Here is a 72,089-nt window from a genome sequence, read left to right on the forward strand (position 1 = left end):
TCTAGGCGAGAGGTGACCAGGGCATGTACTACCGATGGGAGCAGATGGTTGGGAAGGTAGGGGCGCAGCCTCCATATCAGATGGAGTTGATACAGCGCTGCCCGGCTCACAGCCGAGACTTGAGCCTCCATGGACAGCTGGGAGTCAAGAATGACCCCCAGGCTGCGAACCTGGTCTTTCAGGGGCAAACGTACCCCATTGAGCACCAGGTCCACATCCCCCAGCCTTCCCTTGTCTCCCACAAACAGTACCTCGGTTTTGTCAGGGTTCAACTTCAGCTTATTCCTTCCCATCCAGCCACTCACTGACTCCAGGCACTTGGACAGGGTTTCTACAGCCAACCTCAGTGAAGATTTAAATGAGAGATAGAGCTGCGTGTCACCCGCATACTGATGACATTGCAGTCCAAATCTCCTGATGATTGCCCCCAGCAGCTTTATATAGATGTTGAACAGCATCGGGGAGAGGATGGAACCCTGTGGCACCCCACAAGTGAGAGGCCAAGGATCCGAAACCTCATCCTCCAATGCCACTCTTTGGTACCTACCAGAGAGGAAGAAATGGAACCACTGCAATACAGTGCCCCCCATGCCTAACCTCTTCAGGCAGTCCAGGAGAATAACATGGTCAACGGTATCGAAAGCCGCTGAGAGATCAAGGAGGACAAGGAAGGTGCATTCGCCCCTATCCCACGTCCTCCTTATATCATCTACCAAGGCGACCAAGGCTGTTTCAGTCCCATGTCCAGTCCTGAAGCCCGATTGAAATGGATCCAGATAATCCGCTTCCTCCAAGTGCGCTTGCAACTGTTTTGCCACCACCCGCTCAATCACCTTGCCTAAGAATGGCAAATTTGAGACTGGGCGAAAGTTGTTCAGATCATGATGAACAGTTACAAATACATTACCAAAAAACAAAGGTCATGGTTTTTGCTAAAAGACTGAAGATGTATAGATGGTCAATAAATGGACATAGGATTGAACAGATAAAGATGTTTAAATACCTTGGTGCGGTCTTTCAGGCAAATGCCAGTCGGAAGGTGTAAGCAGAGTACACCACCCAGGCAGCCCAAAGGAATGCTTCTGCCATACTTAATTTTATCCTTACTAGCAGATTTTATGTACCAGCGGCAATAAAGTTATGTGAAACCAAATCACTGACCCAGCTCCTATGTGGTGCACAGATCATACCTTCAGGCAGGCTTTTGGGGCGGGTTAGGTTTTATTATTATTGTTGAGATTTTTAATGTTTTAATGTATTTGTATATTTTTATTTTGTACGTCATCCAGAGTGGCTGGACAGCCAGCCAGATGGGCGACTGATAAATGTAATAAATAAATAAATAAATATTCCAGTTTTAAACCACTGGAAGTAGTACAATCTAAATTTTTGAGGGCTGTCTTCCAAGACACTGTGTTCCAAATGTTGCTTTACGACTGAAGGCTGGCCTCCAGAAGGTCGAAACTAGGGCTTGGTTTGCCACCTTTAACTTCTGGCTGAAACTCATCCTTTTTGCAATTGGTTTAGCTGGGCTAACTTTACAGGATGAGTTTAATATGAAAGCAAACCTTGCATCAAAAATTTCAGTTATATGGACTCTCCTTGGGTTATCTCATTTCCCAAGGTATGGCTAGTATGATTCTCAGACAATGTATTGCTCATGTTGAACACCAATATGATCTGGGCTTAACCTCCAACTGCACCTCAAATGACAGCTCACTCCAGCCTAATAAACCTACAAACTAGCTCTTTGTACTCTCTGTTCAAAAACATTGCAAAACTTTCACAATGGCATGTTTTAATGTCCTCCCTTCAGCAATTATGGAGGGAAGATATAGAAAAATCCCTTATCATGACTGTAAGTGCCCTTGTGACTCTGGAGAAGTGGAAACAATGACCCATGTTCTCCTGTACTGTTCATTCTATTGTGATTTACATAGAACTTTTATTTGAAACTCTTCTACTGAAAACCACAGGACAATCAGAGGCATTCTATGTGTCTTTATCCCTTTCTGACCAAAATACATTTATTACTTCTAGTGTTGCCAAAATTTGCTCTGCAGCAAGCAAAATTCACCAGGAACTGTCCATAGCCATTTTGTAACCCCCCTCCCTCCCCTGGAATTTATAATCTTATGTTTTCATAATATTATATTATAATATCATGTTTTCACAAATTTATCTTGTATTTTCTTACTCCATTTTATTACATTTTATTCTTCTGTATATTAGGATAATGTCTTCTTATGAGAGTTTTATGTCTATATTTTATGCTAATCATTGACCGTAACAATAAAGATTTGCAACCCACAAACATGAATGTTTTTCATGCATGGAGAGGATGCATATTACATGCACTAACTATTTGTTTATGTTTGTTAGAAATGTAGAAGAAGTCACACAGAGCTCAGGAGATTTCCAGCTGCATTTTCTGATCAGGTGTTGGACTCTTGGGAGTAAGATCCCCAAAGCCCAAACAGATGTTAATAACTCCCCTTCCCATACATGCTCTCACTATTTGCTGATGCAACATTTGGCAACTATCATCTTTACATATGCAATTTTTAAAGGCAAAAACAACAGCTATGTGTACTGTGTTAAGTGCTAGAGGAAGCTAGAAAGTACTTGGTTGTGAGGATGTATGACCTTGCACATCATCGGTACATTGCACCCTAAAGCAGCTGGAGGAGAAACTGGATCTTACCATTAAAGGTATTCCAAAGGGGATTGGGTTTCTTCCTATTATTTTGGTGCAATCTAGAGGTGTTTGTCAACATTTGTTTCCCTGTTAACTATCCATTTTCAAATGGTCTCATACATTATCATGCACAAGGGTCACCTGATACAATAAAAGTGTTCAAAATAAATATATTAGGTATGAGCCAATGCAAGAATGATTGTATCCCAGTAATGCCCTGCAAATTACTGTTTATTCATTGATGCTGCATGTGTGTAATAATGGAAGAATGAACCCATCCCAAACAGCATCTCCTTTTGCATGTCTATTACATGCTGCATCTCTGGGAGACTCAGAGCTGAAAAACTGGGAGGACCCATTTTTGGGGGCAGATATATGCTTTCATTATTAATTACAATCCCTAGCATGTCGGCATCACATAAATAATTATGTAGCAGGTCAGTAATGTGCAAGATCTTTGCCTGAGATGGTGGGAATCTAATCACAGTCAGAGTAGACCAGCCTTCCCCAATTTGGTGCCCTCAAAAGTTTGAACTTCAGTTCCCATCAGCACCAGTTAGCATTGGCAATGGTCTCAAACATACGTTAAGTACCTGCTCAGGAAATGCTGGAGAAGAGAACACTAGGCAAGATAGACATTGGAAAGGGTTGTAGCTAGATGGTACATCCGAAGTTCAATCATTGGCATCTCCAGGAAGGGCTGGAAAAGAATCCTGCTTGAAATGACCAGCCAGTGTGGACAGTATCAAGCTAGTAGGATCAGTGGTCTGAATTGGTTTAAAGCACGTTCCTATGTTTCTTTGAACTGCCTTCACATAAACTAGTATTGCTTTTGAGGTGATATAGAAGCTATTGGGTGGTCAATGAATTCTGACATGCAAATGGTCACTTTATGTTGTAGTCATCAAGGGATAAACATGCAAATAACCTTGATTCAAATAGTTAATGTCCATCATACATCATCATTTTCTTGTCATCCAAATCACAAACTAGTAGCACCCCGCATGATGGAATCATCTTGCTCTCAGTTGGGGGGACATATACTTCAAATATTGTTTTAAGTAACACTTAGACCCACCTCCTGAATTTCTTTTGGGATCTATCAGGATGGGGATGGCTGTTCCCTGGGTCAGGACACAGAAGCTCAGCCCAGTCTGGGGCCCACAGATCAGGGCCACATGGCAGATGGGTGAGCTGTACATAGCCCTGGTAAAAAAAAGTCCCTAGATGTCCCCATTTTGGCTGGCACAAATAAATCAAAAACAAATTGCAGGTATTTTCCATAGCAAAAGCTAGGCCCCTTTGGCATAAGCTAGCCTAAAACATGAAAGGTAGTTTTGGGGAAGTCAGCCAAGATACATGTCAAATAAACATTTTTTTTTCCTCTGGGATTCTGTAGCATTGCTTCTCTGGGACCCATCCATGGGGGTAGTTCCCATCCTGAGAAGATATCTGTGACCTTGTAACATATTTACTCTGACATTCTTTGCTGTAACACACAATCCATTTAATAAAGTTCATTGATCATCATTACAACTGAGTAATTGAAGGCACCTCTACTCTGCATGAGATCTGGAATCTTAACCTGTCAGGAGTGGTATAGAATGATCCAATTGTGACATTAGTTTAATTAATATTTTGACCCAATCAGGTACTCTGTTAAGGAGTAGAGACACAAAATATCTTTCATTTGCTAAATTTGCCTGAAACTACAGCTATGCAGCTGCAGTTTCTATTTGAAATTTATTTCCAAGTGACATCAGTGGGAGCTTCCCTTCCAAATTAAAAAAAAAGTTAGACAATCAGTTGACCACCTCATATGTTTATTAGCATGTTTACTAAGAACCCCCCCTGCCAAAACCATGAAGACAAGGTGTAGTCTATGTCATGTTTTCCAGGTTTGCTAGGATAACAGTTCCCACCATCTCTGTTCATCCGGCTGCAGCTGATGGGAGTTGTAGTCCAACATCTGGAGTTGCTGTCCGTGAGGCAGATTATGCAGGAATAGAAAATATAAATTAACTCCTAATCAATCTTATTTTGTATTTCAAAAAGATTAATATTTGTTAGATTGATTTTAGCAGTCATGAGAAATTGATAATAAGGCACACACCACTGTCAACCTACAAACTGATTATTTCAGCCTCTTTGCTAATCATAATTGTTTGCCCTCCATTGGTTTATCAAAGGAATATCTGGTGGATTTTACTGTTATAATTGTTGAATTCTATATAAATATGAGGAGTTAACACTTCTCGGCTTCTTTCTTTTACAGACTGCATGCAAGTACTGAAGACAAAATGAGCAATTCTACTTCCATGTCTACATTTCTGCTGTGGGAATTTTCAGAAATACGAGAAGTACAGATCTTATACTTCTTTCTGTTTCTAGCATTGTACTTGACAACTGTCACTGGGAATCTTCTCATCGTTGCTGCCATAGCCCTTGACCATCACCTACATACACCAATGTACTTTTTCCTAACAAACCTGGCCCTGATGGACTTAGGCATTGTTTCTGTCATTGTACCCAAATCTATGGCCAATTCCATTATGAACAATTGGTCCATTCCGTATTCTGGGTGTGTAGCTCAAGTTTTCTTTTATTTCTTCTTTGTAGCATCAGACTTTTCGCTTCTAACTGTAATGGCACATGACCGGTATGTTGCCATCTGCAACCCATTACAATATGAGACAATTATGCATAAAGGAGCCTGCCTTCAGATGGCAGCCATTGTGTGGATTAGTAGTCTTCTTTATGCCATAGTACATACCTGTGGCACTTTTGCGAACACCTTCTGTTCTTATGCTGTCAATCAGTTCTTCTGTGAAATTCCAAAGTTATTGAAGCTCTCCTGCTCTGACTTTTACTTATTTGAAATTGGGCTTATTGTTCTATCATGTTTTATAGCACTAGGATGTTTCATTTTCATCATCGTAACATACATGCACATATTTTCTACAGTGCTCAGAATTCCTTCTGTTCATGGCAAGAAAAAAGCCCTCTCCACTTGCATTCCCCACCTCACTGTTGTCTCACTGCTTATGATCACTGGATTCTTTGCCTATGCAAGGCCTCCCACTGATGCTCCTTCTTATCTAGATATACCATTTTCCATGATATATACCATAATTCCTCCCATGCTGAATCCATATATCTACTGCATGAGAAACAAAGAGATCAAGACTGCTTTGTGCAAATTCTTAGATTTTGGAGATTCCTCTAAGACATTATTTAGAGTTATTTGAAAATATGCAATTTTTAACCTTGTACTATTACTATTTCATTATTTGTATTTGTATCATCCGGATTGCTCACTGTTGCCTCCACCTTGTTCTCTGTGTCATTTATCCTTATTTGTTAATCTTCACCCTCTTTTAAAAATTGTTTCTTTATTTTATGATAGATACAGATAATAGATATAATCACATATATGACTTCTTACAGCGGATTGATTGGATGGGTCTAGGGAGTGATTAATGCTTCACTGGAGGAGGGGGGAGGTATATCAGCCTTGAAGTATGTTGTGCGCCCACTCCTTAAGAGCACCTCCCTAGACCCAAAAGTGTTAAATAACTATCACCCAGTGGCAATATATCTCCTTTGGGGCAAGGTGCTTGAGAAGGAGGAAGTCCAGTATCCAACATTGTCACTTGTGACCTCAGTAGCTGGGAATGCCTTTGCCACCACACCAAAGAAGACTCGAGACAGAAGAGTGGAATAATGTTATATTTATTAAATATAACAGACTAAATCAAATTCAATTCAGCCAATTATTCAAATCTAAAATACTTCGGGCAGGTGAGGCTAAACCTAACTGAGAGGGAATACTCCCTCCCCTTCTAAAGGCAAATAATTCTCCTCAGACTGTAACTCCAGAGTCAAGGATGTGGGAGAAATCCTCCCTCCTTGCTATTGAAGTCAGGTGTGTGGTTCTAACCTCCGCACCATGGCCCCGCCGTACAGGCGTTCACCATGATGCTCAAGCTGGTCCCACGAGGACACTCCCCAGATCTGTTGGAAGCTGTGTGTGTGGTCGTACAAGAACACAGGGCAGTGGAAATAATAAACAGTAGTCTAGGTGCAATGAATACTTTACTGTGTGTTCAGCATACAGCACACATGGCATACACAGCAGCAATAGCCTCTGATAGATTCCGCTCACAAAATAACTCCTTGCCAATCCCCCACACTTCACATATTTCCCCCTGCTGGTTTCATGGACCTTGAGCTCGTTAGTGGCTGCAGCTGCTTGATTGCAGCAACCTGAGCCACCGTTATTTCCCTTACTCTGCCTAGGGTTTTCTTAACTCTTTCCTCCCACTTTGTGAGGCCAACTGCTGGCTCCATGAAAGCCAACAAGATCCCCACCAGACATTAAGCCCTGATGGTTCCCTAGGGAGTGCCCTTTACCAGAATGCCTTAACCACCTCAGTTTAACCCCAGTATACCTCACCTGCCCAAATTCCATGCCACAAGAGGGGATCAGCTGAAGCTTTGTCCCCTCAACCCAATGAAGAAAACAAACCCCCAAGGCCCCACCTAAGATCCTCCAAAAACAAATCACACCCATGCTCCGAAAGATGAACCCCATTATCTCAAAACAAGTGTGGAGAATGGAACTTAATCCTGTCATGAGGAATGAAAGCCCCACCAAGGGACAAAACCAAATCCCTGACTTACCTATTGACCTATTTCCGGGACCTGTCAATCCTATTGGGGTGAATCGCACCCCTCCATACCCGTCTCACAAGCATGTCAGACCACACTAGTATGAGATTAGGGTAAGAACGAATGAGTCATGTGAGATCACGAGTGACCTTGAGCAGCAAATCCATACCTGGCCGCTGCACCAAGTCATTCTCCCCCAAATGGATCAACAAGACATGAGGCCGACTAGCCAAAGACATGATTCGGCACACCAATGGCATCAACACATCACATAACATGCCCCTCCGAGCCTCCCAACTAACTGTAGCTCTGGCAGAAAGCTGCAGCTATGTCCTGGAAACAGTCAAAGAGGCCCTCCAGTGAGCCCAAAACAAGATTGAATGGCCACACAGGACAATCCTCGCACGGACTGGAAGGCTTAGCACACCTAAAGAAAACAAAAATTAAAATTACTTAGAATTAATACCTGAGATAAGACTTGAAAGCAGAAGAACGCCACCTGCCAATTGCCTGGATATCACTAACGCTCATGCCCATGAGGGCTGCGGTCGTGGCCGCTCCAATCCGAAAAGAATGCAGCCCATAGACTCCAGCATCGCAACCACTGGCCAACAAGGCCTGCCGAACAATGGCCCAAAATTGAAACTGAGTCAGGGCAGAGCCATCCACATGTATAAAGAGATAACGCTGGCCCAACGGCCTAATAGACAGGAATTGACACATTGCAGACACAGGGCATAATTCAGGGACCTGGCAACTGCGTAATGAGACAATGGTGCCACGGCCCTTCTGATCAGTCTTAGAGACTCTTAGGGAAAACCTCACCAAATCAGCACCTAACGTGCAATCGCCAAAGCATAAGGCCCGATAAGACACATCACGCTTAGAGGGAACTAATACTTCACTAGGGCGGAAAGCACCATAGAACATCGTCAGAGTTACTGCGGTGAAAAGGTGCAACACATACTGGGATGAGCATAAAGAGCAAAACAATGCCAGGATCTGGAGGAGGACATCGGGCGTGATTGGCCTCCTCCGGTCAGTGGGCCTGGGAGCGAAACGCGACCAACCTTCAAGGACCTTTCTGACCCTAATATCTACAGAATGATCCGGCAGTCCCCGTGCCTTGGAAATAAAGGCCAGCGTGGAGAGGTGTCCAGCGATAGTTGAAACAGAATTATTTTGCCCTTTTAAATACAACATAAACTGCAATAAATGAGATGTGGGAACGGGCCACACCATAGGCAGAGCAGTACTGATTCAGAAAGCCTGGAACTTTGCAAAAGAATGCTGATATGCTTTTTGAGTACTGGGAGCAAGGGCAGAAGCAATAGCAGCCCTGACTTCTAATTGCCAAGGCTTCACAGGAAAGGTGGGACTGGGACCGGGTCCAGAGCTGCTCCAGGTGCAAGCTCCCGAAAGCGCGCCATCTGTAAGCAGGAAAGTGCATCAGCAACACAGTTCTGTAAACCTGGAACATGCCGAGCAATGAATAGGATGTTAAAACGCAAGCATTGCAAGACGAAGGCATGCACCAGGCACATAACGCGAGGAGATTTAGAAGTCTGAGCACTGACAACGCACACTGTGGTCAAATTGTCACACCAAAAACGTACAGTGTGATTTTGAAATGCCAACGGCCAGATATGAACTGCTACCACAATTGGAAAAAAATCTAAAAATGTCATATCAGAAGTAATCCCAGAGGCCTGCCACTTGGAAGGCCACCTCTCAGCGCACCATTGGGATCTGAAAATTACACCGAAACCTAGGCCCCCAGCAGCATCAGAATGTACCTGTAATTGAGCTTCTAAAAGTAATTCTTCGCGCCAAAAGGAGAGACCATTAAAATCCTCCAAAAAAGCAAGCCACATGTGCAAATCTGCTCTCATCCCTGCCGTGACCCTAATCAAATGGAAACGAGAGCGAACTCCCTTCATGGCGTCACAGAGACGCCTGAGGAATGCGCGACCAGGGGAAATGACTTTAGAAGCAAAAACTAAATGGCCTACAAGTTCCTGCAACTGAGCCAATGTGATCTTCTTCAATGCAAGTGCTGAACGAAGTCTTTGCCGCAGGGCAAGCAACTTGTCCTGGGGCAAACTGGAAGACTGAGCCATAGTATCTAAATGAATCCCTAAAAAAGTAAGGGAAGTAGAAGGGCCCTCAGACTTTTCTGGAGCTAAAGGGACACCCAATTCAGTGGTTAAAGCTTCAAAGGATTGCATCAGATGGAGGCAATGTGAAGAACCCGCTGGCCCTACAAACAAAAAATCATCCAGATAGTGGGCTATGAAGGAGGAAGAGGCCCTCCTTCGCAATGCCCACTCGAGGAAAGTGCTAAATGCTTCGAAAGCAGCACAAGACACAGAACAGCCCATCGGCATGGCCCTATCAACATAAAACTGGCCTTGAAATTTGAAACCTAGCAAATCAACATCAGCAGGGTGTACTGGTAGGAGACGAAAAGCGGATTTTATATCACACTTCACCATTAAAGCACCCTTACCAGCCCTACGGACTACTCTCACAGCCTCATCAAAAGATGTATATCTGACCGAGGCATATATTGGAGAAATGCCATCATTAACAGAGGCACCTTTAGGGAATGACAAATTATGGATAAGGCGATATTCCCCTAGCTGCTTCTTAGGGACAATACCTAAAGGAGAAATTCTCAATTTTTTTAATGGAGGAAAGGGAAAGGGGCCTGAGATGCGGTCGGCAGTTATCTCTTTATTGAGTTTGGCCAACACAACCGGGGCCATAGTCCTAAGAGAGGTCTGATTGGCAGAGGAAGTAGCAACCCTGGGACCCTCAAAAGGGATGCAAAAACCTTCAGTAAAACCCTGCAGCAGGAAACTAGCGGCTCGCCTATTGGGGTAACCATCCAACAACCCTGCCAGAGGAATCAACTTAATAGGGCTACTGGCCTTGCGACGTACCGCCACTATTGCCAGACCCGCGTTTGGGATGTTGTTGTTCCCCTGTACCCTGGCAAGCCTGACGGGCACGCTGGCAGGTGGAACTGGAGTGGGTGCCACCACACAGTCTGCAGACGTGTTGGAACCTACACGGACGCCTGAGGCATCGGCCGGTGCTGTTAAATGTCCAGCAGACCTGTGAATGATTGGCTCTGCAATTTAGCTTGCACTATAACCATTTCAATATTTACTGGAAATTACTCTCTCATCTCCTTCCCCTTATTATCCATGTCATTTCTGCTTGTTTGTTCATCTTCACCCTTGTTTTTCCCTCACCGAGCTACAATCGCCAAAGTGGTTTAAAAGTAAATTTCTCTTCTCAGTGAACTCTCAGAATTGTAACTCTGTGAAAGGAATGAGGTTCTCCTAAAAACTCTCAGTGCCCTTCACAAACTACACTTTCCGGTTTCCTTTGACGAAAGCCATGACTGTTTAAAGTGGAACAATAGTGGAATAAATGTATGGCACAAACGTGTCCTTACTCTGTCACACACACACAAACCACACACATCTACACATATAGCACTCATACGCACACATGAAGACAGGGATGTATGCACATACCACAAACACACTCCCCCTCCCCCGACACACACATACACTGGAAGTCATATAACTCCATCCTTCTGCCCTGCTGTGCCAATCAGAGAAGCTGCATGTGTGGGATTTTCCCAATAGCACAGGTCTGAACTGGGAGAGGAGAAATCTCTCCTAGCTCAACACTACACACTGTTGGAAAGGAAACTTTCAAAGGGGTCCCTTTCTGACCTTGCAAAGGCACCTCCTCTTCTTCTCATGCACTACCATATCTAGCAGGTCAGATGTGCTAAGGAAATAGGAATGAGCGGTCCTTCCTGTTCCTGGAGTATTCTAACATGCTAGCCGTGGGAGTGTGAAACAGAAGGAGAGCCCTGCTTTGACTCAGGATGCCTCATGCAGACCACAATTCAACTCAGGAAAGGTTAGACACACACAACTCAAGGCACTCTGCTTCAGTTCAAGATTTGGAATTTGTCCAATTTGACTGGGCATCCCTAATATTCACTAACCCATGCAGAAATCTAATCTATTTTCTGGGATTAATCTAAAGGCAGTGGGGCTGCAGTTAAAGACTGTTTGCACAGAGTCTTATGTATTTATTTATATGAATATTTACATACTATCCTTAAACTTATGGTCACAGGCTAGCATACAGGAATAATGCATGTTCAAACTGAACAGAAAATATATCAAATTAAATTACAACATAAAACGACAACATCGTAAAACAGTGCAAGAGGGGGAAATACATCAAATTCATCTAAATCATCTTCTGATGGAATGAACTTGAAATGGCAAGATGTACCTCTGTGTGTGTGTGTGTCCGTGTTACTGGTGAGTTCCATATTTTTCAAAGAAAATTTGTAGATCAAAACCTCCACATGGTTTACGTAAAATTCATGGAGCCACCACTTCTTGTGTGATTGTTTTATTTATAACCTGGTTTGTGCCTGTCTGGTCACAGCTGTAAATAGAGGTATTTGTCCATTGTACTTGGATATCTGAGATAATGCTAGATATCGACTTCACATTTAATTGTGATTGTTCTTCATGCACTGAGACACACAGTACAAGTCTCAATTATTTCTTTATGCTTGCTAAAAAAAGGAATTGAAGAGACACAGTAGCATGAAGTTGAGTTCCAACAAAGTTTTCTGATTAGATGTGCTACACTCTTGGGACTAAGATCCCCAAAGTTAAAACAGCCATTAATAACTCTGCATATGCTGTCACTGTTTGCTGATGCAAGCTATGGCCACATATGCAGTTATTTAAAGATCAAAAGTCACCTGCACGTACTGTGGCAAGTGCCATAGGAAATTTGAAAGTGTTTGGTGGAGGAAATTCACACATCATTAACACATCCCACCCTAAAGCAGCCAAAAGGACAACAACATCTTATGCTTAATGGTATTGTTAGGTAAGTGTTTCTGAGATTCTATTACAATCTAGAAGTGTTTGTCAACTTTTTCTTTTCCTATCTATTTTCATGTAGTCTCATATACTTGAAACATCCAAACGGTGAAGCATTACACTGTTTGACTTAAAAATGATCAAGAACCGCCTGGTATGGTAAAAATATTCCAAATCAATATTTCACATAAATATTGTACTATGCACCAATGCATGTATTATTATTATATCCTACTGACGTCCTGCAAATTACTGTTCATTCAGTTGGACTATATGGGTATAATGATGGAAAAATGAACCTATTCCAGATCACATCTTCTCTTCCACTAATAGGAAAATGTGCAACATTTATTTTCCCCTCTAGGTCATGTCATTTGAACTCATGCTTCCAACATTTACTTATGTGATCTGTGATTGACAATGTTAGCTGGATGCCCAAGCTCTGTAGCTTTCCATGAGAACTTAAATCCACCGTGGATCAGGTTCACCCACTGAACTCCTAGAGACATGAACATAACCCTTCTGGCCTGTGAAATTCATCACATACTTTTGCATCATGAAAATGCATACGGTTAATTATTTCATTGTAGCTGACTCATTTCAAATTACTTTATATAGCCTTAGATTTTGACCTTATTCATAAATGCATACTGTAGATACTGTATGCTGCATTTCACAGTGATTCAGGGTTGAAAGACAAGGAGAAGGCATAGCTCATGGACAGAGCATATACTTAGCATGTCATAGATCTCAATATAAATCCCTGGTATATCCAGTGAAAAACAAATGATTTGGTAATGTGAAAGATCTGTACCAGAGATGGTGGAGACCTAATTTTAGTCAGAGTAGGCCACACTTCCCCAACCTTGTTCTCTCAAGATGTTTGGACTTCAACTCCCATCAGCCCCAATAGACACAGCCAATGGACAGCAATCAGAGTTTCAATCCCAAATATCTTGAGGGTGCAAGGTTGGGGAAGACTTGAGACGACAATAGTGGGCAAGATGGACATGAGGAACGATTGTAGCTCAGTAGTGCATACACAGTGACTTTACATGCAAAAGTAAACTTGTATTTAATAGATATTGTATCAGGATCATGATCTTCACAACAGAGCCAAGTATTTAATGTCTATCACACATAATCATTTTCTTGTCATCCAAATTATTTTAAATGTACATTGTGTACAACCTTGTTGGGGTGAAATGCAGTCTATGAAACTCATTCTAGTTTTTATCATTCCTTAAAGACCTGAAAGACATCATTACATTCTTTACCAAAGAAAATGGTCCCCATATTCTGTATTCATTCTTAACTTTCCTTTAAAGTTGAACAAGGAAATTTCTAATTTATGGCAGTTATAAAAAGAAAAAAATGTGTTTCTAGCTCCAAGTACAGCCCTCATAAAGTTATGTTGTTGTTATTGATAATGCATATTGAATTTATATCCCACCCTTCCTCACAAAGGAGAGCTCTTAAAATACATCCAAGATTTTACTAAAGCCTTAAGTCTAACACTTGTACTACATAGGTTTTTGTGGACGGTAGTATACTCCCTCAAATGCATGAAATAATTTACTACATTTATTTCCATATTCAAAGTACCTTTGTTATATAAGATGTATTGTTAGATCTTAGGTGTTTCCATAATATTTTTGTTCTTCTTTAAGTTGAATTATATCTCTCTACTGTTTTTTTCTTTTTTTAATTACCTCAATTTTTTATTTTGTCAATTATCTATTTTTATTTAGAGATATGTGCTGAAATACTTATAAATTAGCATCTAATGAAGGGTTTAGTAGCATTCCAGATTGTTGTACTGGACTTTCTATTAGTAACACTTTGTACAAAAATATACAGCCCTTGTTTAACTTTTTGCATTATTCTGTTAAACATGATTCCTTTTAATCTCCAATTATGTTGTTTTCTTCCTTATTTTAGTTCTAAGTAAATTCACTTATGCATATATTGATGTTCATATCTGAGTCTCTTTTTTATGTTAAAGGCCTTTGGATTCATTACATTCTCTAGCAAAAAAGGTACTCATGTAAGAAATATTTCATCTTTCCTCTCAGACTGAAAAACTTGCTTAATTAGTAATGGTAATAAAAGGAGATAGGTATGTATAGATCTGCTTACAATCTCCCCTTATGAAATTATGTTACTCTCAACAATACATCCCAGATTATATTCAAACCATTAAGTCTAACAAATTTATTGCATAAGCTTTTGTAGACTGAAGTGCACTTCATCAGACATGTGACTATCCAATTCTAGTCCTACTTAGAGCAGACCCACTGAAATTAGTGAGCCTAAATTAGTCGTATCTATGAACTTCCTGCATAGTACTTGTATTTAAATACAACCTTAAATCAACTTCAATAATTTCAATGTGCCTACTCTGAGTAGGACGTGATTAAATACAGGTCATTAAGTGTTATCCTAAATTGGCAATCTGTGTTTTTTGGTAGTGAGACAGGTGGCTAGAAAGGAATGAACATAGAAGGAACAGAAATGCAAAAAGTATAAGCAGTGCCAATCACAAAAGCAAAATAATTACAGATAAAAACTTGAAATTTATTTATTTTATTATTTATTTATTATTTGATTTATATCCCACCCTTCCTCCCAGCAGGAGCCCAGGGCGGTGAACAGAAGCACTAAAAACACTTTAAAACATAATAAAAACAGACCTTAAAATAAATTAAAACAAAGCAACATTAAAAACATTTTTTTTTAAAAAAAAGCTTTAAAACATCTTTAAAAAAGGGTTAAAAACATTATTAAAAAAATATTAAAAAACAATTCTAACACAGACACAGCCTGGGATAGGTCTCAAATTAAAAGGCTTGTTGAAAGAGGAAAGTCTTCAAAAGGTGCCGGAAAGATAGCAGAGATGGCTTAAGTGTGCATAAAATGAATATATTATGAAATATAACATATAAAAATGCTCGATAGTAGGAGAAATTGCTTGCATAACCATGCACATTAGTCAAAAGTGCATACAAAATGTGTTTATTGTAAGAAATTCACACTGAAACGCTGAAGAACTTTCATGAGGATTTTTTGCCACCACACCAAAGAAGACCCGTGACACAGTTATGGTATAATGTTATATTTACTAAAATATAACAAATATTAAGCCATAATCAAATTCAATCCAATTTTTAACTCCTTCGGGCAGGTGAGGTACAGACTAATTAGTAGGGAATTCTCCCTCAATCTTAAATCAGGTCAGTCACCTTGGACTATAACTCCCCACCAAGGATATGAGAAAAGCCATCCGTCCTTGCTATTGGAGTCAGGTATGTGGTTCCAACTTCCGCATCCTGGACATTCATACATTCATGGAATGCATACAGGCATTCACCATGATGTGCAAGCCGTTCCCACTAGGACATTCCTCAGATCCACACCAGACATTAAGCACTGATGGTTCCCTACCAAGTGCCCTTTACCAAAATGCCTCAGCCTCCTTCTTTTTCCCCCAAATACCTCACCTGCCCGAATTCCACGCCAGCCAAAGCATAACAACCTGAACCACTCCCAGAAAGCCAATCAAATTGACCTAAACAGTATGGAGTAGGCAAAACAAAAGGCATTCTGAAAGCAGGATCCCCCCCCCCAAATTTCCTACTTAGCCCCATTGGCGACTAGCAAAGCCCATACTGACAAGGGAGGTTGGGAGGGTGCCGCAAGGCAAAAAAGGCAGGTCTTCCAGGGAAGAGCGGTCTTATATACCCACTGATCCCTGTCTCCTAATTGGCCCTAACAACAATACCTGACCCCTTTGCTTTCTTCAAGAACCTTCCCAAGCCCTCTGCTCAATATGGGTGGTGGCAAACACACCCCCTCCAAGCGGGAACACCATTTTTTTAAAAAAATCACAAATTGTAGAAATGTGGAAAACTGAATTTAAGATTGAGAAAGAGAGAAACAGAGAGAACAAAAATTGTCATTTCCTTCCATCCCTAAGTAAGGATGCCTTCACTTAATCTTAAGGGTCCTTCAATCTAGGACAGATCCTGACAATGAGGTGATGGCATCAAATCTACATGGGAAGTTGGCCAACTGTTACTGAGGTGGGAGCTGGCTATTGGCCAAGAGAGGCTCTCCTTCATAGGGGCAGACCTTTTCTGTGATGGTACTCACCAGTATGGAGTACTGTCACTTCTTTTTTTTGCTGCCCTTGGCAACCATTTTGTGCTTCCATGCCACTTGTACCAAGACGTGAGGACTGGCATCTCATTTTTTTACCTAACATTTTTCTTTGATTTATGCTTAAATTCAAGCTACACATGATATTAACAATGTGGTTTAATTTTATACTTACCTTTTGAAAAAAATATATAAATAGCAGCTGCTGAGACCTCCAATTAGGATCAGGTGAACACGAGGGGAGAAGCAAGAAATCAAACTGTTTCTCTCTGTGTCCCAGCAATGCAACTGTGATTTGTGTTTGAAATGAATCTCCAAGGAGAATGAATGGCATCTTTCTTTCCAAGGAAGGGAAAGAAAGAAAATGGCTCAAAAGCCCTTAGACCACCTCATATTTCTATAGGTTTGCTAAGAATCCCTTCAATCATGAGGAATGTGAAGGGATAGAAAATGTAAGTTAACTCATAACAAATTGCATTTTGTGTTACATATATATTGTTTGCTGGACTGAAGTCGGTGCTCGTGATACAGCAGATTTCACTTACTGTTTCAGTGGTTTCATTAATCCCATTTTCTTACCCACTACTGGTTTAGCAAAGAAATATCCGGATTTTATTGCTCTATTTTATGAATCCAGTTTAAATTAACTAGTTAATCAATACTGGCAGACCAACAGTTCTTTCTTCTACAGGTAGCATGCAAGTACTGAAGATAAAATGAGCAATCATACTTCCATGTCCATGTTTCTCCTGCTGAAATTCTCTGAAGAACGAGAACTACAGATCTTATACTTCTTTCTGTTCTTAGCATTGTACTTAACAACCATCACTGGGAATCTTTTTATCATTGCTGCAGTAGCCCTCAACCGTCACCTTCATACACCAATGTACTTTTTCCTAACTAACTTGGCCATGATGGATGTTGGCTCTGTTTCAGTCATCATACCCAAATCCATGACAAATGCCATCATGAACAGTAGATCAATTTCTTATTCTGGATGTGTGGCTCAGGTTTTCTTCTTCTTCTTCTTTGTAGCATCAGATCTTTCCCTTCTAACAGTAATGGCACATGATCGCTATGTTGCCATCTGCAACCCATTGCAATATGAGACAATTATGAACAAAGGAGCCTGTATTCAGATGGCAGCCATTGGATGGATTAGTAGTATGCTTTATTCCATGTTACACACCTGTGGCACCTTTGCAAACACCTTCTGTTCTAATGCTGTCAATCAGTTCTTCTGTGAAATCCCATCGTTATTGAAGCTCTCCTGCTCTGACTTTTACTTTTTAGTTGAAGTTGGGTTTCTTGTGTTAAGCTGTATTCTAGGACTAGGATGCTTTGTTTTCATCATCATAACATACCTACAGATCTTTTCTACAGTGCTCAGAATTCCTTCAGTGCACGGCCAGAAAAAAGCCCTCTCCACTTGCCTGCCTCACCTCATTGTTGTCTCTGTGCTTATATTCAATTCAGTCTTTGCCTATGCAAAGCCTCCCACTAAATCTTCTTCTGAGCTGGATATAGCTTTTGCTGTGATGTATGCCATAATTCCTCCCATGTTGAACCCATTCATCTATAGTATAAGAAACAGAGAAATCAAGATTGCTTTGTGGAAACTCTTAGATTTTGGACATTCCTCTAAAACTATATTCAGATTGCTGTAAGAATGGGCTTGTATATTTCTTCTGCACTGACTGCCATGGTCGTCTTCATGTGTATGGTTACCCTGATTTTTTAAAATCTTGCACTAGGAACATTTCAATATTCATTTGACATTGCTCTCTGATCTCCCCACCTCATTCTTCATGTAATCCTTGTTTGTTTCTCTTCATCCACTTTTTTTTTTTTTTCAATAATTTTTATTCAGATTTTCATAAAACATACAAGACAAAATCATAAAACATTCAAAGACAAAAAACAAAATCAAAAATAGTTAAACAAAAAGAAAAAAAGAAAAGAAGAAAAAAAAAAAATAAAGAGTAAAATATTGACTTCCCATTTGTCAAAGATCAAATCAGTTATAAGTCTATAATATATAGCAATCCTGTCTCTTAAGTCATATTATAAAATCACTTTCCTCCAGTAGTTATCTTACTTAATCATCAAATCTCATAAACATTACTTTATTCTTTCCACAAAAAGTCAAAGAGAGGTTTCAATTCTTTAAGAAATATATCTATCAATTTTTTTTTCCAGATAAGCATATCGATTAATCCATCTCATTACTAATTATGATAATCTTATTGTCATAACCATAGTCAAAATAAACATTTCAATTAATCCATCACATCAGAATCTGTTAGGTTCAGTAATTTCAGTAGCCATTGTTCTATTATCTCTATTAGTTCCATTTTCCATCTTCCATCTTCAGTAGTCTTGTTAAGTCCAGTAATTTCAATATCCAATCTTCCATTATCAGTATTCCATAATAATCTTGCTGTCAAAGCCATAGTCATATAATAAGAGTCTGATGGGAATTACCTCTATCCCAAATATTTTCTTGCCATCCATTCTGAATAAGTTGCTGAAATACTGCTGTAAAATCATATCTCTGTTCTTTTTTTCAAAATACACTGGGTCATCTCTTAAAAGTTTTTCCATTGTCACATGGCTGCAGTTAATTCCATAGATTTTCTCTATATTGGGCTCCATCACATCATTCCAGTCCAGAAGATAATCCATGCCATTGATAACTTTATCTCTAGAATCTTCATTAATTTCTTCAGAGATAACATTGAGTTCCAAACAATAGATTTTATTTCTAAAGTCCATAGACTCCAAATCTTGTTCCTGTTCCACGTTTGTTCCAATCTCCGGGATCTCCTCTCTCACAGGGACCCCTATTCCAGTCTCCAGGGTCTCCTCTCTCACAGGGACCCCTATTCCAATCTCCGGGGTCTCCTCTCTCACAGGGACCCCTTCCAGGGTCACCTCTCTCACAGGGACCCTTATATCTTTAATCTCCTGCTTCATTTTACTCAATTCAATTTTCGTTATCTCAATCTCATTCATTATTCTCTGAAACATAGTTATTTCCAGATTCTCAGCCACTTTCTTAATTGCCATTTTAAAAGAAAAATATAGGAAAACCACTTCTTATTTCAGCAACAATTGGGTTAATACTCCAAACTTGGTGACATCACAGTATAAACAGAGCAGACAGCCTTATCTCTCCAATAGTTAAGTAAACAAAATGCAGTTCCCAGGATCGAAGCAATTAATGGCAATCGTCAAGAAACAGATTCGTCAAAATAAAATAGACCAAAAAGAGAGTAGTCTCAAAACAGTATAATATTTTTCAAAATAAAAATCTGGAATAGAAATCCCTCTTCTGTGTGTATCTTTAGAATGCAAATCCAGGACAGCTTTTTGCAACAAAAACAGAGATAAGCTATTAATTAGTGCGTAGCAGAGAGAAGTTACGGCTCCCCAGTGAGATGTCAAAAACCGATCAATCTGGCAAATCTCTTTTAAACAGCAACAATTTAAGTCAAGTAAAAGAAAAATATAGAAAGAAGGGTGCTTGCCTGTTAGTGCGTTCTCTCTTAGAAGATAAGATGAACGTTCGCTTTAACAGATAGAGCTCGCTGTTAAAAATCCGTCCCACCTTCGTCGGCTGGACCTCGTCCCATAAATTAATGAGATCTGGTCGTCCCAACAAAAATAGGCTTTGAGGTTAATCTCTTCGTTTCTCCCTACCCGGGAGAAGTTTAATCAGTCAAAAAAAAAGAAAAAACTGACTGATATATCTGAATAAGCTTCTTTTGAGGCAGGAGCCCGTCTCAAAAGCAGGCACAGGCTAAGTCACCCTTCCCGGAAGTCGCTCTTCATCCACTTTTTAAACTGCTCATTTCATTTACATATATAGTACAATCAGATGTAAGCATATGAACAAATATTCTTTGTCCCCACAGCCACTATGAAGAATTAAGAGCAAATGCATTGGTGAAGAGGCTATATTTATTAATATAACAAAATCAAAGATATGCACCCTAATTACCTAAATTCAGAAAGTATAGGTAGGGGAAAATCAGAGATGCAACCTTCCATTCCCCTGGACATGTTTACAGCTGTAGTCTGTGACTTCCCAGCCAAGAATTGGGAGCAAATTACTCCCTCCATACTAAATCAGTCTTGGGTATGTAAACTCAACATGCACACCCTGGCTGTGCTGTGCAGCTTTCACCAAAGTGTGCATGGCAGGCATAAAGGTCACACACACCCAGGACCCACCATGCCAAAGGTAATGAAGATAACTCAAGAGTGCCCTTAACACAATAATACCTCAATGTACCCAGAGCTTGGAAAAGTTATTTTTTAAACTGCAACTCCCATCAGCCGAATCCAGTGGCCATGTTGGCTGGGGCTGATGGGAGTTGTAGTTTAAAAAAGATTTTTTTCCAAGCTCTGAGTGTACCTATCGTTTATATTCTTAACCTCCTAACCTGCCCACTATAGACTCAAAGAAACACCAGTCCCAGGAAGCCAAATAGAATTCCTAGTAGTGTGGAGTAGGCAGAAAAGAGGGATCCAAAAGACCAATCAAGGATTCCCCTCAAAATTCCTACACAGACCCTCATAAAACTGACTAGCAAACCCATACTGTTTCATGGAGGGAGGGAAGGTACTGCAAGAGAATTGAAGGTTGCTTTTGAGGTTTTGTTGTAAACTGCCCAGAGAGCTTCGACTATGGGGGGGTATATAAATGCTATGATGATGATGGTGATGATGATGATGATGATTTGAGGTAGAATAAAAAAATTGGTTCCAATCCATTTTCCCATTGGGCATTACATCCTACATTGCTCCCCCCTCCAACCTCCTTCCTTTGGAATTGAATCTCCAGGGTGTCCATTGAAGGAAGGGGAGAGGGTTGTTGTGCCCCATCTGTCACAGGGGTTAGATCAGAGAAGGGAGTCAGAGAAAGACGAGGTTGGCCCACAGGCTCCATTGGTCAGCTCTCCTATTGAGGCAGTTCCCGGTCCACCTGTGAGCCTCCCACCTTGGCCGTTGGAAGGCAATCCCTTGGGCACGCCAACCCCACCTCTGCAGGAATCCCAGCCTGGCACTTTAAAAGACTGCCTGCCAAACAGCTTCTCGCTCCCTGAGCCAGCACCTATTGAACTGTCATTGCTAGATGAGATGTCAGAACCTCGCCCCCTTCACTCCGCGCGAGACAGCCTGAGAAGAGGGGCCTTGAGAGGGTGGAACTTCACAGGAGCCATTGACTATGGGCGAAGACCTTTCCTACTTAAGCAGGCTCCCGTCTGGGTTCCACTGCTGCTTCAACTCTCCCCAAATGCTGCAAAGACTACTTAGGTAGCTTAGCTAGAAAAGTAGTGAGCTAGCTTAGACAGGTTTATGAAGTGAACTGCTTTCCATGTATTCATTATGCTAATAAAATATGAATGATCTCAACCCTTGCCTCCATCTCCTGATTTGGGCTCTGGGCAGGACAGGGGTGGAGGTAAACATGCCTCCACCCTAAGATCAGGAATGGAATTGCCCTCATACCCACAATGAAGACTCAAGAGGCATTGGTAAAGAAGGTTATATTTAGTAATACAACAAAATTGAAGTTCTGCAACCTAATTAATGAAATTCTGAAAGTATGGGAAGGTGAGGTTGTATATAAATCAGATAGGGATGCATCCAGTCAGCCTCTTGGGTATGTGAACATCCACAGTCTGCGACTCCCTAGCCAGAGGCTGGGAGCAAATGACTTCCTCCTTGCTAAGTCAGTCTTGGGTGTGTGAACCCAACATGCACACCCTGTGCCTGCTTTCTAGTATTCACCAAACTCCACATGGCAGGCATAAAGTCCACCCTTCCCATGAACCCGGCAATAGCAATGTCCAATGCCTAAAGGGTACCCTTAACCCAGTAATGCCTCAGCATACCTATCCTTCATGTTCTTAACCTCCTCACATGTCTGCCCTAAATACCACAGGAGGTGATCATCTCCAGCCAATTCATCTCCTTCCATACACACAAGAGCTCAAAAAGAGCTCTGCAGATGTTCCAAAAATATATCAGAACCCTGGAGAGATGGGTGTACTCCATCATCCCACAATTATTACTCACCCAAGACTGAGTGCTGTCCCAGGAGATTGTTCCAAGTGGTCCGAAGCCTGGTCGGTCCAGTTGCTCAGGAACCCATGAAGCATTCCAAAACCTCCTGTGATATTTTAGCTAAACACTTTGCTGATAAAATCGAGCGTCTGAAGAGCATGATTCCATTCACCGTGGATACAGGAAGTGGTCCAGAGTCGGCCAGTTGCATTCCGGTCCGGTGGAATTGGCTTCAGCCTCTTCTCGCTGAGGAAGTGGACAAGGTGCTCGGTACTGTGAAGCCAACCACTTGTCTGCTTGATCCTTGCCCTTCATGGCTCATTATGAGTTGTAAAGAGAAACTGAGTGAAGGGATCAAGGCAGTGTTAAATGCTTCCTTGAAAGAGGGTGCAATGCCATCAGCCCTCAAGGAGGCGGTGATAAAGCCCATCTTAAAAAAACCCTCCTTGGATCCCCAAGAGCTAAATAACTTTCGCCCAGTCTCTAATTTACCATTCTTGGGCAAGGTGATTGAGCGAGTGGTGGCCAAACAGTTACAGATACACTTGGATGAAACGGATTATTTAGATCCATTCCAATCGGGCTTCAAGACTGGTCACGGAACTGAAACAGCCTTGGTCGCCCTGGTGGATGATATGAGGAGGGTGTTGGATAGGGGAGAATATACCTTCCTCGTCCTCCTGGATCTCTCAGCGGCTTTCAATACCGTCGACCACAGTATCCTTTTAAATCGCCTAGAGGGATTAGGAATGGGGGGCACTGTTTTACAGTGGTTCCGTTCCTATCTCTCGGGTGGCATTGGGGGATGAGATTTCAGACCCTTGGCCTCTCAATTGTGGAGTGCCACAGGGTTCTATCCTCTCCCCCATGCTATTCAACATCTATGTGAAACCGCTGGGGGCCATCATCAGGAGTTTTGGGCTGCAGTGTCACCAATATGTGGATGACACTCAGCTCTACCTCTCATTTAAGTCCTCACCAGAGTTGGCTGTGAATACCATGTCCAAATGCCTGGAGTCCATAAGTGTATGGATGGGTGAGAATAGGCTAAAACTAAACCCCGACAAGACCGAGGTATTGCTCGTGGGAGATAAAAGAATGTTGGAAATTACAGACCTGATGCTGAATGGGGTGAGATTACCCCTGAAAGACCAAGTTCACAGCCTCGGGGTCATTCTTGACTCCCAACTGTCCATGGAGGCTCAGATTTCGGCAGTGAGTCGGGCAGCTTGGTATCAATTACATCTGATACAGAGGCTGCGACCCTACCTTCCTGTTCATCTACTCCCACGAGTGATACATGCCCTGGTCTCCTCTCGCTTAGACTACTGTAATGCGCTCTACGTGGGGTTACCCTTGAAAACGGTCCGGAAGTTACACCTGGTACAGAATGTGGCGGCGCGCTTGATTAAGCACAGCCGTCGCCGTGATCATATCACTCCAGTGTTAATAGATCTTCACTGGCTACCAGTTGTCTACTGAGCCCAATTCAAGGTGTTGGTATTGACCTTTAAAACCCTATACGGTTTCGGCCCAGTTTATCTGAAGGAGCGCCTCCAGAATCACCAAGTATGCCACCTGACAAGACCTTCTCTCGGTCCCACCAGTTAAAACAGCTAGGCTGGTGCGGACCAGAGAGAGGGCATTTTTGATTGTGGCCCCCACCCTCTGGAATTCCCTTCCTTTTGACCTTCGGCATGTCCCTTCCCTGATGGGTTTTCGCCAAGCCTTAAAGACCTGGCTATTCAGGCAGGCCTATGGGATTGGGGTGGATTAGTTTTTTTTATGATGCTAATTGAAGGCTGGTTTTACTCTGTTTTTGATTGCTGTTTTGATATGTATATTGTGTTTTTATATTGTTGTACGTCGCCTAGAGTGTCCGTTAACCCGGACAGATAGGCGACACAGAAATAAAATTTATTATTATATTTTAGGGTGGGGGGAGAATGAAGGAGGCATATCTATTGCTGTCATGGAGGATATATGGCAGAATGAATTGCTTAAACATTTGGTTCACCCTATGCCTTACCCTGTTCATTTTATTGGGGTGAACTGCCCCCATGCATGTTCTAAGCTTGGACCAAACCACTAACAAATCAGGAGCCCAATGTTTTGTCCATCACAGATCCTTGATCTCTCTGAATGTGTTGAGACTTGTCCATTGGACAAAATTAGTTTCTCCCAAATGAATGACAAGAACAGGAGGTAGAGGGGCTATAGCACCCATATAACAAAAATGGTTATTTTGGTCATATACAACTGTGTTCCTACAATGGAAGAACGAGCTCTGCTATGGGTCAGAACAAGAATGAATGGAGCCAGTGTGGTGTACTGGTTAAGGTGTTGGAATTATGACCTGGGAGACCAGGGTTTGAATCCCCACATAGCCATGAAGCTCACTGGGTGACCTTGGGCCAGTCACTGCCTCTTAGCCTCAGAGGAAGGCAATGATGAACCACCTCCAAATACCACTTACCATGAAAACCCTATTCATAGGGTCACCCATAAGTCAGAATCAACTTGAAGGAAGTCCATTTCATTTTTTCAAGAATCACCATTGCAGGATGTCGTAACTGACACAGACCTGCCAAACATGAAAAGAGAGAAATAATATGAACAGAACCTTTAAATATGATAACCCAACACTGGCTTTAAAAGCTGCAGCTTGAGGTCTGACAATAGGCTGTATAACATCTTGGGGGAAAGCCCACCACGCCCGCAGCAGTGGTGACCCTGATCTGGAATAAATGCCAGCTGTCTCACCCACATATCAAAAGAAAATAAAGCTGACATTCAAATTCTCTTTTATCCAACTTCCATACTCCATCACATAAGGATAACCCCTTCACTGTATGGTAGTGATTAACCTGATGGCAGTCCTATGCCCATTTCCATTGGAGTAAGTTCCACTGGGTAGACATGCATGGAATTCTGCTACAAATTTTAAATTAAGATCTATCTATCTGTCTATCTATCTGTCTATCTATCTATCTGTCTATCGGTCTGTCTGTTGATACAGATAGAGATAGAGATGTCTCAATTAGAAGAGTCCTCACTTTCATACACACAGGGCTCATCCAGACGACTGCAAAATGTGTGACATGTCCGCTATGTGTGTTCATTATTTATCAGTCGTCCAAATGACGTCTCGCGCTGTTACGCATTTTCGCGGGTTAAATCCGCTCCTTGCAATACCGGCAAAAATGTGATTTGCTGTTTAAAATCGGGAATCATCCGCTGTGCCTTCAGGAGTTAGGATGCAATACTGCGGACTTTACAGCTGATGGGCGGTTCTTGGGCATTTCCCCTTGCCCCTTCTCCTCATTCCAGCCAATCACATAACTGCACTTTTGCGCATGTGCGAGAATAAGCCCGGGAAAAGTGAACCAATCATCGCAATGGTGGGGTGTTGGGGGGGGTCTGCAACTACTGCGCAGATGCATTTTATTTTTTGCCAGCCTGCAAACTGGGCAGCCGCTCTGGGTGAGATCTGCAATGCACAGCAAGCAAGAAAGGGGGAATGGTCAGTTTCAGCCTGCCTCCGAAAGCCTTGTCAATTTCATTGTACTTGCTGGGGTTTTTGCTTCAAATCAGAAAAGCATACATTGGTTTAAGTGTAATATGGCAAATGCAAACAAGAAAAAGGCTTCTGGTCGGTTTCAAGCCTGCTCCAGAAAGCTTTGCCAATTTCATTCTCTGTGGGACGGAAAGGGAGAAGGGGGGATGACACATTTCTTGCTTTTTTGGAGAAATAAGTGCATTGCCAGCATGTGTATCTCCTTAAATATCAATAAAGGCAGAAAAGCATACATTCGTTTAAGCGTAATATCGCAAATGCAAACGAAAAAAGTGCTTCTGGTGGGTTTCAAGCCTGATTGGGAAAGCTTTGTCAATTTCATTCTCCATGGGAAGGCAGGCGTGAAACCGACCAGCAGCCTTTCCTTCCGGGCGAGAACTCCTTTACAGCCATATTGTGCTTCGTTGCAAAGGGGGAGAGGAGCATACATAATTTTTTTGCTGACCAATTGGTTGATAGGGGGAGGTTTTAGAGGTGGAGCTTGGAAAAAGCAAAAAGAAAGTAGGGGTCTTACCGCTGCGTGTGCGGGTGCAAAAAAGCTTTTTTTTTATTGGGAAAGAGTGAACTAAAAGGCAAAGTGAGGACTATCAGATGACAAACCGAATATGGAAACCGTGGATTATCCTGCTCCGTTTGGATAAGCCCACAGACTGTAGCAAAGTTTTTCATGACAGGAGGCCAAGCTGCCAGCTGCCCAATCTACACTGCTGCAAAATGAAAACAAGTCATTGCCAGCCTGCATTTGCATTGAAACTATTTCTAGATAGTTTTAAGGTTATTTAATTGTTTTATTGTTTCTGTGCTTGCAATTCTTGGATCGTTTGGGAGGAAGGGAGGGATATATATTTAATACATGCATACATACATACATACAAGAAATGGCTCAATGGACCAAACTGGAGCAAGAGAACAAAATGGCCTACCACATTTTCAAGGAAACATTCATGCGGGGATTGGCCTAAAGTAACAATGAAATGAGTTGGAGCTGTTTCAAAAAGCCAGGTTGCAATCCTGAGTCTTTGCCAATGATAGGTGGAGCCAGAACCAATGTCAAGCAGAAGCAAATCATTCTAGTTCTGTCCTCGTCCTCCTCCCTGCTAAGTTCTACAAGGGGCAACACTAAGGATAAGTGGAGGAAACTGACAGATAGCCCCACCCCCTGTGCTGGTTGTAACTGAGATGGCATGACAGGAGGGACCTGGCTGAGGGCAGACTGAGAGTGGTGAGGAAGTCCCACTTGTCCTAATGGACCAGATGAGTGAACAGGTGGAATATCATCATTACATCAATGTGAAAATATCAAAATGGTCACAGACAGTAAGCCAAGTGCATTGATGTAAGCCCACAGCAGTGTAGATAATACCACTGGATGTTACCTTGACAGGAGCTGCTTCAAAGCTAGATTCAGTCTTCACAGCTCCTTATGTAGATTGAATTATCTCCTTCCTCACTCTCTTGATGTAGGGAGACTAATGGGACCAGGACAATATGTGTGTGAAGTAGTGATATATGGTGCAGGCCTCTCTGTGCTGGTGCCTTGCTGATACTACAATGAAGGATACTCTGCTGGCATTCAAAAATCAAGTCTAGCTTCCATGCATAATTTTAAATGGAGGGTGCTATTCCATCTATGTTCTTCCATCACCCTTTAGAAGCCTAGCATTTTCTTCAAATGCCATCAGGATAGTCAAAGAGCCCCTTTTGTTAGTGAACTATCCTTTCTGGGTTAAATTTCAGTTATAGTGCTCTGTCTCACTCTTGCAAATATGGGGTTCCTCCTCCCAGCCTATTCTGGCACCTCAACACCAAATCATTTGACAACTGTACTGGAATATCTGAGATAATTTTATACAAACATTTCACATACAAATATGACTGTTTTTCATTCATTGAAAATGTATATTGTATCCACTAATTATTTGTTTATATTTGTTAGAAACGTAGAAGCAAAACAGAGCTCAGGAGGTTTTCAACTGCATTTCTGATCTGGTGTGCTGGTCTCTTGGGAATAAGATCCTCAAAGCCCAAACAGACTTTAACAACTCCTCTTCCCATGGATTCTGTCACTATTTGCTGATGCAACATTTGGTGACATCTTTACATATGCAGTCTTTAAAAGGCAAAAACAACAGCTATATATACTGTGATAAGTGCCAGAGAAGCTAGAAAGTGCTTGGTTGTCCGGATGTATGACCTTGCACATCATCAATCCCTTGCATTCTAAAGTAGCTGGAGGAGAAATTGGATCTTACAATTAAAGGTATTCCAAAAATTTTAAGGGGTTGGGTTTCTTCCCATTGTTTTGGTGCAATCTAGTGGTGTTTGTCAACTTTTTTCCCCTGTCAACTATCAATTTTCAAATGGTTCTTATATATTAACATGAACAATACAGTAAAAATGTTCAAAATAAATATAATATTAAAGTATGAGCCAATGCAGGAATTATAGTATCTCACTAATATCCTGCAAATTACTGTTTATTCAACGGAGCTGCATGTGTGTGATGATGGAAGAAGGAACCCATGCCAGATAGCATCTCCTCTTCCTTGTCTATTCTATGCTGAATTTCTTGGTGACTCAGAGTTGAAAAATTGGGAAGACCCATCTTTTGTAGCCAGATATATTATTTCATTATCAGTTTCAATCCCTTGCATCTCCAGTTACAAAAATAATTATGTAGCAGGCCAGTAATGTGAAAGATCTTTGCCAGAGATGGTGGGATTCTAATGTGAATCAGGGTATACCAGCAGTCTCTAATCTGATACCCTCAAAAAGTGTTGGACTTCAGTTCCCATCAGCACCAGTTAGCATTGCCAATGATCACAAACATATGTTAAGTACCTGGTCAGGAAATACTGGAGAATGCAATAGACAAGACAGACATGGGGAAGGGTCATGGCTCTGTGGTACATCCGAGATTCAATCCTTGGTGTCTCCATGTAGGACTGGGCAAGACTCCTGTCTGAAACCCTGAAAAAAGTGGCCAGCCAGTGTAGACAGCATTAGGATAATTGTACCAATGGTCTGAATTGGAATGAGACATGTTCCTATGTTTCTTTGAACTGCCTTCACATAGACTACTATTCTGTTTGAGGTAATTTTGAAGCTATTGGGTGATGACTGAATTCTGACATGCAAACAGTCACTTTATGTGGTAGTTGTCAAGAGATGAAAATGCAAATAAATGAAGGGGAATTTTGTAGTTCGTTGGACTGGGGGTCATTGAGTAAAATCAAAGAACACAGGCTTGCAGGAAAAAGGTAGGCCTTTATTGGATGACAAGCATATGCCTGGTCAGTGTCCCTTTGAGTGAGTGGAGAACTGCCACATGGCACTGGTTGCCTGGGTTTTGATACATTTCAGGACAAAGACTTTAGCATCTACCAGTCAGGAGTTAACACATCAGCATGACTCAGTATGGCATAAGCATATCAGTATTGCACAGGTATTTTCATAGGCATTTGCATGGGTACTTGCATAGGCACTGTACTTTCTGAATCAAGTTCTAATGAATTTGGCAATGTTCAGTACTTCACATAAAAGTACATTTTCACAGTGAGCTAAGCACTCTAGGTAATGAGCAAAGCAATTTAGCTACACATTTTGGACTGCAATTCTTTCTACGTCTTAGAGATACCGAGATGTTCAACACAGTGTTATCAATTGTTTTGAGTACAAGTAGTTCCAAACAAACCAGCACAGAGAAAAAAAGACATCTCTAAAGAGAAAAAGATTCTGCCTGGCTACTAAACTTATTAAAAGTTAAATTAAACTATTAAAATGATATAAACCTTTATAGCTTTATGAAAGAATATATTTTGCTTATTGTTTGTATATAATAATTTCCCCATCAGTTCCCCACTCTGAAGCTAGCTAGAAAACTAGCTTCACACAATTTATTTTATTATTTAATTTCATTCATCCTTGCCCATTCAATCTGTAAAGTCTTCATCTTAAGCATATTCCTCTGTAAAAAAATAATAACTTGAGTGTGAGGTGATCCATGTTGTGTGTATGTATTTTGCTGACACTCAGAAAACTCAGGCTACATTATTTTCTAATGTTCTCTTTAAACAATGAGGTTATTCTGCTGCACATGAGGGAAGCCTGTCAAGGAAGAGGATAACATTTATTTATGTTTTTCTTAAATATTTTAGTTGCCCATGGAATGGCCTTGCTTCTGTCCTTTACTGTACTGCAGGAATGCACAATGAGCCAGAACACAGGGGGTGTGGGGTGGAATGTAGTCCAGAATGCTCCAGGTCCCATGGACCAAAATGGGGTCAGCCCGAGCACTTGTAACAACTCCCCTTGTTGAAAAACATCTGAATATACTTACGCAGATGTCTTTTCACACCTTATGCACCTCTGTTTTGTCTTGGACTTTTATGCTTTCTTCCTTCTGATGTAACTGTGCCATTTGGGTAGGATCCATCTTACCAGGGCTATTGAGATGATGACCAGAATAAGGACATAAGAACATAAGAAGAGCCTGCTGGATAAGGCCAGTGACCCATCTAGTCCAGCATCCTGTTCTCACAGTGGCCAACCAGGTGCCTGGGGGAAGCCCGCAAGCAGGACCCGAGTGCAAGAACACTCTCCCCTCCTGAGGCTTCTGGCAAATGGTTTTCAAAAGCATGGTGCCTCTGACTAGGGTGGCAGAGCACAGCCATCATGGCTAGTAGCCATTGATAGCCCTGTCCTCCATGAATTTGTCTAATCTTATTTTAAAGCCATCCAAGCTGGTGGCCATTACTGCATCTTCTGGGAGCAAATTCCATAGTTTAACTATGCGCTGAGTAAAGAAGTACTTCCTTTTGTCTGTCCTGAATCTTCCAACATTCAGCTTCTTTGAATGTCCATGAGTTCTAGTATTATGAGAGAGGGAGAAGAACTTTTCTCTATCCACTTTCTCAATGCCATGCATGATTTTATACACTTCTATCATATCTCCTCTGACCCACCTTTCCTCTAAACTAAAAAGCCCCAAATGCTGAAACCTTTCCTCATAAGGGAGTCGCCCCATCCCCTTGATCATTCTGGTTGCCCTCTTCTGAACCTTTTCTAACTCTATAATATCCTTTTTGAGATGAGGCAACCAGAACTGTACACAGTATTCCAAATGCGGCCGCACCATAGATTTATACAACGGCATTATGATATCGGCTGTTTTATTTTCAATATGTTTCCTAAAACCACCACAATGGGGTGTATTAAAAAGAGATAAACCTCCTTTTGCTCCTTCACTCAAGCCAGCTGTCCATCCCACCACTATGTGTGTACCTATCTGTTTAATCTTGGCTGTTATGTTGGTGATGGCCTGGTGTTCATGCATTATTTGAAGTGTAGCTCTCCTAATTGTTTCACTACTTCTAACTTTTTCTGTAACCTATGGTGAGAAAGTAAATAAAATGGGTGGGAAGGTAACTGTTGGAGACTAGCGAGCTCATAGCCTAATGCAACGGTTCAAGGTTTTACACTGGTATATCTCACATCTTACAAAAAACAGTTAAACATTGCAAAATGCTCAGCTAGGAAAACGATCATGTCACTCATTCCCATTGACAAGCACACGTTGAAAACTGGTTGTCGTATACAGGCATTCTTTACCCACATACACTAATGCCTAACCTTTAAGACTTTGTGAAGAAAATCAAAGAACATCACTTTTCCCTTGGAATTTGAAAAGCAAATCTATCCTATAACACTTAGATTATGTAATGAAAAATAGCAATGCTTAATATGTCTATGCAATGGTTAAATGCACAGCCTGGAAATAATCAAATCCTTAAAGCACAATGCATGAGTATTCAATTACAGTCGATATTACAATGAATATCCACAATCTGTAGTATAAAACAATTTTTGTGATCTTGAAACAGTTCAGTCTTGAAAGTGAACGTTGGCGACCATTTGGAGAAACAGTTCATCCTCAGGAGATGGTTATATCCCTGGAGATGATTATATTCAGTGGAAGCTGAACTGAACTGTGTATGGTTTGTTGATGCTAGCCAGAAAACTTAAATAATAAAAAGAATAATTAACCCCCTTCCCCCAAGTGACTGTAGAAGAAGGTTGCAGGCTTGCACAATATGCATGAGTGGGTCGTCTTGCCAAAAGAAATACAGGTACCCACTGCAGGAATGATGGCCAACTTGTCACCTTTTGTAGTTGGGATAGAATGAAGCAGGCCTCTTTATTTCATTATTATTGTAGCAACACAGGAAAATGGCACGCCAGCTCCATATCTGTGTCCTGCTCCAAAGCGTTGGTACTGGATTCATGCCAGTGATCTGTTAGGTTCCAGTCAAAATGCATTTGATAAAAATATTCTGTGGTAACACTAAAACCAAAACATTTCTTTAAAATAAAGAAAAAATGCTTCCTTAAGGGGGAAAACAAATAAAATATTTACTGAAGGAAAACTGCTGGGAAGAAAACATAAAAATAAAGTATTTCCATGGCCATAAATGAGAAAATAAGTGGATTAATTATTCCCCATTATTGGTAAGAGAAGAAAAAATAGATTTAAAAGGTTTCAGACACACACACACACAACAACAATACAACACAAACACATGCACATTCTAACACTTTGAGCTTTCATAGCCTCTGGCCATGTGCAGAGCTTTTGCACATGAAAAGTTGTCATGAAATTCTCTGCTTATGGTGTCAATGCCTGGCTTAATTGGCCTTGCAAACTGAATGAATGAATGAATGAATGAATTTATTTCGGTCATAGACCAGCCAAACTGATTCCCTATTGACATCAAAGTCCAACAGATACTGGGTGCTCTAGTATCTAGTTAGTTAAGAGGTGTTTTACCGAGCAAATTCAAAAGCCTGTTTACCATTTTTTTCTTTTAACATTGCATTCCAAAGGAAGAAGGGGGGTTACTTTTCAAACTTGCTTATGCAGTACAGTGTGGACTTCAATGTTTGATATCCCATAGCAAAAAAAAAAAAAAATACAGCTGGGGAGGGCTTTCTCTAAAAATGAGAAAAATGTGCTGGGAAGGGCAGCGAGTGCTAGGAGATGCAGCTGTGCAGCTAGGAAGAGGACAGTTAAAAAACGGACAAGAGAAAAAGGTGGAAATCAACTCATTTGAAATGTGGTGTTAGAGGAGAGCTTTGTGCATACCAAGGACTGTGAAAGAGACAATATAATTAGGCCATAGAACAAATTAAACCAGAACTATAGCTAGAAGCTAAAATGATGAAACTGAAGTTATCATTAGCTGGAATTATCATACCCTGGACACATAATGGGAAGTCAAGATTTGCTAGAAAATAAGTTCACCGGTGGAAAATAAGTCACTGGAAAGAGACAGGAATGCTGGGAAAAACAGTAGGGAGTAGAAAAAGAGTAGGACCAAACAAGAGATCGATTGATTCCATTAAAGAAGCCACAGTCCTGAACTTACAAGATCTGAACAGGGTGGTTCATGACAGATGATATTGGAGGCTATTTAGAGGCTGGATTATGGTTGAGAGATAAACAGAAGTGTAAACCAAGGATCCTAAACCAGGGATTGTGGGATTGAGATGCAGAAATTCATTGCTATGGTGAAGAAGCGTCATTCCCAGAGTTTCCTATAATCATACGTTGCACCAGAATCATTCTATTGTTTCATGTTGGGAACATGAACAGCGTTCAGACGGCATATCAGCAACAGGGTCATTTCTAGTCATCTCGATGGTGTGGGTTATTAAGATTCATTAAGCTTTGTGGGTCATTAAGATTTCCTTGTTTTCATAAGACACCAAAGCCTTAACTTCTGACACCAAGCTTTAACTTTAAACAATTTTAAAGTACTGCAGTACTGTGCTTATATCTAACTTAAAATCCAAATTCAAGAGTTTCAGAAGATAAAAATACTAAAAATAAGAGAAAGGAGCTCTGGAGGAAAAATTAAGCTTCTCTTTGCAAGATGCAAATCCATCTGTAGAAGAAAGTTAACAGTTAAAGGGACGAAGAGAAGCCAGCATTGGTGATAAGAACATTTTGTAGCTACAAAACATAAACATTAAGGCCATTTTACAAACCCCCAAATTGTTCTTGTTGATCATGACTTGGCTGAAAAGAATTATCACACTTAATTAAGCACAGATTGTAAATTTGGACAGCTAAGGAATAGTTGGGAGCAAGAAATGGTAAGCTGTGAAAAGGTTAAACACACTGCAGTACAGTTTATGAAGACTGCATTCTGAAAATGTAATTTTGGCTTTCTCTAAACAGATTAATTTAGTCATATAGGAAATATAGGCATTGGATGGCATTGTGTTGTTAAGTATTCAGATGAATATATTCAGTTCCCCCCCCCAAAATCAACTAAAACCAATTGTATTAGCTCATTTTTCTGTCCTCAAGAAAAAGGAGGGGTTGAACTGTAGAAACTGTTAGCATAAATAAAAACTTAAATAAGTGCTTAGCATTGCCCATTCTCTTGCTGTCTTCTTTCTAATTGATGAATCCTGTTTAAATAAACAGAGCTTCCTTCTTCTACAGGTAGCGCACAAGAACTGAAGAAAAATGAGCAATTCTACTTCCGTGTCTACATTTCTGCTGTTGGAATTCTCAGATGTACAAGAACTACAGATCTTATACTTCTTTCTGTTTCTAGCATTGTACTTGCCAACCATCACCGGGAATCTTCTCATCATTGCTGCAGTAGCCCTTGACCATCACCTTCATACACCAATGTACTTTTTCCTAACGAACTTGGCCATGATGGACTTAGGCATTGTTTCTGTCATCATACCCAAATCTATGACCAATTCCATTATGAACAGCACAACAATTTCTTATTCTGGGTGCGTGGCTCAAGTTTTCTTCTATGTCTTCTTCGTAGCATCAGATCTTTCACTTCTAACTGTAATGGCATATGACCGGTATGTTGCCATCTGCAACCCATTACGATATGAGACAATTATGCATAAAGGAGCCTGCCTTCAGATGGCAGTAATTGTGTGGATTAGTAGTCTTCTTTATGCCATAGTACATACTTCTGGCACTTTTGCAAACACCTTCTGTTCTAATGTTGTCAGCCAGTTCTTCTGTGAAATCCCAAAGTTATTGAAGCTCTCCTGCTCTGACTTTTACTTATTTGAAATTGGTCTTATTGTTCTATCATGTTTTATAGCACTAGGATGTTTCATTTTCATCATCATAACATACATGGAGATATTTTCTGCAGTGCTCAGAATTCCTTCTGCTCATGGCAAGAAAAAAGCTTACTCCACTTGCATTCCCCACCTCACTGTTTTCTCACTGCTTTTGTTCACTGAACTCTTTGCCTATGCAAGGCCTCCCACTGATGCTCCTTCTGATCTAGATATACCCTTTGCCCTGATATATACCATAATTCCTCCCATGCTGAATCCATTTATCTACTTCATGAGAAACAAAGAGATCAAGACTGCTTTGTGGAAATTCTTAGATTTTGGAGATTCCTCTAAAAGAATATTTAGACTTATTTGAAAATTGGATTCTACTTCATATGAATGGTTGGTCCTGCAATTTTAACCTTATTTTTTATTAATTTATATATGTATATCCCTACCTTTAAGAGCCCAGGGTGGCAACCTTGCACTATAACCATTTCAATATGTGTAATTATGTCACACAGATTGCTCACTACCCCCTCCAGTCTTTTCTCAGTGTCATTCAACTTTATTTGTTCATCTTCACCCTCTTTTTAATGGGTTTTTTCTTCTTTTATAACAGATACAAATAAAACCTAATCACATATATGGCTTCTTACAGATAGCCATAGGGGATTGAGTGGGTGGGTCTAGAGAGTGATTACTGCTTCACTGGAGGAGGGAGGTATCATCTGCCTTGAAGGTAGGGGTGGTGTGCCCTTTCTTAAGACCCCTAGACCCCGAAAAATAACTATCGCCCAGAGGCACCATAGCCCCTCTTTGGGAAAGGTTCTTGAGAAGGTGTTGGCAGCCCAGGTTCAAGCACGTTTGGAGGAATCTGGTTATTTGGCACAGTTCCAGTCTGGCTTCTGGCCTACCCATGACACTGAGCCTGCCTTGGTCACTCTGGTTGATGACATATGTTGAGGGAGAGATAGGGGAAACACAACCCTGCTTGTCCTCCTTGATCTCTCAGTGGCTCTTGATACTGTTGACCATAATATCCTTTTGGAGCATCTCAGGAAAGTGGGGCTTGGGGCACTGTGCTTCAGTCATTCTACTCATACCTCCAGAACCACTTCTAAAAAGTATTTAAGGGAGGCTATTGTTCAGCATTATGTGAGCTCTCTTGTGGTGTTCCACAGGGTTCCATATATCCACCATGCTTTTTAATTACCGCCCCAATCATATTCTTTGCGTGTGTGTGTTATTTCAATTTTACAATTCGTATTAAATTTAAAAAATTGAAGGAAAAAAGAAAATGCTATTTAACATTTATCTGAAGCCACAGAGAGCTGTCATCAGGAGATTTGGAGTGAAGTGCCATCAATATGCAGATGTCACTCAGCTTTATTTCTCTATCCCATCCGAATGAGGAGAGGGGATTGACATGTTGAACTGGTGCTTGGAGGTAGTGATGGGCTGGATGTAGTCCAATAAATTCAGATTGAATCCTAAGAAGACAGAGGTGATATGTGTCCAGCATTCTAATATCTGGGAGATGGGGAGGTAGCCTGGCATGGGTTGTGATTGGTCTCTTCTGGAAGGATTAGGTCCACAACTTTGGGGTACTCCTGAATCCAACATTGTCACTGGAGGCTCAGGTGGCCTCAGTAGCTGGGAATGCCTTTCTCCAGCTCCAGCAGGCTTGCCAGCTTCAGCCCCTTTTGTACAGAAATTATTTGGCCATGGTAATCCATGCTCTGGTAACTTCCAGATAGGAGTATTGCAACACACTCTACATGGGACTGCCCTTGAAGACAACTTGGAAAGTTCAACTGGTCCAAAATGCAGCAGCCAGATTACTGGCTGGGGTTCACTTTAGAATTCATATAACCCTTGATTTAAACAGCTGCAGTGGTTGCCAGTTTGTTTCCAAGCCAAATTCAAGGTGTTCACCTTACTGTTTAAATGACTTAGGTCCCCATATCTGGAATACCACCTCCTTCCCTACAAACCCTCTTGGGTGTTGAGTTTAGTAGAGTAAGCCCTTTTGGTAGTTCCAGCACCCTTAGTAGCTCGGGGTGATGGTGGTGGCCCATCAGAGGACATTCTCTGTGGCAGCCCCTAAGTTATGGAACTCTCTCCCTACAGATGAGTGTCTGGTCACTTTACTGTACTGCTTTTGGCGAAAGCTGAAGATGCAGTTCTTTACACTGGCCTTTGACACCAGAGATATATAGTGTTAGGACTCACCCTACTTTTTGTAATATGATTTTAGGTGTTTTTCACTGTTATTAATGCTGGAAATGGATATTATATCCCAGCCTCTCATATAGAGGGCCGCCCTTCCACACCCACACATACATACACATCTTGACACCTCAGCACTAAAACATTTGACAACTGTACATGGATATATCTAATGAAATATGAGATCAGGTTAGACATAGATTTCACCTAGAAATGTGATTGTTTTTCAGGCACCAAGACACATATTGTTTACATTAATTATTTGGTTACTTCTCCTACAAAGGTAGAAGCAGCAGCACAGACTTATTTGAAAGGTTTCAACAATGTTTTCTGATCAGGTATACTGGACTCTGGACAGAAAACCCCAAAAGCCAAAGCAGATTCATGCATGTTGTTTTTACTGTCCATCTTGTCACTCTTTGCTGATGCAACATTTGGTGACTATTGTCATTACATGCATAGATTTTAAAAAAAAGTATAGGCAAAAATCAGCTACAAGTACTGTAGCAAGTGCCAGAGGAAGATGGAAAGTGCTTTGTTGAGAGGATATATGGATTTGGACATCGTCAGCACATTCTACCCTATAACTGCTGGAGGGGAAATTTAATCTTAAAGTGTTTCAAAACATTTTAAGGGAGTTGGGTCATTTGCTATTATTTTGATGTATTTATCAACTGTTTTCTTTTCCTGTTACCTCTCTAGTTTCAAGAGGTCTCATATATACTTAAAATGTTGAAATACTGACTCCAACATCATACTGTCTGTCTTTAAAATGAACAATGGGCACCTTAATATAGCAAAACATATTCCCAACAAATATAACAAACAAATATTGTACTAATAGGTAACATGGATTTTTTTTTATCCCACTAATGCTCTTCAGATCACCATTCATTCATTTCTGATATATTTATTTATTTATTTCATTAAACTTATAGACCGCCCCATAGCCGAAGCTCTCTGGGTGGTTCACAAGAACAACATTAAAAATACATAAGCATATACAATATAAAAACACAATTTAAAAGTACAAAATATTAAGAATTAAAACACTTCCAATAAATGCAACATGATTAAAATAATTAAAATGCCTGGGCGAAGAGGAAAGTTTTAACCTGGCGCCGAAAAGATAGTAACATTGGTGCCAGGCGTACCTCCTCTGGGAGGGTGTTCCACAATTCGGGGGCCACCACTGAAAAAGCCCTTTTTTGTGTTGCCGCCCTCCAAGCTTCCCTATGAGTAGGCACTCGGAGGAGGGTCTTCAATGTTGAGCATAGTGTACGGGCAGTTTCATATCGGGGGAGGCGTTCCAACAGGTATTGTGGTCCTGTGCCGTGTAAGGCTTTGTAGGTTAAAACCAGCACTTTGAACCGGGCCCAGAAACATATAGGCAGCCAATGCAAGCGGGCCAGAATCGGTGTTATATGGTCAGACCGTCTGGTCCCCGTTAACAATCTGGCCGCTGCATTCTGCACAAGCTGCAGTTTCCAAACCGTCTTCAAAGGCAGCCCCACGTAGAGCGCATTGCAGTAATCTAATTTCGAGGTTACCAGCGCATGAACTACTGAAGCGAGGTTCTCTCTGTCCAGATAGGGACGTAGCTGGGCCACCAGCCGAAGCTGGTAAAAAGCACCCCGTGCTACCGAGGCTATCTGAGCCTCCAGCGACAGGGATGGATCTAAAAGAACTCCCAAGCTACGAATCTGAGCATTCAGGGGGAGTGCAACCCCATCCAGGACAGGTCGAACATCCTCCATCTGGTCAGGAGAACCACCCACCAGCAGCATCTCAGTCTTGTCTGGATTAAGCCTCAGTTTGTTAGCTCTCATCCAGTCCATTGTCGCAGCCAGACATCGACAGCCTCACCTGAAAAAGATGAAAAGGAGAAATAGAGTTGCGTGTCATCAGCATACTGATGGCAACGCACTCCAAAACTCCTGATGACCGCACCCAGTGGCTTCATGTAGATATTAAAAAGCATAGGGGACAGAACTGACCCCTGCGGAACCCCATATTGGAGGTCCCAGGGTGCCAAGCAATGTTCTCCAAGCACTACCCTCTGGAGACGGCCCGCCAAGTAGGAGTGGAACCACTGCCACGCAGTACCGCCCACTCCCAAATCAGTGAGTCGTCCCAGAAGGATACTATGGCCGATGGTATCAAAAGCCGCTGAGAGATCAAGGAGAATCAGCAGGGTCACACTCCCCCTGTCTGTCTCCCGACAAAGGTCATCGTACAGGGTGACCAAGGCTGTCTCCGTGCCAAAACTGGGCCTAAAGCCCGACTGAAATGGATCCAGATAATCAGTTTCATCCAAGAGTGTCTGGAGCTGGTTGGCAACCACTCGTTCCAGGACCTTGTCCAGGAATGGGACATTAGCTACCGGCCTATAGTTGTTAAAATTTTCTGGATCCAGGGACGGTTTCTTCAGGAGTGGTCTTACTGTCGCCTCTTTCAAGAGGCCAGGGACCACTCCCTCCCGCAAAGAGGCGTTAATCACTGCCCTGGCCCAGCCGGCTGTTCCAGTCCTGCTAGCTTTTATTAGCCAAGAAGGGCAAGGATCCAACCTAGAAGTGGTTGTACGCACCAGTCCAAGCACCTTGTCAACGTCCTCAAGCTGTACCAACTGAAACTCATCCAAACAATCAGGACAAGACTGTGCGCTGGACACCTCAATCGATTCAACTGCTATAACATTGGAGTCCAAGTCCTGGCAGTTGCACGAGATTTTATCCTGGAAGTGCCTAGCAAATTTGTTACAGCACGCCTGAGATGACTGCACCATGTCCATAGGGCCAGAATGTAATAGCCCTCGGACAATTTTAAAGAGCTCCGCTGGACAGCAGATAGATGATTTAATAGTGGCAGCAAAATGTTGCTTTTTTGCTGCCCTCGCTGCCCCTAAGTACAGCTTTGTATAGGCACTTACCAGTGCATGATTGCATCTGTCAGCAGTCCGCCTCCATCTGCACTCAAGCCGTCTTCTATGCTGTTTCATCGCTCTCAGCTCCAGAGTATACCATGGAGCTGTATGAGCTCTACACCGGAGAGGGTGCACAGGAGCGATCATGTCAACTGCCCGGGTCATTTCTGCATTCCACAGTTCCACCAGGGCTTCGACAGGAGCACCAGCCCTATCAGCCGGAAAACTCCCCAGGGCCCTTTGAAAATCCTCAGGAATCATTAGTCTCTGGGGGCGGACCATCTTAATGGGTCCTCCACCCTTGCAGAGGGAAGAGGTCGCTGTAAGTCTAAACCTCAACAAGCGGTGATCTGTCCATGACAAAGGGACTGATGTAAAGCCCCCTATTTGCAGATCACCATCTCCCTGTCCAGTGGTGAAAATTAAATCCAGAGTGTGTCCTGCTATGTGTGTTGGGCCAACAACATGTTGTGACAGCCCCATGGTTGCCATGGAAACCATGAAGTCCTGAGCCGTCCCAGATAAGGTGGCCTCGGCATGGATGTTGACATCCCCCAGTACCAGCAGTCTAGGGGATCTCAGCAGCACATCCGAGACCACCTCTGTCAGCTTAGTTAGGGAGTCCGTTGGGCAGCTGGGTGGGCAGTACACCAACAGAATCCCCAATCTGTCATGTTGACCCAACATCAAATGCAAACACTGTAGACCAGTAACCACATGGACAGGGTGTTTGGAGAGGGAGATGGAACTCCTATAGACCACAGCCACCCCCCTCCCCGACCCTCAAATCTACCCTGATGCTGAACCAAATACCCCGGTGGGCACAGCTCGGAGAGACTAACTCCGCCCTGCTCACCCACCCAGGTCTCAGTAATACATGTCAGATCAGCTCCCTCACCCACAATTAAATTGTGGATGAGGGAGATCTTATTTTGTACCGATCTGGAGTTCAGGAGCAGCATCCGGAGATCTGAGAGCTGGCTGATAGGACAACCAAAAGACCTGTGGATGTGAGGAAGACCGGAACAAGGCACAGTCGTTAGCTGCCTGGGCCGAGTTCCCCTCACCTGGCAAGTCTTCCTCACAACGCCGTATCTCTCTCTGCCCATCACCACGCCAATTGTGGCCCCCTCAAAGCTCCCCACTCGACTCTGGAACCTCTCACCCAGGCACATGATGTAGATCAAAAAAACTCACGCACAATTCACATACACACACACTCTCACCACACACCAAATACACTCTCACAGAAAAAAGCTGCAACTACATGCTAACAGAATAATATTCGCAGCTCTTTCCCCAAAAATAAACTTGAGGCGACGGTAACAGCCTGAGAACGACAACAACGGCAACCAGCAACAATCGCGACTCTCCCTCCTCGAGTAGCAGTGACGCTCTTCCCGACCGGCAGGTGGAAAGGATTAATCGCAGCTGGTGGGCATCCAGGTCATGGTCCTGCAAAGCACGGCACCAGCCGACTACAGCAGTCCAACCAGGAAAAATTCAAGAAAATCCAACACGGTCACATTTGACTTCAAAAGAGGAAACTTCACAAAAATGAGGGGATTGGTAAAAAGAAAGCTGAAAAACAAAGTCCAGAGGGTCACATCACTCGAAAATGCTTGGAAGTTGTTTAAAAACACTATATTAGAAGCTCAACTGGAGTGCATACCGCAGATCAGAAAAGGTACCGCCAGGGCCAAGAAGATGCCAGCATGGTTAACGAGCAAAGTCAAGGAAGCTCTTAGAGGCAAAAAGTCTTCCTTCAGAAAATGGAAGTCTTGCCCGAATGAAGAAAATAAAAAAGAACACAAACTCTGGCAAAAGAAATGCAAGAAGACAATAAGGGATGCTAAAAAAGAATTTGAGGAGCACATTTCTAAGAACATAAAAATCAACAACAAAAAATTCTATAAATACATTCAAAGCAGGAGACCATCTAGGGAGACGATTGGACCTTTGGATGATAAGGGAGTCAAAGGTGTACTAAAGAACGATAAGGAGATTGCAGAGAAGCTAAATGAATTCTTTGCATCTGTCTTCACAGTGGAAGATATAGGGCAGATCCCTGAACCTTAACTAACATTTGCAGGAAGGGATTCTGAGGAACTGAGACAAATAGTGGTAACGAGAGAGGAAGTTCTAAGCTTAATGGACAATATAAAAACTGACAAATCACTGGGCCCGGATGGCATCCACCCGAGAGTTCTCAAAGAACTCAAAAGTGAAATTGCTGATCTGCTAACTAAAATATGTAACTTGTCCCTCGGGTCCTCCTCCGTGCCTGAGGACTGGAAAGTGTCAAATGTAACGCCAATCTTCAAAAAGGGATCCAGAGGGGATCCCGGAAATTACAGGCCAGTTAGCTTAACTTCTGTCCCTGGAAAACTGGTAGAAAGTATGATTAAAGCTAGATTAACTAAGCACATAGAAGAACAAGCCTTGCTGAAGCAGAGCCAGCATGGCTTCTGCAAGGGAAAGTCCTGTCTCAGTAACCTATTAGAATTCTTTGAGAGTGTCAACAAGCATATAGATAGAGGTGATCCAGTGGACATAGTGTACTTAGACTTTCAAAAAGCGTTTGACAAGGTACCTCACCAAAGGCTTCTGAGGAAGCTTAGCAGTCATGGAATAAGAGGAGAGGTCCTCTTATGGATAAGGAATTGGTTAAGAAGCAGAAAGCAGAGAGTAGGAATAAACGGACAGTTCTCCCAATGGAGGGCTGTAGAAAGTGGAGTCCCTCAAGGATCGGTATTGGGACCTGTACTTTTCAACTTGTTCATTAATGACCTAGAATTAGGAGTGAGCAGTGAAGTGGCCAAGTTTGCTGACGACACTAAATTGTTCAGGGTTGTTAAAACAAAAAAGGGATTGCAAAGAGCTCCAAAAAGACCTCTCCAAACTGAGTGAATGGGCGGAACAATGGCAAATGCAATTCAATATAAACAAGTGTAAAATTATGCATATTGGAGCAAAAAATCTGAATTTCACATATACGCTCATGGGGTCTGAACTGGCAGTGACCGACCAGGAGAGAGACCTCGGGGTTGTAGTGGACAGCACGATGAAAATGTCGACCCAGTGTACGGCAGCTGTGAAAAAGGCAAGTTCCATGCTAGCAATAGTTAGGAAAGGTATTGAAAATAAAACAGCCGATATCATAATGCCGTTGTATAAATCTATGGTGCGGCCGCATTTGGAATACTGTGTACAGTTCTGGTCGCCTCATCTCAAAAAGGATATTATAGAGTTGGAAAAGGTTCAGAAGAGGGCAACCAGAATGATCAAGGGGATGGAGCGACTCCCTTACGAGGAAAGGTTGCAGCATTTGGGGCTTTTTAGTTTAGAGAAAAGGCGGGTCAGAGGAGACATGATAGAAGTGTATAAGATTATGCATGGCATTGAGAAAGTGGATAGAGAAAAGTTCTTCTCCCTCTCTCATAATGCTAGAACTCGTGAGCATTCAAAGAAGCTGAATCTTGGAAGATTCAGGACAGACAAAAGGAAGTACTTCTTTACTCAGCGCATAGTTAAACTATGGAATTTGCTCCCAGAAGATGCAGTAATGGCCACCAGCTTGGATGGCTTTAAAAGAAGATTAGACAAATTCATGGAGGACAGGGCTATCAATGGCTACTAGCCATGATGGCTGTGCTTTGCCACCCTAGTCAGAGGTAGCATGCTTCTGAAAACCAGTTGCCGGAAGCCTCAGGAGGGGAGAGTGTTCTTGAACTCGGGTCCTGCTTGCGGGCTTCCCCCAGGCACCTGGTTGGCCACTGTGAGAACAGGATGCTGGACTAGATGGGCCACTGGCCTGATCCAGCAGGCTCTTCTTATGTTCTTAAATTATTGATGGTAAACAATATCAAAAAGAGCAGCAGCACAGCCACAGATGATCACAGCAGCTTTATCCTTCAGCAGACAACAGCGGCGGCGTCCTGGGATCTCCCCCCCAACACGCTTCCAGTAAACCAGAGAAGCGGAGCAGGAAAAAACGCACAAGCAGCAACCATAAAAGAGGTATGGGGAGGCCACCCTCTCCCCGCCACCCACAAGATGACAACAGCAGCAGCGGCAAGCCGGATGGTAAACCAACCAAGCGTCGGAGTCCACATAGAAGAACAGCAGCTGCAGCTGCTAAGGGAGCGAGGGGAGTGAGGGGAGCGAGGGGAGCAGGGCGCAACACAGCCTGATGAACTGGCGGTAAGCTCATCTACCTGCCCGCTTTCTTGGTCTCAGACAAGTCGGATAAGTTCGATAAGTCAACCCTCGTCCTCACCCTCACCCTCATCCTGAGCTGGAATATCAATGCTGTAGTATTGTTCCATACTGTTCCCTCAGGAGTAGATAAAAAGTAGAAAGCCAAGATATTCCCATTAATTGTTTAACAGAGGAGAGGATAAAACAACGCTCCTCTCCCCCGTGGTGGCCATCTTCCTAGAGTATTGAAGGAACTGGCTATATTTGTGTGATAATGGAACAGTGAGATGAATGTCTTATCACAACTCCTCTTCCATTAATGGAAAAAGCTACAACCTTTTTTCTAGGTCACCAAAAGCCATGTGAATTAATCTTCAAACATTAAGTGGTGTACTTAACTGCAGTATTACTTGGCTGCACCAGCTCTGTGTTGCATGCCATAGGAACACAAATTCATCCTGGATTAGTGTCACCCACTGAACTCTAAGATACATACTTTGGCATGACCAGTAATACTTCTGGCTTGTGAAGTTTATCAGCTGATTTTATGCCATGATAAAGCATAGTTAACTATTTAACTGTAGCAGTCTAAATTCAAAATACTTTTTCTTGTGCCTTAGATTACATGAAAAATGGGAGAAAGCACCTCAAATGAAGAAATAGAAAAGGAGTGAGGAAAACTGGTACTCCCTGATGCAAGAACATTGTATTGTACACAGTTCTTGCCTCGGATGCTGATCTTATTCATAAATCCATGTATACTCTATGGTGCATCTCTCTGTAACTCAGAGATGAAAAATGGGGAGGATCCCTAATTTCGGGGCAGAGCATATGCTTTGGATATCATAAATCCCAATATAAATCCCGAGCATCTCTAAATAAACACAAATGATAAGGTAGAAGGTCAGTAATGAAAAATATCTTTTTCCAGAGATGGTGGAAGCCAATTGCTAGTCCGAATAGAGCAGCCTTTACCAATGTGGTGCTCTTAAAATAATTTAGACTCCAAGTCCCATCAGCCCAGGTCAGCATGGACAATGATCTGAAATGATGGGTAGTCCACTAATACATGGAGAGCACCAAGCTGATGAAGAATGGAGTTGACAACACTGGGCAAGATAGATATGGAGAAGAGAAGTAGCTCAGTGGTACAGCTCATGCTTTGCATGGAAAAAGCTGCAGGTTCAATCACTGGTGCTTCCACGTAGGTATAGAAAAGACTCCTGGATGAATCCATGGAAATCACAGCCAGTCAGTATCGACAGTACTGAGCTGGAAGGTCCAATTATGCCTTCTTGCTTCAAGACAGTTTCCTGTGTTCCATATAGTCTCACCAAGTGAGAGGTAGCATCTTACGTTCCAATGAACTGCCTTCACCTTGTCAAGTATTTCATTTGAGCTTATATGGATGCTATTCGCTGATCAATGAATGCTGACTTGAAAATAGTTACTTGATGTTGTAGACATCAAGGGATAAACAGTAAAGTAGACTTAAATTTATTCATTATTGTATGGGAATCATGATGCCTTTTTCTTTATGAATACTCCTTGTAGATTCAAGTAGTTAATGATCGTTTTCTTGTCATCCAATGTACATAATCATTTTCTTGTCATCCAATGTACCATTAACTGTACATTGTGTATAGACTTGCTGAAATAAAATGCAGTCTATTAAACTCTTTTCTGGTTTCCTTAGAGAGCTTTGAAATCATTTTATTCCTTAAAAAATGTTTCCCATATTTTTGTAAGAAATCTTTCCATTTTAATTTTCTTCTAAAGCCGAGTAAGAAAATGTCTACCTGCCCATCTGAAATTATGTTATTCTCTGCAAAAACATTCCAGATTTTACTAAAGTGTCATGTCTAACAAATATATTGCATAAGATTTTGTGAGCAGTACACATTTTTTAAGAATAGCTACTTTATAATATAATACTTTATAGCTAATCTTTTGAAGGTTAAATGTTGTTTGAGAGATTTCTGATGTCTAATGATGTGCATTAATTAATTGGTGTGGACATTGGCCTGTTTGACATGTATAGAATCTTGAGGATAAAGCCATGTGATTTCAGAGTGACCTTGATTCTGCTGGTGTTAAAGTTCCAATTGAAATATCCAATGAGTTGTTTGTTCCATTTCAGTTTCTGCAGCTTGATAATGTGGACAAGGTACTTGTGGCTCTAAGCCTGGCCATGTATTTGTTTGACCTCTTTGTTCTCTTGGCATATGCCCTATTGACAGCAGGGATTTGACTGTCTGGGTTCAGAGTGTGGTTAATGCCTCATTGCATAGGAGAGTTGTCCATGTCACCTTGAAAGAGGTAGTGGCACACCTGCTGCTAAATAAGCCAGTCCTGCATCCATTGCTTTGAACTAACTACCAGACAGTTTCAAATACTCCCTTCTCAGGGAAGGTGATGGAGAGGGTTGTGTTGGGGCATCTGTGACCATTCTTGGATGACACACATTCTATAGATCCATTCTATAGCGCTTGACCATCACCTTCATAAACCAATGTATGTTTTCCTAACAAAATTGGCCATGATGGACATCAGCTCTGTTTCTGTCATCGTACCCAAATCTATGTCCAAGTCCACCATGAACAGCACAACAATTTCTTATTCTGGGTGTTGGTCAAGTTTTCTTCTGTCTTCTTTGTAGCAACAGATCTTTCCCTTCTAACTGTAATGGCACATGATCACTATGTTGTCTTCTGCAGTCCATTATGATATCACACAATTATGCACAGAGGAGCCTGTATTGAGATGGCAGCCATTGTGCAGATTACTAGTCTTCTTTATGCCATAATACATACTTGTGGCACCTTTGCTCTAACGCTGTCAATCAGTTCTTCTGTGAAATCCGAAAGTTACTGAAGCTCTCCTGCTCTGATGTTTATATAGTTGGTTGGGCTTATTGTTCTAGAGCAGTGATTCTCAAACGGTGCTCCCAGGCACGCTGGTGAGCCCTAAGAGGTGGCTAAGTGTGCCTCAAATATTATGATAGTATATTTCAAAAATGAGAAGAAACCCATTTGTATAGGGTAATTGTTTTCTATAGTTTAAGTTATTTTTATTCATAGTTTAAAATATATTAATATATTTTTAATTTTGTACACGAAGTGCGCCAGAAAATGTTATGTTTTACAGTGCACCGCGAACCAAAAAAGTTTGAGAACCACTGTTCTAGAATGTTTTATGGCACTAGGATGCTTCATTTTCATCATTATAACATACATGCACATATTTTCTGCAGTGCTCAGAATTCTTTCTGCTCGTGGTAAGAAAAAAGCTTTCTCCACTTGCCTTCACCACCTCACTGTTGTCTCAGTGCTTACCTTCACTGAACCCTTTGCCTATGCTAGGCCTTCCACTGATGATCCTTCTGATCTAGATATAGCTTTTGCCGTGATATATACTATAATTCCTCCCATGCTGAATCCATTCATCTACAGCACAAGAAACAAAGAGATCAAGATTGCTTTGGGGAAACTCTTAGATTTTGGGTATTCTTCTAAAACTATATTTAGAATTCTGTAAAAAATGGATTGTATGCTCTTATGCCTGTGAATGATTGGCCCTGCAATTTTTAACCTTGCGCTATAACAATTCAATATTTAGTAGACATTACTTTCTCATCTCCTTCACCTTATTCTCCATTTCATTTCTGCTTATTAGTTTATTTTCATTCCTTGTTTTTCCCTCATTGAGCTGCAATTGCCCACATGGTTTAACAGACAGTTCCTCTTCCCAGAGAACTCTGAGAATTGTACTTCTATGAGGGCAATGGGGTTCTCCTAAAAACTCTCAGCATCCTTCACAAACTACACTTTCCATGTTTCTTTCAGGGTAGCCATGACTTTTTAAAGTGGAAAAATAATGAAATAAATGTATGAAGTGAAAGTGGCCTTACACACACACCACACTCACCTACACATATAGTATACATATACACACCTGAAGGCAGGGATGTATGCACACACCACAAACACACTCCCCCTCCTCCACATACACTGGAAGACATACAACTCCATTCTTCTGACAATCTCTGTCGATCAGAGAAACGGCATGAGTGGGATTTTCCCAGTAACACATTGCTGAGCTGGGAGAGGAGAAATCTCTCCTAGCTTAACCCAGCACCATGTTGGGAGGAAGCTACCTTTCAACATTGCCTCTATCTGACCTTGGAAAGGTACCGTTTTTTCTTCTCATGAACTGCCACACCTAGCAGCTCTTTCCTGTTGCTGGAACATTCTAACGTACCTCAGTGTTTGTGTGCATTTAAGAATGTGTGCATGTGTGTGTTAGTGGTGAGTTCCATAACTTTCAAAGAAAATTTGTGTATAGTTTAATCATAAAAACGTTTACATAAGGTCTTTTCATAAAATTCATGGAGCCACCACTTCCTGTGTGTGTTTTTTTATATAACCTTGTTTGTGCCTGTCTGGTCACAGCTATAAATAGAGGTATTTGCCCATTGCACTTGGATATCTGAGATAAGGCTGGATATCTCTTCACACTTGTGATTGTTTTTCATGCACTAAAACACATAATGCAAGTGTCAATTATTTCTTTGCCACAACACCCAAGAAGACTCATGACACAATTATGGTATAATGTTATATTTATTAAATATAACAATCTAAATCCAATTACGCTCAGCCAATTATTCAAATCAAAATTACTTCAGGCAGGTGAGGCTACACCTATCTATGAGGGAATACTCCCTCCCCTTCCAAAGGCAAATAATCCTCCTCAGACTGTAACTCCATATTCAAGGATGTGGGAGAAATTCTCCCTCCTTGCTAATGGAGGCAGGTGTGTGGTTCCAACCCCCGCAGCATGGCCCCGTCGTACAGGCGTTCACCACGATGCACAAGCTGGTCACCATGAGGACACTCCCCAGATCCCCACCATAACCCATCAGGCGTTAAGCCCTGATGGTTCCCTGAGGTGTGCCCTTTACCATAATGCCTTAACCACCTCAGTTTAACCCCACTATACCTCACCTGCCCAAATTCCATGCCACAAGAGGGGATCAGCTGAAGCTTGGTCCCCTCTACCCAAAGAAAACAAACCCTGAAGACCCCTCCTAAGATCCTCCAAAAACAAGTCACAACCCTGGTCCGAAAGATGAACTCCATCATCTCGAAACAGGTGCGGGAAATTAAACTTAATCCTCTCATGAGGAATAAAAGCCCCACCCAGGGATAAAATCAAATCCCTGATCTTTCTGTTGACCCATTTCCTAGACCTATCAATCCTATTGGGGTGAATAGCACCCCTCCAAACCCATCTCACAAGCATGTCAGACCACACTAGGATGAGATCGGGGTAAGAGCGAATGAGCCACGTGATGTCACGAGTGACCTTAAGCAGCAAATCCATACCTGGCCGCCGCACCAAATCATTTTCCCCTAAATGGATCAACAGAACATGAGGTCGCCTAGCCAAAGACATGATTCGGCATATAGAGGGCATAAACGCATCCCATAACATGCCCCTCCGCGCCTCCCAGCTAACTGTAGCCCAAGCGGAAAGCTGCAGCTGTGTGCCAGAAACCGTCGAAGAGGCCGTCCGGTGCGCCCAAAACAGGATAGAATGCCCACACAGGACGATCCGTGCAGGAACTGGAAGGCTCAACACACCTAAAGAAAACAAAAGGAACAATTACCTGAAATCAATACCTAACATACGACTTTTAAGCAGTAGAACGCCACCTGCCAATCGCCTGGATATCGCTAACGCTCATGCCCACGAGGGCCGTGGCCGTCCCAATTCGAAAAGAATGCAGCCCATAGACTCCAGCATCGCGACCACTGGCCAACAAGGCCTGCCGAACAACGGCCCAAAATTGAAATTGAGTCAGGGCAGAGCCATCCACATGTATAAAGAGATAACGCTGGCCTAACGACCTTATAGACAGGAATTGACGCATCGCTGACACAGGGCATAATTCAGAAACCTGGCAAATGCATAATAAAATAACGGCACCACGGCATCTCTGATCAGTCTTAGAGACTCTCAAGGAAAGCCTAACAAAATCAGCACCTATCGTGCAATCGCCAGAGCATAAGGCCCAATAGGACACATCACGCTTAGAAGGGACTAATACTTCACTAGGGCAGAAAGCACCATAGAACATCGTCAGAGTTACTGCGGCAAAAAGGTGCGACTCATACTGGGATGAGCATAAAGAAGGAAATAATGCCAGGATCTGAAGGAGGACATCAGGTGTGATTGGCCTCCTCCGGTCAGTGGGCCTGGAAGCAGAACGCGACCAACCCTCAAGGACCTTTCTGACCCTAAAATCTACAGAATGATCTGGCAGTCCCTGTGCCTTAGAAATAAAGGTGTCCAGCGATAGTAGACACAGAATTATTTTGCCCTTTTAAGTACAGCATAAACTGCAATAAATGGGATACAGGAACGGGCCAAACTAAAGGCAGAACAGCACTGATACGGAATGCTTGAAACTGCATCAAAGAACGCTGATACGCTTTTTAAGTACTGGGAGCAAGGGCAGCAGCAATAGCAGCCCCGACTTCTAATTGCCAAGGCTCCACAGGAAAGGTGGGACCGGAACCGAGTGCTGGGCTGCTCCAGGTGCAAGCTCTCGAAAGCGCTCCATCTGTAAGCGGGAAAGAGCATCAGCAACACAGTTCTGTAAACCTGGAACATGTCAAGTAATTAATAGTACATTAAAACGCAAACATTGCAAAACAAAGGCACGCACCAATCGCATAACGCGAGGAGATTTAGACGTCTGAGCATTAACAACACACACTGTGGCCAGATTGTCACACCAAAAACGTACGGTGCGATTCTGAAATGCCAACGGCCATATATGAACGGCTACAACAATCGGAAAAAATTATAAGAATGTCATATCCAACGTAATGCCCGAGGCGCGCCACCAGGCAGGCCACCTTTCAGCGCACCATTGGGACCTAAAAATGATGCCGAAGCCTAAGCCACCAGCAGCGTCCGAATGTACTTGTAACTCAGCCTCTAAAAGCAATTCCTCGCGCCAAAAGGAGAGACCATTAAAATCCTCCAGAAAAGCAAGCCACATGCGCAAATCAGCTCTCATCCCAGACGAAATCCTAATAAAATGGAAACGAGAGCGAACTCCTTTCATTGCGTCACAGAGACGCCTGAGGAACGCACGGCCAGGGGAGATGACTTTGGAAGCGAAAACTAAATGGCCTACGAGTTCCTGTAATTGTGCTAATGTAATCTTCCTCAATGAAAATGCTGTCCTAAGTCACTGCCACAAGGCAAGCAACTTGTCCGGAGGCAAACTGGAAGACTGAGCCACAGTATCCAAATGAATCCCCAAAAAAGTAAGGGAAGTGGACGGGCCCTCAGACTTCTAAGGAGCTAAAGGGACGCCCAGCTCAGTGGTTAAAGCTTCAAAAGATCGCATCAAGTAACGGCAGTGTGAAGAACCCGCTGGCCTTACAAACAAAAAATCATCCAAATAGTGGGCAGAGAAGGAAGAAGAGGCCCTCCTTCGCAATGCCCACTAGAGGAAAGTGCTAAATGCTTCAAAAGCAGCACAAGACACAGAACAGCCCATCGGCATGGCCCTATCAACATAAAACTGGCCTTGAAATTTGAAACCTAGCAAATCAACATCAGCAGGGTGTACTGGTAGGAGGCGAAAAGCAGATTTAACATCACACTTTGCCATTAAAGCACCCCTACCAGCCCTGCGGACTACCCTAACCGCCTCATCAAAAGATGTATACCTAACAGATGCATACAGGCGAGAAATGCCGTCATTAACAGATGCACCCTTTGGAAATGACAAATTATGGATGAGGCGATAATCCCCAGGCTGTTTCTTAGGGACAACAACCAAAGGAGAAATTCGCAAATTCTCCAATGGAGGGGAGGCAAATGGGCCTGAAATGCGGTCGGCAGCAATCTCTTTATCGAGTTTTGCCAAAACCACTGGTGCCATGGAGCTAAGAGAGGGCTGATTGGCAGAGGAGGAAGCAACCCTGGGACCCTCGAAAGGGATGCGGAAACCTTCAGAAAAACCCTGCCACAAAAATTGAGCAGCTCGCCTATCCGGGTAACCGGCCAACAAACTGGCCGCTGTTGCCAGAACCTTGCTTGGGATGTTGCTGCTCTCCCGCACCCTGGCGGGCCTGACATGCACGCTGGCAAGAACTGGGGTGGGTGCCACCACACAGCCCACAGACATGGCAGAACCGACAGGGGCGCCTGGAACATCTGCTGGTGCTATTGAATGCCCAACAGACTTGCTGGGATTGAACCCAGTGCCCGCCTTGGCCAGGGCCAGAGGCGGAAGTCTGCACATGCGCCAAAATGTGCCCGCTATCTGCCCTATCACCCAAAGTGGGCCTAGCGGAGGTCATAGAATGCAGCCACAGGCCCGCATGCTCCACATCCCAACGAAGAGTGGGGTCCAATGTGGCCCTTTGTCTGAAGTTCTCATCATACCGCAACCATGCGGTCCCAGAGAATTCGCGAAAGGCACGATGGATAATATCCTGGTATTTTATCATAGACAAAGCTCTAGATGGATAAGCTTGAGACATAACGCCCATATAAATAGTATAGGCGTTGAGCCAATTAGGCCATATGCGGTCAGCCCTCTTTTTAGTGGCTGCCTCACGCTCCCTAACCTCTTGACCATCCTTAGGTTTCACCTCATTTTCATGAAAGAGGAGAGTAAACAAGTCAATATACTCTCCACGCCAAATGTTTTCCTTTGTAGTCATTAATAAATGATCACCCAAAGGAAGGGAGGTGTCTCCTTGCGGATATACTCCCTGAGGAAGGGGCAACAAAGTAGGGGATTGATTTGAAGAAGAAGCAGATGGCTGCCATGGTGTCACCACTGCAGCAGGCCACGGAAGCTGAGGCTGCTGCGGAACCAGCACTCCACCCATAAAAACAAAAGGTTGTGTAATACCACCGTCCAGCTGTGCAGCAGCCACTGGAGGAGCTTGAGATAAAACACCTTGAGCTTGCGCCATCGTGTTGTGAGCATGGTGTGGTGTAATATGCTCACCTGTATAAACAGCAGGAGAGGCAACCACAGGTGGGATGACAAACCCAGAAGCGTCAGCAGGAATGAGCGGGATGCCAGTGGAAGGGATGGAAGGCTGCCCTTGAAGTGTCCCCACCTCTTGAACTGGGAGCATGGACGCAGACATTGCAGATGGACCAGCCGATGATCCAGCTGAAGGCAGCAGGACAGTGGGCTCCTCAACATGAGTTGTGGCTTCCAGAACACCGATCCTAGAAACCAAATCAGCGAGAATACATGACTTAGGCTTCTTGGCTGCCAAATGAGAAGATTTCTTACCTGAAGTGGTGGAACTCAGTCCCACCTCCGCATCCACTGGCTGCCTGCGCTCCCTCTCAAGAGCTTCTACCCTAGCCACCAACGCTCGAACGGTGCCCATGTCTTTGTCCTCATCAGAAGACTGGTGCTGCTGAGGTGGAGGGTGCTTGGGAGCCTGCTTCACCACCCAAACACCTTTTTTCTGTTGAACCTTCCTGGGTGGCATGGTGAGACTCTACTTAGCCAGGAACAGAATACAGAAGAACAATTGAGAAACTAGAGCAATAACCCAACAACGAGAAGATTCAAAACAAGGAGATATAACTCCAAACAAAGAAAGAAAAATTACAAAATAAGGATAATGAATAGGAAACAGCAATAACCACCAGAATAATAAACAATATATAACTAAGATATTCCCTTTAAATTAAATTAATTTTTTTTTATATGGGGGGGAGTCTTAACAGGGGGGATATCAGAGGGGAAAAAATGGAAAGATTCAAAAGGAATGGGGGGATTATGGGGGGATTAAACATAAATTGAAAAGAAATCAAATTACCAGACCTATAAACATGCAAAGAGGAAATTAATAACGCCTTAATCAATAAATGCAACTACTATCCATAAACAGGAAATGAGGACATAAACCACGAAGACACACAGACAAAAAATCACTCTAACAATGCTAATACGAGATAATAAGAAAGATTATTGAGGGAGGGGGAGGAGGCTTAAATCTTGAAAGGAAAGGAAACCAACAAGAGCAATCGAAGGGATAGAATCAACCACGGAACGCCACCTCCCGCAGACCCCTTTTTTCTAGCCACACAACCCAAAGGATAACAATGAGCTTGTAAAGCCCCCAAAAAACTCAACAAAATTATATACGCGGCCGGGGAGCCGGCAGGCAGCCGCCGAGCGCGTGGGCGGGAGCCCGCTGCCCAGCTGATCAGCGGGAAGGGGATTTAACAGGAAACAACTTGAGAAACCCCACAAGGACATGAAGAAATAACAACGGAACAAAATAACAGAAGAACAATTGAACCAGGAATGAGGTAAGATAGAATGCAAACGATCACCAAACGGACGCTGAATGAGCCCCAGCAAGCGACGACCAGAACGAATGCCGCAAGGCAAAAAAGGCAAACGCTTGTGGGGAGGAGCAGCCTTATAACTGCTGCTCAAACCCCTACCTGATTGGAAGATCAAACCCACGTGGCACAATTCTAGATTGCGAGAACCTTCTCGAGTCTTCTCTCAATTAGGGGATGTGGCAAACCCGCCCCTTAATAGGAACGCCATTATGTTTGCTAAAAAAGTAAATGAAGCAAAACAGTAGCCTGAAGTTGAGGAGTTTCAACAAAAGTTTTCTGTTCAGGTGTGCTGCACTCTTGGGACTAAGATCCCCAAAGTCAAAACAGACATTAATAACTCTGCATATGCTATCACTGTTTGCTGATGCAAGATATGGCCACTAGTATCAATATATATGCACTCATGTAAAGATCAGTGCCACAGGATGTTTGAAAGTGTTCAGTGGAGGGGATTTACACATGATCAACATATCCTACCCTAAAGCATCTGAAGGGAAAGCAAAATCTTACAATAAAGGTATTTCAAAATCTTTTAAGGGAGTTAGGTAAGTATTTCTGTGATGCTATTGTAATGTAGAAGTGTTTCTCGACTATTTGTTTTTCTATCTATTTTCAAGTGGTTTCATGTACTTGAAACATCAAAATGGTGAAGCATTACACTGTTTGACTTAAAAATGAACAAGAACCATGTGGTATGGGAAAATATTCCAAATAAACATTTCAAATAAATATTAGACTATGCAGCAATGCATGTATTATTATTGTATCCCACTGATACTATACAGTTCATTCAATTGGGCTATATGTGTATAATGATGGAAGAATGGACCTATTCTAGATCACATCTCCTCTTCCATTAATATGAAAATGTGCAACATGTATTTTTTCCTCTAGGTCATGTCATTTGAATTCATGCTTCCAACATTTGCTTATGTGATTGGCAATGTTAGCTAACTACCTGAGTTCTGTGTTGCATTTCATGAGAACCTAAGTCCACCCAAGATCCACATCACCTGCTGAACTCCTAGAGACATACTCTGGCATGACCATAACCCTTCTGGCCTATGAAATTCATCACACACTCTTGTTTCATGAAAATGCATACAGTTAACTATTTAATTGTAGCTGTCTCATTTCAAATTACTTTATAGCCTTAGATTTTAACCTTATTCATAAACTCATTGAAACGGTATGCTGCATTTCACAGTGACTCAGAGTTGAAAGCTGAGGGAGAAGGCATATACTTAGTATGCCATATATCTCAATGTCAATCCCTCTTATATCCAGTGAAAAACAAATGATTAGGTAGAAGGTTGGTAATGTGAAAGATCTGTACAACAGATGGTGGGGATCTAATGTTAGTCAGAGTAGGCCACCCTTCCCCAACCTTGTTCTCTCAATATGTTTTGGACTTCCATCAGCTGCAGTAGGCACAGCCAATGGACAGTAATTAGAATTGCAGTCCAAAACATCTTTGAGGGTGCAAAAATGGGGGAAGACTGGAGTAGACAATACTAGGCAAGATAGACATGGGAAAGGACTGTAGCTCAGAAGTACATACACACAAGTTTTACATTTACATTTAATGATGAGGATAATGATGCATATTCTCCCAAAGGAGCCCTCTTAAAATGCATGCAAGGTTTTACTAAAGCCTTCAGTCTAACAATTGTATTGCATAAGCTTTTGTGGACAGTAATATAACTCATCAAATGCGGGATGTAATTTACTACATTTATTTCCACATGCGCAGTATTTTTGCTTAGTATATAATATGTTTTGGTAAAAGTTTCCATAGTATTTTTTGTTCTTCTTTAAGGTGGTTTAAATCTGTCAGCTGTTTTTTTCTATTTAATTTCCTCTATCATTTTAATCTTTTCAATTATCTATCTTTATTTAGAGATATGTGCTGAAATACAAACTGGTACCTAACAAAGGTTTTAGTAGCATTTCATATTGTTATACTGGACGTTCTATAGGTAACACTTTGTACAAAAAATGCAGCTCTTGTTTAACTTTTTGCATTATTCTGTCATCCTTAAACATGATTCCTTTCCATCTACAATTATGTTGTTGTTTCCTTCCTTATTTAAGTTCTAAGTAAATTCATTTATGCATATATTGATGTTCATATCTGAGTCTCCTTTTTTACATTAAACACATTTAGATTCATTACATTCTTTTGGAAAAAGGTATTCATCTTGTGTAAGAAATATTTCAATTTTATCTTTCCTCTCAAACTGAACAAGAACTTGCTGAATTAGTGATGGTGATAAAAGGAGATTGGTATGTATAGATCTGCTTACAATTTCCCATCATAAAATTGTGTAAACCTCAACAATAACATCCCAGATTTTATTCAAGCTGTTAAGTCTAACAAATTTATTGCATAAGCTTTTGTAGACCTAAGTGTACTTCATCAGACACTTCACTGTATCAAATGCTAGTCCTACTTAGAGCAGACCCACTGAAATTAATCAGCATAAATTAGTTGTATCTATGAACTTGAATGGGTCTACTCTGCATAGGACCTGCATTAAATACATCCCTAACGTAAGTTCATTAATTTAAATGTGTCTACTCTGAGTAGAACTTGGTTGAATACAACCCATCAAGTGTTATCCTAAATTGGCAGTCTGTATGTTTTATTTGGTGGTGAGACAGGTGACTGGAAAGGAATCAGCTCAGAAGGAAAAGAAATGCAAAAAGAATAAGCAGTGCCAATTATATAAAAGCAAAATAATTACAAAGACCAGATAAAAATCTGAAACTGTGATTCAAGCCACAGGTGATGGAATTGAATTTCTCATGCATTGTAAATAAGTTTAATACTGGAAACTTTCTTTGGAGTTCATTCCATTAAGAATAGCTACTTTAAAAATAAGAGTTGAGTGTCCTACAGGGTTTAAATGTTCGTCTGCAGGTTTCTGAATATTGCCCTGTTTGATGTCTGATTTATGAGCTTGAATTATTTTGTGCGGAGACTGGCCAGATTATCATCTGTATTGTGAGGAACAGCTCTGTCTCTACATAAAAAAATTAATGGAAACAAGTCAGACATCTGAAAGGACAGTATTCAAACCTGGTCAGAGAATTTCTCAACTGTACATGCACCCGATCAGGAAATCTTCTGTCTTTCTTTACATATTTCATTTTACCTGGAAAATTTGTGGCCATTCTTCCAATTCTCACCAGTACTGCTCACCTTTCTGATTGCCTTCTATGTGCAAACATTCTACATATGGAATATTTCCTACCTCAAGTGTCAAAACTCTTTCTCAGTCACCTACTGTGGAAATATCCATTCTGAGAGTGTTTTATGTTGCATGGAGTACCGGTACCTCTTTTTTGCTTCCCACAGCAGCCATTTTGTGCTCGCACCCATGACACTTTGTAGCAACATATGAGTACTGACACCTCATTTTTCAACCCCCCCCCAAAAAATCCCATTGTCCATTCCTATTAGTGAAATGGCATAGCCTGTCCCCAACTGATCACACCTGATTGGTGACTCAAACTAACCTTATTTCTCTCTCACACACATATGCCCATTTACTAAATGCTCAGAGTTTCGCATTGAAACAGTTTCCCTATAAAAAAAAATGTCAACTTGTAGACATCTTAAGTTGACCCACAAGACCTTTCTGTGTGAATATGGAAATTTATGCTAAATAAACATTATAATTTTATATGTTGGTATAGTCTTCTTTTACTTCCCGTTTAACCTCCAGGTTTACTCAATTTCTCTATTTATGAATACTTCCCCCCCCTTAAATTGGAATTGAGTTTTCACTGATAAAATTTTTAAACTCATGGAACAGTCTTCCATGCAGCAGATTGCTGGTTCAGACTACAACAGAGGTAAGTTGGAAGGAATGGGAAACAGACCAAGAATTTGCTCTAATGAACTATAACAATGAGGGTAGAAGTGGAGAAGAGATTCAATTCAGATCACATTCAAAGCCAAATCAATCAAATGTACTCATTTATTAAATTTATATCCCACCTTGCCTCGCAGAAGGAGCCCAGGGCAGCAAACAATAAGCAATAAAGCACTCAAAAATCTTTAAAACATTTTTTTAAAAGTTTAAAACTTCTTTAAAACATCTTAAAAACAATTTTAATACAAATGCAGATTGGGATCCGTTATCTACTTAAAAGGCTTGTTGAAAGATCTTCAGTAGGTACTGAAAAGATGACAAAGACGGTGCCTGTCTATTTAAGGGGACAGAAATCCAAAGAGTAGGTGCCACAACACTAAAGGTCCACTTCCTATGTTGTATGGAACAAGCTGCCTTATGAGATGGTATTTGGAGGATTGCACAGTGATTGACTGGCTATATAATGGGTAACATGAACTTCCCGTTATCCTGGTTCCAAGCTCTTTAGCAAAGTATACCCCAAAACCAGCACCCTGAACTTAGCCTGGAAATTTGCACTTTCCAAAACAATATGAGAACTGAAACACCAACATTCTTCAAAATTCACACATATCCAAATTTTGTAATGCAGTTATCCAAACAAACAATGTTTTAAAAATGCATATATTGGGTAAAAGTGTGCTAAAAGGCATACATTTGTGAAATATAATATAAAAATGGACTATATTAGGAGAAACTGCTTGCATAACCATGTACATCAGTCAAATCTGCATTCAAAAATGTGTTTATAATGGGAAATTCACACTAAAATGCTGAAGAATTTTCATGAGGATTTTTTTTAAAAAAAATCACAAATTGCTATAGAAATGTGGAAAACTGAGTTTAAGTTTGAGAAAATGAGAAACAGAGAGAACAAAAATTATCAGTCCCATCCCTAAGTAAGGATGACTGCAATTAATGTTAAGGAGCGTTCAGTCTGGGGCAGATCCTAACAATGAGCTGACAGCAGCTAATCTACATAGGAAGTTGCCAAACTGTTACTGGGTAGGGAGCTGGCTGTTTGCCAAGAGGAGCTCTGATCATTCTCATAAGGGCAGTGCTTTTTTCTGAGGATAATCACCACTAAGGAGTACTGTCACCTCTTTTTTTGCTACCCATGGCAAACATTTTGTGCTAGCTTCCATGGCACGTTTACCAATGCATGAGTACCAGCACCACATTCTTTACCAAAAAAGTGTATTGCTTAGGGGTATTGGTAAGGGACATGCATATACTATCGAAAACTCAGAATAATGTTGTAAGGACTAGTTAAATTTATTCTTATCTTTTAAAAATTATAGATAGCAGCTGCTGGGCTTCCCAATTAGATTCAGGGCCACAAGAGGGAAAGCAAGAATTCTCTCTGTGTCCCAGCAATGAAACTGTGGTTCGTGTTTGAAATGAATCTCCAAGGGGAATGAATGGAATCTACCATTCCAAGGACAATAAAAGAAAGAAAATCGTTAAAAAGTCCTTAGATCACCTCATATTTCTGTAAGTTTACTAAGATAACCCCAACCATGAGGAATGTGAAGGGACAGAAAATACAAGATACCTCATAATAAACTACATTTTGTATTACACAAATATTAATGTTTCCTGGATTGAAGTCAGTGCTTGTGATACATTTGAATGTAACAAATATACCAGATTCTACTTACAGACTGTAACAGTGGTTTCATTAATCACAGTTGCTTACCGACTAGCAGTTTAGCAAAGAAATATCTGGTGGATTTTATTGCTATATTTTATGAATCCTGTTTAAATTAACTAGTTAATCAATACTGACAGATCAACCATTCTTGGGTTCTTTCTCCTACAGTGAGCATGCAAGTACTGAAGATAAAATGAGCAATCATACTTCCATATCCATGTTTCTCCTGTGGGAATTCTCGGAAGTACGAGAACTACAGATCTTGTACTTCTTTCTGTTCCTAGCACTGTACTTGACAGCCATCACTGGGAATCTTTTTATCATTGCTGCAGTAGCCCTCAACCGTCACCTTCATACACCAATGTACTTTTTCCTAACTAACTTGGCCATGATGGATGTTGGCTCTGTTTCAGTCATCATACCCAAATCTATGGCGAATGCCATCATGAACAGTAGATCAATTTCTTATTCTGGATGTGTGGCTCAGGTTTTCTTCTTCTTCTTCTTTGTAGCATCAGATCTTTCACTTCTAACAGTAATGGCACATGATCGCTATGTTGCCATCTGCAACCCATTGCAATATGAGACAATTATGAACAAAGGAGCCTGTATTCAGATGGCAGCCATTGGATGGATTAGTAGTATGCTTTATTCCATGTTACACACCTGTGGCACCTTTGCAAACACCTTCTGTTCTAATGCTGTCAATCAGTTCTTCTGTGAAATCCCATCGTTATTGAAGCTCTCCTGCTCTGACTTTTACTTTTTAGTTGAAGTTGGGTTTCTTATGTTAAGCTGTATTCTAGCACTAGGATGCTTTGTTTTCATCATCATAACATACCTGCAGATCTTTTCTACAGTGCTCAGAATTCCTTCAGTGCACGGCCAGAAAAAAGCCCTCTCCACTTGCCTGCCTCACCTCATTGTTGTCTCTGTGCTTATATTCAATGCAGTCTTTGCCTATGCAAAGCCTCCCACTAAATCTTCTTCTGAGCTGGATATAGCTTTTGCTGTGATGTATGCCATAATTCCTCCCATGTTGAACCCATTCATCTATAGTATAAGAAACAGAGAAATCAAGATTGCTTTGTGGAAACTCTTAGATTTTGGACATTCCTCTAAAACTACATTCAGATTGCTGTAAGAGTGGGCTTGTATATTTCTTCTGCACTGACTGCCATGGTCTTCTTCATGTGTATGGTTACCCTGATTTTTTTTTTAACCTTGCACTATAACCATTTCAATATTAATTTGACATTGTTCTCTGATCACCCCACCTCATTCTCTTTGTCATTCATCCTTGTTTGTTCCCCTTCACTCACTCTGCTTATTTCATATAAAAGTGCCTTAAATATAGTACAATCAGATATAAGCATATCAACAAATATTGTTTGCCCCCACACCCACTATAAAGAATTACAGGCAAATGCATTAGTAAAGAGGCTATATTTATTAATATAATAAAATCCAAGATATGCAACCTAATTACCTACATTCAGAAAGTATAGGCAGATGATTTGAGGAAAATATGGTTGGGATTCATCCCTCCATTCCCCTGGGCATGTTTACAGCTGTAGTGTGTGACTTCCCAGCCAAGTATTAGGAGCAAATTACTCCCTCCATGCTAAGTTAAAGGTAAAAAGGTGGGATAGAACTATTTTAAATAAATAAATAAAATAAGTTAGTCTTGGGTATGTAAATGCAACATGCACACCCTGGTCCTGCTGTCCAGTATTCACCAAACTCCACATGGCAGGCATAAAGGTCACCCTGCCATGGACCCACCATTGCAATGGCAATGACAATATCAGATGCCTACATGGTACCCTTAACCCATTAATGCCTTGGTTTACCATTCCTGTAAGTCTTAACCTCCTCACATACCTACACTAAATACCACAGGAGGCAATCACCTCCAGCCAATTCATCTCCCTCCACACAGAAACAAGAGCTCAAAAAGAGCAGATCTTCCAAAAATATATCAGGATGTTGTGACCCAGGTTGGGAGGGGAAGTTTTGAGACACCAGATTCTGATTTGGAGGGTTGGGAAGATGAGCTGGGGTAAGGGACTAGCAGCAGGGTTAAACCCTTCATATTCAAAGGTTGGGCCATACTACTAACAGATCGGGAACCCAATGTTTTATCCATCACAGATCCTTGATCATGCTGTGAAATGTGTTGAGACATGTCCATCGGACAATTTTTCCCAAAATGAATGACAAGAGCATGAAGTAGAGAGGCTGCAGCACCCATACAACAAAGAATGCCCTTCTTGCCTTTCCACTGGAACATGGCCACTTGGTCATATACAAGTGTGTTCCTACAATGGAAGAACTTGCTCCTATGAGTCAGAACAGGATTGAATGGCCACTAAGAAACACTAATACAGGATGCCTTAACTGGCACAGACCTGCCAAAAATGAAAGGAGAATAATAACATGAACAGAACCTTTAACAATGATAACCCAACAATGGCTTTAAAATGGCCTGTGGTTTTGGAACATACCTAAAATGATTTACTATAGGAAATTTCACTAAAATTGCAAAGTAAATGAAACATATTTAAAGTTACTATCTATCTATCTACATATTTAAAGGGACTATATCAACTGTCTTTACAATGTTGCTCCCTCCCTGCTAAAACAAGATCAGCACAGCACATGTCTTGTTTCTGCTATTTCGGCTGATTGCAGGCGTTGCCACCACTCACCATATGCTCAGAGGCATGTTACCAAATTCTTCCAAGCTACACAGGAAGTGGATTGGACTGTGAAAGACGAAGCCAAATTGTGTTTGCATTTTGACAAATTTGTAAGGCAGTCCAATATCTCAGAGAGGTCAGGTCTCCTGTTCCCCTGGAGCTTTCACTATAGCTACCCAATTTCCCTGCTTTTTAAAGTTTACTAGAAATATCTGTTGGTTATAGGTACGTCCTTAAACCACAAGGTTTTTTGCCTATTAGTGAATTCAATAGTATGATCATATAAAGCAGTGGGGGCTGACCATTTTTGGCCCAAGGGTTGCTTTCTTCAGAGAGCTGCATGCCAAAGAGAGCATTGGTCAAAGTGAACTTGGGCACCGAGAAAGGAGCAACTTTCACATACAGCACACCCTCACCATACATGCAACACACATATTGACTTAGTAAGTGTGAAGATTTTCCTTTAAAGGCAAACTGAACAGAAATTCTCTCACATTTCAAATATCAGCTAAATTATTGTTGTGTTCTGTGTTCATTGCAACCTATTATTTTCTTGATTTCCTTATAAAAGAAAAAATAATGGAAGGAGTAGAATAACAAATGGCAGCTCAACATGGAAAGTTGCCTAGTCAGACCGTTGGTCCATCTAGCTCAGTACTGAATGGTAGCTGCTGTGTAGACATGGGACATTGTCATTTTCAGCCGTACCTGGAGATGCCAGTATTTCAACCAGGGACCTTCTCCATGCTCTGCCACTTTCCCCTTGAATTATCAGGAGTAAAAGACTTTTGATTAAGTGTGTTTCCATTGTTACAGTCTTTATCCTCTGTGGAACTATAACATAAATGTGTGTAAACACATTTTCTGGAAATGATTCAGAAAAGGGCAACCAGAATGACAAAGGGGATGGAGCAACTCCCCTATGAGGAAAGGTTGCAGCATTTTGGGTTTTTTTCAGTTTGGAGATGTTTAGTTTAGTTTAGAGACAGTTGAGGCATTTCAGATATTCACTTTAAATATGTTTGATTTACTTTGCAATTTTAGTGAAGTTTCCTATGGCAAATTATTTTCTTTCACTTCTGTTTCTGTGAGTAGGTGAAATACAGCAACACTTTGTATAATTTACATTTTAGCTATTAGTGAATAGAGAATATCATTATGGCACATTTTGTATGACACCATTCTGCTACATTATTCTTTTTAAAATACTGTCTTCTAACCTTCTGTCTCTTAATGTTATAACATTCAATAGTGTGATCATATAAATCAATGGGGGCTAACCTTTTTTGGCCCAAGGGGTGCATTCATTATTGGCCATCCTTTCGAGTGCTGCATGCCACAGAGGGCATTGGTCAAAATGAACTTGGGCATTGAGAAAGGAGCAACTGTCACCCAACATTCACATATAGCACACCCTCACTACATATGAAGCACACATATTGACTTAGTAAGTGTGAATGTGGAAGGTTGTCCTTTAAAGGCAAACTGAATGGAATTTCTCCCACATTTCTAGGATCAGCAAACAGTAATTGATATATTTTGCATTCAGTGCAAACTATTATTTTTTTGATTTCCTTATGTAAAGTTTTTAATAAAAATAGTTTAAACCATAGCCTGACATTGACTACATGTTTAGTCAGCCACCACTTGTCTCATGTGCACAAACCCCAGTCTTACTCAGAAACAATTTTTACTTGTTAGCTGTCACTGACCACTCTCTCCTCTGTTGTGGGCTATGTAGCAGTGATAATAGAGCATCATATGGCATAGGCCTAGCAGACAGATATTACCAAATTTGGGATAACCATGCTTGAGCACAGCTGCTGTTGGGCAACCATAATAGAAGAGTCCTGCTCCCTTCTGCTGGTCAGGAGAATGAGTTGGAAGCCAGAGTGCCAGTATAGTCACTGCTTTCAGGCCACGTCTCCTAGAAAGAGATTGGAGAAAAACATTCTTCTTCTCTCATAACACTAGAACTTGAGGACATGCAATGAAGCTAAATGTTCAAAGATTCAGGACAGACAAACAGAAGTACTTCTTCATACAACACACAGTGAAACAATGGAATTTGCTTCCACAAGTGGCAGTGATGGGCACCAACTTGCATGACATTAAAAGTGAATTAAACCAATTCGGGGGGATAAAGCTATTAATGACTACTAATCCTGATTGCTATGTTCTACCTCTGCTGTTGGAGGAGGTATGCTTCTGAGTACCAATTTCTGGGAACTGCAGGAAGGGAGAGTGCTTTTACAATCAGGCCCTGATTGGGAACTACCTAGTTGGCCACTATGAGAACAGGATGCTAGACTACATGGGCCACTGGTCTGATCCAGTCATTTCTTGTTCTCTTATTATGTTCCCATGCACTTCACTTTCTTTCCTGCTCATTCAAATGCTCAGTCAGCCACCTTCTCTCATTCACTGTCATGCAGACAGACCACTCTTTTTTTCCTCTTCTGGGCTATGCAGCACTAAAAACAGAGAAATTATTAGGGTGACCCTAGCAGGCTGGTATTATCAGATTTGGGATAACCATGCTTGGGTCAAGCTGCTGCTAGACTACCACAATTAGAACACATCTGTTGGCTTCAGCTGGTTAATAAAACTAGACAGAGGCCAGACTGCCATCACAGTCATTGTGATGGGCCACTTTGCTGTCCCAGCACTGCCAGAGAACTGGCATCACTCAGAGCAAAAAAGGAGGCTTGGTAGAATATGAAAGAAGCCACTCTGAGTCCTCCTCTCAGTATTGCTTTCTTCATTTTCCTCTCCCTCAGTTTCCCACATACAGCCTGTAGAAATGTTTTTTTATGACATGAGGCCGAACTGCCAGCTGCCCAATATGTGTGGGTGCACAATGTACACTGGTGCAAAATGAAAACAAGTATTCACCAGTCTGCATTTGTACTGGAACTATTTCTAGAAAGTTTTTAGGTTGTTCAATTGTTTTATTGCTTGTGTGCTTGTCATTCTTGGCTCCTTAGGAAGGAAAGGATATAAATTTAATGCATACATATATACAAGAAATAGCTCAATGGACCAAACTGGAGCAGGAGAACAAAATGGCCTACCGAATTTTAAAGGAAACCTTCATGTGTCAACTGGGCTAAAAATAACAGTGAAATGAGTTGCAGCTGTTTCAAACAGGCAATCCTATTATTTTAACATTCTTCTCCTATAGATTGAGCTTCCACAATTATATAACTAAATGAGGGCACACGGACACATGAAGGGGCTTCTCACGTATTCCCCTCTCTTTTTGGACCATGTTGTCCGAGTGCCAGCAGTGAATATCATGGTGGCTGGTGCCCAATTGGACTGATAGGGCAGAAGGCAGGGTGCCCAACATAAGTACAGTCAAAGACAATGATAGGTGGAGCCAGAGCCAATGACAGGCAGAGCTAACACATTACAGCTCTGTTCTCCTGCTCCCTGCTGAGTTCTGTAAGGGGCAACACAATGAGACTTGTGAGGCAGTGACCCACTTGCCCTAGTGGTCCAGCCTCCACTGAGGTGGAATATCCCTATTAGATCATTGTGAGAAAATCAAAATGGTCACAGACAGTAAGCCACCAGGGTTGGTGTAAGCCCACAGAAGGGTAGGTAGTACTACTGGATCATACTTTGACAAGAGATACTTCAGATCTAGAGTCAGTCTTCATAACTCCCTATGGTGATTGAATTGACTCCTCCCTAACATCTTGAGATAGGGAGGGCAATGAGGCCAGGTGAACAGAGCTTGGAAAAGTTACTTTTTTGAATTACAACTCCCATCATGGCCACTGGATTGGGCTGATGGGAGTTGTAGTTCAAAAAAGTAACTTTTCCAAGCTCTGCAGGTGAATATGTGTGTGATACAGACTGCAGGCCTCTCAATACTGGAACCTAGCTGATACTACGATGAGGGATACTGACAAGACATCGCATCTTGATTACTATGTGGGTATTCTGCTGACATCCAAAAATCAAGCCTGGTTTTCATGTATCAGTTTAAAATGAAGGTTGCTATTCCTACTTTTTCAAACAGGGGGTTCCCCCACAGAGCCTATCCTGGCACTTTAACACTAAATCATTTGTCAAGTGTACTTGGATATCTGAGTTAATGTTATACATAGATTTTGCCTACAAATGTGTTTTTCATGCATTAAGAGGATGCATATTGTATCCACTAGTTATTTGTTTATGTTAGCAAGAAATGTAGAAGAAGCAAAACAGAGCTCAGGAGGTTTCCAACTACATTTTCGGATTTGGTGTGCTGGACTCTTGGGAGTAAGATCCCCAAAGCCCAAACAGACTTTAATAACTTCCCTTCCAATGCATGCTGTCACTATTTGCTGATGCAACATTCAGTAACTATTATCTGTACACATACAGTCTTTTAAAGCCAAAAATATCAGCTACATGTACTGTGGTAAGTGCCAGGGGAAGACAGAAAGTGCTTGGTTGCGAGGATGCATGATCTTGCACATCATGAATGCATTAAACCCTTAAAGCAGCTAGAGGAGAAATTGGATCTTACAATTACAGGTATTCCAAAACTTTTAAGCGGATTAAGTTGCTTCCTATTATTTTGGTACAATCTAGAGGTGTTAGTCAACTTTTATTTTCCTGTCATCTATCTATTTTCAAAAGGTCTTATATATTAACATGAACAATTGTCACCTGATACAGTAAAATGTTCGAAATAAGTATAATACAGTATGCGTCGATGCAGGAATTATTGTATGTCACTAATAATTGTATTATTTTAAACAGAGTTTGAATTATTTTAACTGTATGTATGAATGGTTTTAATACTGTAAATTGTTTAATTTGATTTTAATCCAGAATTTTGTATGTTTTTAATTATATGTGTGTTTTTATCTGGAAGCCGCCGTGAGTTCCAGTTTTGGAAAAAGGACGGGGTAAAAATAATGATAATAAATAAATAAATAAATTATGGCGTGCAAATTAATATTTATTCAAAGGAGCTGTGTGTGTGTGTGATGATAGAAGAATGAACCCATGCCAGATAGCAGTCCCTCTTCCATACCTATTCTATTTGGAGAGTTGAAATATTGAGAGGATCCATATCTCATGGACAGATATATGCTTTCATTATCAGTTGCAATCCCTGACATATCAAGTTACAGAAATAATTAGGTAGCAATTCAGTAAGTTGAAAGATCTTTGCCATAGATGGTGTGCATCTAATACGAGTCAGAGTAGCCTAGGCTTCTCCAGTCTGGTGCCCTCAAAATCTTTGGATTTCACCTCCTATCAGCACCAGTTAGTATTGCCAAACATACGATAAGTACTCGGTCGGGGAATAATGGGGAAGACAATGCTAGGCAAGATAGACATGGGGAAGGGTCATGGGTCGGTGGTACGTCCAGGGTTCAATCCTTGGAGTCTTAAGGTAGGAGTGGAAAAGACTCCTGCCTGAAACCATGAAAAAAATGGCCAGTCAGTATAGACAATATTAAGCTAGTTGTAGCAATGGTCTGAATTTGTATAAGGCGGGGACCTATCTTTCTTTGAACTGCCTTCACATAGACTAGTATTGTGTCTAAGGTGATATAGAAGCTATTGGGTGGTCAATTAATTCTGACATGCAGATAGTCATTTTATGTTTCAGTCATCAGGAGATGAACACACAAATGACCTTGATTCAAACAGTTCATGTCCATCACACAGCATCATTTTCTTGTCATCCAAATGACAAACTAGTAGCACCCTGCATGATGGAATCTCCCTGCTCTCAGTTGGGGCGGAAGGGAGGAAGCAGACAAAACATCTTCCCCTCCTGACCATATACTTCAAATAGGGTTTAAAACACTGAGACCCACCTCCTGAATTTCTTTGAGGATGGACCAGGGTGGGGACTAGTCAGGGGCCCACAGATCAGGGCAACATGGCAGATGGGGGAGCTGTGCTCAGCACTGGTAAAAAGTCACTGTGTAAACCCATTTTGGCTGGCACAGATAACACAAGAACAAATTATATTACATGCAATAGCAAAAGCTAGGTCCCTTTGGCCCAGGCTTGGCTAGAACAACAAAAGCAGTTTTGGGGAAGTCAACTAAGATATATGTCAAACAAATAAATCTTTCTCTGAGTTTCTGTGGGATAGTTTCGCTGGGATCAATTCATGGCATAGTTCATATGTCAAGAGGATATCTTGACCTTGTAACATTTGCTCTGGAATTCTTTTCCATGATAGAGATATCTTTAATGAAGCTTATTGATCATCATCACTACTGAGTAATTGCAGTAAAGGCACCTCTACTCTCCATGACTTCTGGAATCTTAACCTGTCAGAAGTGCTATAAAATGATCCACTTGTGACAGGAGTTTAATCAATAAGTTGGTCCAATCAGGTACTGCATTAGGGAGTAGAAACATAACATATCTTTCAGTTGCCAGTTGTGTCTGAAACCACAGCTATACAACTTCAGTTTCTATTTGAAATGCATTTCCAAGTGATATCAATGGGAGCTTCCTTTCCAAGGTAATATTGTTCCCATTTTGGTTAATGACTGTGCCAAGGTATTGATAATCCTTGACAAGTTCAATGGCCTTGTTGTCAACTTTAAAGTTACATAAACCTGTTGTCATTACTTTAGTCTTCTTGACATTCAGCTGTAGTCCTGCTTTTGTACTTTCCTCTTTTACTTTCATCAGCATTCATTTCAAATCATTACTGGTTTCTGCTAAGAGTATGGTATTGTCTGCATATCTTAAATAAAGAGACCGAGTGTGGCGTAGTGGTTAGAGTGTTGGACTATGACCTGGGAGACCAGGGTTCAAATCCCCACACAGCCATGAAGCTCACTGGGTGACCTTGGGCCAATCACTGCCTCTCAGGCTCAGAGCAAATCAATGGTAAAACACCTCTGAATACCGCTTACCACAAAAACCCTATTCATAGGGCCACCATAAATCAGAATCGACTTGAAGGCAGTCCATTTCCATTTCATTTTAAAACAAAGAAAATGGTTAGAATGTCAGTTGACCATCTTACATGTGTATTAGTATGTTTACTAAGTATCCACCCCGTGGCAGCCGAAACCATGTAGACAAGGGGTACTCAGTGTCATATTCTCCAGTTCCCACAATCTCTGATCATCCTGACTGCATCTGATTGGAGTTGTAGTCCAACAACATCTCCAGTTGACTATCCATGAAGCAGACTATGCAGGAATATAAAATATAAATTAACTCTCAATCAATCTTATTTTGTATTACAAAAGATTAATATTTGTTAGATTGCTATAAGCACACCTGATAATTTGATAATGGTGCATGTACCAGTTTCAGCTGACAAATTGATTATTTCACTATATTTACTAATCACAATTGTTTGTCCCCTATTGGTTTAACAAAAGAATAACTGGTGGATTTTATTGTAATAATTGATGAATCCTGTTTAAATTAACAGAGCTTCCTTCTTCTACAGATAGCACAGAAGTACTGAAGAGAAAATGAGCAATTTTACTTCCGTGTCTACCTTTCTCCTGCAGGAATTCTCGGACGTACGAGAACTACAGATCTTATACTTCTTTCTGTTTCTAGCATTGTACTTGACAACCATCACAGGAAATCTTCTCATCATTGCTTCAGTAGCCCTTGACCATCACCTTCATACACCAATGTACTTTTTCCTAACAAACTTGGCCATGATGGACATTGGCACTATTTCTGTCATGATACCCAAATCTCTGACCAATTTCATTATGAACAATTGGTCAATTTCTTATTCTGGGTGTGTAGCTCAAGTTTTCTTCTATATCTTCTTTGCAGCATCAGACCTTTCCCTTCTAACTGTAATGGCGCATGATCGCTATGTTGCCATCTGCAACCCATTACAATATGAGACAATTATGCACAGACAAGCCTGCCTTCAGATGGCAGTCATTGCATGGATTACTGGTCTTCTTTATGCCATAGTACATACTTCTGGCACCTTTGCCAACACCTTTTGTTCTAATGCTGTCAATCAGTTCTTCTGTGAAATCCCAAAGTTATTGAAGCTTTCCTGTTCTGACTTCTATTTAGTTGAAGTTGGGCTTCTTGTCGCAGGTTGTAGTATAGTAACAGGTTGTTTCATTTTCATCATCATAACATACATGCAGATATTTTCTGCAGTGTTCAGAATTCCCTCTATTCATGGTCAGAAAAAAGCCCTTTCCACTTGCCTTCCCCATCTCACTGTTGTCTCCATACTTATTTTCAGTGGACTCTTTGCCTATGCAAGGCCTCCTACTTATTCTTTTGATCTGGATGTAGTTTTTGCTGTGATATATACCACAGTTCCTCCTATATTCAATCCATTCGTCTATAGCATAAGAAACAAAGACATCAAGAGTGCTTTGTGGAAATTATTCTAAAATTGCATCAGACTGTATGGTCTTCTGCATGTGAATTGTTGGCACTGCAATTTTCCAGTTCCCGCTATAATAATTTCAGTGTTCATTAGACATTTCTGCTTGACCTCTGACTTAATCTGTGTCATTCATTCTTGTTCGTTCATCAACATCTTATTTTTAATTACATTTATAGCTAATGCAAATATAGTGCAATCATGCAAAGATATCAACAAAGACATCAGTAAGAAAAAGAAAAACATAAATACTATATATATTTCATTTTTTCAGTTTTATAATTATCAATATTATTATATTGTTCATCGAACAGAATTTCTGCTGTAAGTTTCCTAATAGAGAATATCATTGTGGCACATTTTGTATGACACCATTTCACTACATTCTTCTTCTTGAAATACTGTCTTCTGATTTTCCTTTTCTTAAAGTGATAATATTCAACAGTATGATTGTAT

The 72,089-nt window shown here is 41.4% G+C and overlaps 5 protein-coding genes across 5 annotated transcripts; all 5 read left to right on the forward strand.

Moving 5' to 3' along the window:
• Positions 1-4,998: 4,998 nt before the first annotated feature.
• On the forward strand, positions 4,999-5,946 carry LOC133367084 (olfactory receptor 14A16-like). Its single transcript, XM_061590813.1, has one exon. The coding sequence runs from the start codon at positions 4,999-5,001 to the stop codon at positions 5,944-5,946; it is 948 nt and encodes a 315-aa protein (XP_061446797.1).
• Positions 5,947-17,180: 11,234 nt separating this feature from the next.
• LOC133366305 (olfactory receptor 14I1-like) lies at positions 17,181-18,131 on the forward strand. The gene has a single exon (XM_061589266.1). The coding sequence runs from the start codon at positions 17,181-17,183 to the stop codon at positions 18,129-18,131; it is 951 nt and encodes a 316-aa protein (XP_061445250.1).
• A 16,518-nt stretch (positions 18,132-34,649) lies between these two features.
• Positions 34,650-35,597, forward strand: LOC133366306 (olfactory receptor 14I1-like). Its single transcript, XM_061589267.1, has one exon. It carries the CDS (start codon positions 34,650-34,652, stop codon positions 35,595-35,597), a length of 948 nt encoding a protein of 315 aa, XP_061445251.1.
• Positions 35,598-60,756: 25,159 nt separating this feature from the next.
• Positions 60,757-61,710, forward strand: LOC133366438 (olfactory receptor 14I1-like). The gene has a single exon (XM_061589517.1). The coding sequence runs from the start codon at positions 60,760-60,762 to the stop codon at positions 61,708-61,710; it is 951 nt and encodes a 316-aa protein (XP_061445501.1). The 5' UTR covers positions 60,757-60,759.
• A 9,024-nt stretch (positions 61,711-70,734) lies between these two features.
• Positions 70,735-71,640, forward strand: LOC133367719 (olfactory receptor 14I1-like). Its single transcript, XM_061591818.1, has one exon. The coding sequence runs from the start codon at positions 70,735-70,737 to the stop codon at positions 71,638-71,640; it is 906 nt and encodes a 301-aa protein (XP_061447802.1).
• Positions 71,641-72,089: the final 449 nt, after the last annotated feature.

Source organism: Rhineura floridana, chromosome 11 (genome assembly GCF_030035675.1).
Source record: "Rhineura floridana isolate rRhiFlo1 chromosome 11, rRhiFlo1.hap2, whole genome shotgun sequence".
In the NCBI taxonomy this organism is placed as follows: Eukaryota; Metazoa; Chordata; class Lepidosauria; order Squamata; family Rhineuridae; genus Rhineura; species Rhineura floridana.

Bases quoted from the DNA above. Each gene is read 5' to 3' on its own strand.
- LOC133367084 (XM_061590813.1), top strand. From the start codon at position 4,999: ATGAGCAATTCTACTTCCATGTCTACATTTCTGCTGTGGGAATTTTCA.
- LOC133367719 (XM_061591818.1), top strand. From the start codon at position 70,735: ATGAGCAATTTTACTTCCGTGTCTACCTTTCTCCTGCAGGAATTCTCG.
- LOC133366306 (XM_061589267.1), top strand. From the start codon at position 34,650: ATGAGCAATTCTACTTCCGTGTCTACATTTCTGCTGTTGGAATTCTCA.
- LOC133366305 (XM_061589266.1), top strand. From the start codon at position 17,181: ATGAGCAATCATACTTCCATGTCCATGTTTCTCCTGCTGAAATTCTCT.
- LOC133366438 (XM_061589517.1), top strand. From the start codon at position 60,760: ATGAGCAATCATACTTCCATATCCATGTTTCTCCTGTGGGAATTCTCG.